We start from the raw sequence: 59804 nt of genomic DNA on the forward strand, positions 1-59804 counted from the left end.
TCGCAAGTTAAATTAGTGAACACTTTTTTTTCACCATCCGTATTATCAAGTCGCCTGCAGAAATAAACCAAGAGAACATTACATCGTCTTACAGGTAAAAAAGGCTAGGAAAAGAGGGGGAAGGTTTTTATTGTATCTTTTATGAGGGCGTCGGTTTTAGTGTCCCTTGTGTAATTTGTGTTTAAAATTGGTGATACGGGGACCGTAAATTGTTGGCAAGACACAGGGTTGATTTAATTGCAGTTGTTGGCAAGGAAGGGAATTGTGAACCGTTGTTTGTGGCAATTTTATGGTAACAGTTTACAAAGCACGATTAACGCTAATCTTAGATTAAAATGCTGTTCAAAGCTGATATTCGGCAAAAGTTTACATTGGAAGAAGTCAATCTTGAAGAACAAAAATAAGCAAAAGAAAGTTTAGGCTATCCTGGATTAAGTTAATCGGCTTTCGAACAGGGGCGGGTTCCTGAAAGGTGTAATAACTCTATTCCGGGGGGGAAAAATGTGCCAGAATAAGGCACATTTATCCCTGGAATAGATCTATTACATCTTTCAGGAACTGGCCCTGGCAGAACACCCCAGTTGACTGGGGACTGGAGTCAATTAAAGTAAATTAAACTTTTAAAAGTCTCATGTACAAGTGTAGGTTAGCTACGGTTTTAGACTTCAAAGAAAATGGTGACACATGGGAACTTTCACAGTGTATCGAGTTAACTCAGGTCATATTTGTAATACACATTTTAAGTTTTAAACTACTTCCTCTTTTTCTTCAGATTTTGAAAATGTCTTTGGCTAACACCTGACTCATGAAAGTCAGAAAGGCAAATGAAAGGTATAGACTACATATAGGAGAACGAACACATACCGTGCATTGTACCTTTCGACACACCCATCCGAAAAATTGTTTTTTTTGGCCCTGAGTGTGACTCGAACCCACGCCTCCCTGATTACTAGTCGGGCATGCTAAGCCACTACACCATCAAGGCTACCCCGCTGGCAACGCAGCAGATTAAAGAGGTGACTTAGCAGTGTGGGGATCCCTAGGGCCCAACTTTCCTTCACTTGAGTGTGTATCCTTGCCTCTATATAACCACAGACAGGGTTTAGAACACATGAAAGTCAGAAATGTCGAGGAAAATTAAAGGTATAGACTATATATAGGAGATAAGAAACACATACCGTGCATTTTACCCTTCACACTCAAGTGAAGGAAAGTTGGGCCCTAGGGATCCCCACGCTGCTAAGTCACCTCATTAATCTGCTGTGTTGCCAGCGTGGTAGCCTTGATGGTGTGGTGGCTTAGCATGCCCGACTAGTAATGAGGGAAGAGTGGGTTCGAGTCCCGCTCAAGGCAAAAAAGCAATTTTTCGGATGGGTGTTTCGAAAGGTAAAATGCACGGTATGTGTTCCTTTCTCCTATATATAACACCTGACGACTCATGTAAATTAAGGCACGGGCCCCAACCTGGGCCCAAATTATTGCAAAAAAAAAAATAAGAGGGTGGTCTAACTTCTGACGGTTTAGTAATAACAAGCTAAGACTTTCGCAGACTAATAATGTCACAAAAGTTTTTATATTAATGTGGATGATGTATGCAAATGAGGTCACGTGACTTTTTACGGCCACTATTAAATTAGTCGAAATGGTAAAAGAAAGCGACTGTGCTTGGCCTTTGTTATATATGTCTTTTGAATAATTTTCAGCGATTAATATAGAATTTAGTGTCATATTCACCGCGCTACCCGGTGAATATAACAATTTGGAGGCGCGACTGCTAAGCTAATCAAGCACTTTTCGTGCCTTTTTATCGTGTTTTAACACGTTGTTTTGCACTTTCTTGATATTCACCGCTGAAAATTATACTAAAACAATTATTCGCCTAAGGCTCAGGGAATATTGGGGAATATTTACCTCGACTATGTCTCGGTAGATATTCACCAATATTCACTTCGCCTTCGGCGAATAATTGTTAATTAGTTTTGGAAATATACGCATTTTGTACTAGTGTCCAGTCCCCTATGGAAAGTAATTTCTTTTTTCGGACATTTATTTAAAATTATCTTGAAATGTCCAAGCACAGAAATGATGTATCCAACAGTGTTAACATCATAAAGGTAAATCCAGCCACCAGAAAATGATAAAAAGTGTTGCCGTTTAGCTGAGATTTCTGTGCTAAAAAATAAATTTGGCATGTCACGTGATTATATATCATCCTATAGAACAGTTAAGGTTTCACATCTTATTGCGGCTAACGATCCCAAAGTTTTTTCGTGTTATATAAAATGGATCAATAGTTAGAACCCCCCTCACTTATTTTCATAAAATGGATCTGGGCCCAGGCCTTGATTCACCTGAGTGGCAAAATTTTGAGCTTTGTTATTTTAAGTGTCAGTTTTGGATTTCACGGTCCGTCATTACTCACGTTCAGAACTGATCGAGGGAAAAGTGACGTCATTCACTCAATAGCTTAAAATTTCCGCGTATAAACGCAGTTTATTATGTACGATGGCCCAAGGAGGGTCACAGTCCAGTTTTAATTTTATTTACAGTCCAGTTTTAATTTTGTGAGTCGTCGCCAGTTCTCTTACAGGTCACAGGTCATTGTTTTACCAATACAGAAAGGATCCTAAATATTCATAAAAGCTAGCCTTAGGCCTAAAAGCTTTTGTTTAGGCCTAAGGTTAGCTTTAATGAAGGTTTAGGAATCCGATACTCGCTGTATTGGTAACGCAATGACCTGGGCCCTGTGCGCGAGCTGCTGACGACTCACAAAATTAAAACTGGACCGTGAGAATTAAAACTGGACTGTGACCCTCCTGGGCCATCGAAATTATGTATGCAAAACACGAGTTAAAAAATCTGAAAGCCCGAAACTCCCATGCTGCATATTTTAATTCAGTCGCGTACAAACGCATCGCATTCTTAAAACTACAACTAGTCTTTACGGGTCAAATTCTCCTCGATCCAGCTCTCTCTCTTGTTTTTTTTTTATTATTTCAACAATAACTTTATTGCTGTCTTACATAATGTGTACATTTTTATCATCACATAACAGATACATGATATTAAATAATTATACTACTTACGTACATGCCTCCACACCACTACCGTTCCACCCACGTGGCACTTAATCCGCAAAAGGCAAGAGAAAACAAAACACGTACTTTTAAAGATTGTGATGTGAGAGGAAAAGGGGGAACGTGTCAATTGTAGGATGAGTCTTTTGTATCCTACAAGTCCAAATATAGAGTATTGCGACTAAGAATAAAAAGTAAAATTTTTTGCAAAATAGTGGGTGGGTCTTTAAGCGTATGACCAACGAAGGCGTTAGCTCAAGAGAACGCACAGAAGTTTTCGTTTTTGAGCAGCCATTGCCTAAAATTATGCCAGAAGCAGGACGTTACCGTACAGTTCCAGAAAAGACGGATGAGAGTTTCCTCTTCAATTTGGCAGAAATTGCAAAGATCGTCATCCCTTAGCTTATTTTTTTTAAGAAATCATTACGATTTTAATGTTAGTAATGGCGGACTATTAAGTAGGAAATTCTAGTTAAAATAAACAAGTACCTTTTTTAAAATTTTGGCCTAAAACTTAGGTAACTTAGTACAGTATTACTTTAACCGATTGACTCCCAGTAAGATCGCCTGGCGTTAAACAGAGTTAAATACTAAGTCTGGCAGGTTCAAGCCGGTTTAGGTGTCAAAGTTAAAAAACGTCTGAAGAATAATGTATATTTCAATATATATATATATAGCCATTTACCCCTCTAATTTTCTTTATCATCAAATGTAATGAGCTCCTTTCATAATATTGTTTTTGATGGTCAAGTTGACTCTATTTTTGGGATTGTTGTATTCAGAAAATTGGGAAAATAACGTGACATACAAAGCTAAGAATTGATTGACCTAACTGCAAGCAGTGACTCAACCTCGCTCCCAGGTCTCTCTTCTTTCCTTCCCCTGGAGAAGGACACGCGCTGGTTGAGGTGACCGGTTGGTGACCTTTGTATGATGGTAAGCGATTTTCCGTTTTCACTGAGCTAGTAGCTCGTGCCCAGGCGTTCCCTTCCAGCTGTCTCGAAATGGTGTTACATTTCAATTGGTGGAAACAGAAGAGCAGTACTGGAAATAACAACTTGGGTAAATGGTAAGGGAAATTTCGGTCCAACCGATCGGACCGGTGGGAAGACGATCGATGGTGAAAGATGTTAGGAATACGTGTCTGAGTTTGGACTTAGTCTCCGTCTCACTCACCCCCGGCCATTGATCATTTGTGTTAAAACCAACACGAAAGTACCACTGAAGAGGTTAGGGGTGTGGATGAAGGCTGCGGCGGAGGAGAAAGACTTGGAAGAGATGAATGGAGAGTGTTGGCATGGGCGTCTGATGACTGAGAGATGGGAAGACAAAAAGACTGGAGACGAGTGTATCTCTTGGATCAGTGAGTGGAAAACAGCACCCAAACACACCATCTCAGCCATTCAAGAGCTGTACCAACAGATGATGTCGACGAAAGTTTACCATCGAGAGAAGACCGGTCTGCAAACTGACTCGGATGTGATGTGTCGCCTATATATAGTAAGCAACCAGAGACACAGGCCCACATTCTCTCTGGATGTAGTGCTCTGGCACAAACGAAATACCTACCGCGTCACAACGCTGCCTTGAAGATAGTCTTCATCGAGCTGTTGAGGGAAGCTGAGCTTGTTGCCATGGTGCCACCATGGTATTCTCCTGGGGAAGCCAAGGCTCTTTATGAGAAAGCTAAGGCTTCCTGGAACGTCCCCCTGTATGCGAAGAGTACAGAGGTAGGATGTAACAGAATAGAATGATGTGAGGCTGGTATTCAAGGAGGAGAAGAGAACACACTATTCCATCACTTGTCTCTGTTTTACTTTACTACACTTGTTTCCACCGTAATGCTTGACAATAAAGCAGTGCCATCTAATATTTCTAATTTGCTCAGCCCAGCTCAAGATATTCATCAATATAACACTTGCTCTTCTCCGTTAGGTAACTTCTATATGATTCTTGATTGAACCTTCATAAGAGTTTCGTCTTTTTCTACTACAAATAAAATGCAAATTTTGCAAGACATATCAGAAAATCTGAAACCTGAAGTATACATAGATTCATGAGAATAGTCACTGATTGGGACCAGAATTTAATTCTATCTTCCAAACAGGGCAGTTGAAGTGATTTGTGCACTCGATATAGATGAGCTGATGCAGAGATTCCAACCCTCCCGTTTTGGCCCGAAACCCTCTCCTTTTTGGAGAATATTTCCTTCCTCCCGTTTTCGCTTTATATTCTCCCGGCTTTTGAAATTCTTCCTAGCCAAAGAAAAACAATGTTTTCTTTGTTTAACCAGTCTTTTAGCATGATTCTTTCCAGTTTTTCTTTATTAAAATTGAGATTGAAATTGTCAATAAATGAGCACAAAGACATTGCCGCGGACAGGAAAAGTGGATGACTCACAGAATTTCAGAGAGGAGGAGGGGGGGGTGGGGGGGGGGGACAAGATGCTGTTAACCAAAGAATTAGTAAATAGATAAAGAAAAATTCTTTAAACGTAGAATAAGAGCGTTTCATCTCATGCTACAACGTACGGTGTATGGCGTGCGCGACAACTGAAACTGGGCTTTAGTTTACTTTAACTCACCAAAGACCTTATTCATAAATGGTGTTCAATTTATCTTTCTTTTGTCCAAGTGCAAATTAGCCTACCAAGTCTCGATACCATACAGTGAATTGAAAAGAATTCTTGCTCTAAAATGAGGCTTGGTACGCTAATTTGCACTTGGATATCGACTGCCAGGCAGTGTGGCCCAGTGCGGGTTAGAGCGCTTGCCTTGAGCAACCTCGTTCCCAGGGTCTCTCACGAGAGACCCTGGGAACGAGGTTGTGCCTTGAGATCCGGAGTTTCCGGGTTGAAGACCAGCTCTGACCATTGGTTGAATTTAATCCTGGTGGTCCCTGGTTCAACGTCACAGCTGCACTCGTAAATAATCAACTGGTTTGCCTCCGGCCAGTTGGGATTCTTAACAGTTGTTGTTGTTCTGTTCCGTCGTTTCGTTGTGTTTCATTGGCCCTGAAAAGCCCCTATGGGGAGTGGTCAATTAAGTATGTATTGTATTGTATTTATGAATAACGCCTATACCGCTTGCATTATTAGGGAGTTTAAGAAACGACGACGGCTACGGCTACGACAACGCCACAAAACAATGATATCATTGGTTAAAAGAGGAAAAATAATCGTGCTACACGTGCAGCACGAATTAAATTGCATAACCCTGCATAACTACAACGTGAAATCACCAAATTGAGGTTTTAACGACAACATGAGCGTACAAATGCGAATCTTTCATGCCGTCACGAATGCCGTCATGAAATCACTCGTATAAATTACATTTTTGGATAATTCGCCAACATCGAACACAGTGAACTAAATGAAATAATCCCAAAAGACTTAGGATTGTGTAAAGTACACATTTTGAAGAGACGTCTTCGTCGCTATCGCCGTAGTAGATGTTAATTTACAAAGTACCGCACAAGCATCGAATTAAGTATCTCGCCTTGTTGCTTCCATTGCCATCTGTTTGGATATCAAAGAGGGTCCCCAAAAGAGTTTGCGGGATCCGGTATTTGGCCTTTTTGGAGCCCGGGATTCGGGATTCTATAGAAATGTGGAACGGGTTTCGGGATTGTATTTATGGACGGGACGCGAGATTTAGCGTTATTAACGAAGCGGGATCCGGGAAATCGTCACTTTGAAGCCACGAGATCCGACACTTGCAGACTGCTGACTAACCCTAAATCACAGTTATTGAAAGCTAACCGTTTTAAAATGGGTGCTTCACAGGTCTCTTTTTTACCAAAACAGAAACAAACCTGAACATAAATTAAAGCTGACCTTAGGCATAATTAGACCAAAACAAGAGTTTTTAGGCCCAAAGTTAGTTTCAATGAGTGTTCAGGTTTGTTTCTAGATTGGTAAAACAGAAACCCGTGAACGAGACCTGTGTTTTGTACCTGCCCCTTAAATTCACTACAGACGCATCACGAACGAATGACGCTGTCCTCGTACAATTGTAACTCTATTTCATGTAAAGAGATCGTCCGACTTCACATCTTTAGTTTCCTCACTTTGTAATTAGATTGTTATTGCTTTTTTTCTAATCCAGTACCTCACATTTGCATTCAAACCAGCATTTGCTCAGTTGCTATATGTCAGTAAATAACGTTACTTACTTACTTACTTACTTACTTACTTACTTACTTACTTACGCATCTCGACGCTTCATAGAAAAGTGCTTGAAATGACAAGGTATTCTGCTGTTTTTTCTGATCGCAAGTCATTTAATTTTACAGGATAATCTCCCGCGAGGATCTTCGAAATGTGTTTTTATTTCTCGCGCAAAATTGTTCTATTTTTTTCTGCTTAACGATATTTGCTCATATATGGAAGAAGACGCTCTTAATTCCCGGATAACAACAACCGCAAAGGTGGGTAATGTGAAGTGGGTGAGCGGGACACAGGGACCTGGTATCCTGTGTTTTTCTGGTATACGTAAAGCGACAGTTTCACGGTTTTGCTCATGTCCAAGCTTTAGCGCTAGCAGTTGTAAAGTTTACGGTTTCTTACTGAACCAGATAATGTTAATTAAACACAGAGAGTATTAAAGCAAATACAATGAATGACTAAGCCCAAATTTGGTGGAAGACACTGCGGGTTTACACAGAAAATATCGAATTTAGTTTTGATCTCGAATTTATTGTATGGATCGAAAGTTTATTCGACGCACGAGTTGTCATAACGCACGAGTAATCTATTCGCATGCAGTAGGTTCATAACACAAAGGAAATGATTACAAAGGTATTCCAATGAGTAATCCCCATTACTATGGGATTGTTTCCGTTTCCTGCATCAGTGCTTTCGATTGGTTGAATAACAATGGAATTAAATGGGCTGACGTGACAGTTTGCCCATGCGCAGAGACGTGAAACTCTCCCTTTAACTGTTTAGATTGAATCATGTGATCGTTAGCCCTACTAATGGAAATGGGCCCACACAAAGACAGAGAAAAACTCTGGCAAAGGTGGGAATTGAACTCACGACCTTCGGGTTAGATCACGGCTGCTCTACCGACTGAGCTACAAGGTCAGGCGGGAGCAGGCCGTGGGAACTAACGATGTAAAAGTTATCGTGAGTTCCCACGGCCTGCTGCACCTATAGTTGAACTTGAAAACCTAGGTGTTCTAGTAGCTCAAGGGGTAGAGCTTGCTGCCAAGGACTCTGATGTTTTAGTTGCCCTTTTCGTCCATCGCCAAGCAACTAATTCCCCAACTTAACTCGTTTCATTCACCACTGAGTCCTTTCACGGGAACACGTTCGCCTAACAAATCGACCTGCTCGCAACTCACCCCCGGAGTGACTTCATAGCTTAGCAGGGGCGGATCTAGGAGAGATGACCTGCGACTTTCTAATACAACTGGTATTCTGAAGAAAAAAACATCACCCGTGGGGGGAGGGGGGGGGGAGGGGTGAGGTGGGGCCAGTCAGCTATGCCATTCCTTAGTGGTGCATCCCATCCTAAAAAACATCCTAGATACGCCCCTGGATTGCATCGGTATCGCAGACGTCTTGGGTTCGAATCCCGTTGGAGCCACCTGAATTTTTCAGGTTTCTATAAGGAACAAAATTGCTTAAATTGTCCAGATAAGTGCGAAGATCACTTCTCTCCTTCGTTGAACTCGTTTCGGTAGGAAAAAGAGATCATCCAAACCAGCCTCTATCTCCACTAATTCCTTGAGTCAACCATTTGTTTTTGGGAAGAGGTCTTTCCCGCCAAAAGTTCCACTTTTCCCGTGACGCTGAGATGGCTCTGTTTCGATTGGCTTTTACAACAGTGGGCGTGCTGAATCTCTCAAGGGAGGCGTTCTATAAATAAATCTATTCGGAAAAGGCTTAAAACTCCTAGGCCACGTATGGAGGCTCCCCTTGACAAGCTCCTAAATAATGCATTTGTACACTGTATTTGATTACTGGGATTCTAAATTTGGGGTCAACCTTCAATATACCAGGCTAAAGAACAGCTGTGCTTCGGTGGAGTCCCTTAGGACCAGATCGCCCAAGGCAACAGCGAGCACAGGGAAACCAAGGGACCTAACCAAGGACCCCAACAATAGGACATGTGGAACAATGGCACAAAGAGGTACGAGAAATACATCCGCGTTCGCAAGCCCCTACAGATCTTAAAACCAACCATTACACACAAACTTGACACCTCGTAGATTTTATGACAGTACATCATCTTTTCAGTCCTTAAATACTACAGCAATCTTATGCGGAATATGGTTCGTTATTTACTAATCGATCTATTTACTTGACTGACATATGACGTCACAATACACAGAATTCGGTCCCAAACGCTACAAGATATTTATAGATGTTATTTACACATGACAATTGTACAATTATTGAGTTCATTTGTCTTGTTCGACACATATAAGAGCCCTTTCTGTACATATGTACACGATACAAGACTTTGCTGTGACTTACGCAAACGATTGCGTGACAACATAAATGATTACAAGTAAAGCTATGATCCTCGCAGTTATGGACGTAATTTTAGCAATTGCGTAGAGAAGCCAGACGAATTCAAGACTTCAACGGGGTTTGAACCCATGACCTCGCGATAACGGTGCGACGCGAGGTCACGGGTTCAAACCCCGTTGAACTCCTGAATTTTTCTGGCTTCTCCACGCAAATTGCTAAAATTACGTCCATAACTGCGAGGATCATAGCTTTACTTGATTTCACATCCGCAGTTCAGAATACGATTTATTTCATATATCATTTCGTTCATAAATGATAGCGTTACACCTAAATACTCTAAACAAACTGAATGTCTGATGTATCAGACGATAGTCCAGTCACTGGCAATCACTAAAGGCGTCACTCCTATACGATCCTGTACCCAGTCTTCCTTCTCCAAACGTTGAATCCTACAGCTAAGCCCGTTATCGGCTGGGAGGGTACACGAGGCAGTGGAAAGCGTTACAATTGAATGTGGAGCGACGTTCGAATCAGTTTACGAGCTGGCTCTGGGGGTGTTTACATGACACCAGGAAGAACTCATACAGGCATGAGTTGGTATCGGCCTCCGTAAATTTCTTCTTCTGCGTTTACAGGAGACCGGCCTGACAATGAACTCATACCGGTATGACTTCGTCTCGGTTGCTGGACCGAGACGAGAAACTCTCATACCGGTCTGAGTTCGTACCAGTCTCATGTAAATGACAACAAATCTCAGACCGGGTCGAGAAATTTCAAGCCTGTATGCTTTTGGGTCAGCGACACATTTATTACACAAAATATATCATTTCGTTTCGAAACCAGGCACCAAGCATTTCGTCCCGGTTTCATGTAAACGGCTGCAAAAAATTCATACCGGTACAAGTTTATACCGGTCTGAGTTCGTCCTGGTCTCATGTAAATACCCCCTAAGTCAAAGCGAATTTAATTGAGTACGTCTAATAACTGCGCCATGTTCAAACCCAGCCTTTAGAAATACTTTTGTGTTAGCCAATAAAGTACTGATTCGGTATTCACGTGAACCAAGCAACGAAAGTAGAATCAAAATTGCTTCCAAAGGTCTTACTTATCTTCAAATAACACTTGTTTCATAGAAAGGAGTGCGCTAAGGGATTGCCACTAACCAGTTTTTTGACACAGATATATATAAACGGCGAGATCCACCGTAGTTTTTCATTAAATTCACTTGAGTTGTAATTTCAAATATATATTTTCCATGGTTTGCGTTAACAATGCAGCATCTCATTAGTTAATTGATTATTATGTTCAAAAACTTAACTTTTTAAAGCTGTCCAAATACCGTCACTTTACTGTAGTTCTTTTAAAAAAACAAGTGTTTAAAGGAAACTTCACCCGAAAGTTGTCATGCGTATTTTCGCATATGCTTGGAAGTGAAAATATCGATGAGTTGAATTCTCGCTCTTGATCACTCTTGTCTATAGAATTACATAGGCGCTTGAAGTAATTAATTGGACTTTTTCGTGACAAAGGAACCACTCCACTTATTCGATACGACTGTACGTAAAATACTATTTTACAACTTACGAGAAAATAAATTATACCTTCTCACTAGGGACTATGGCAGAAAAGATAATTAATGTTTAATAGGAGGTTTTCACGTAAAGTCATCACGGCCATGCTAGTGGACGAAAACAGAAGATCTCTCATGATCTTCTTATGGTCGTCCACCAGAAGTCGTAAATTTCCCTATTGTTAATGGTGTCCCTAGAGGTTGGTTGAAAACATCCTATTGACATCATTTGTAACGAAGTATTCGTCCTCTCGCTAATGTCGTTTCTTGGCCACTCAAATTTTGTTGAAAGGAAGATTTTAAGTCTCTTAAAAATGAGACCTATGTTTTCTCGTTAGGCAGGTTATTAGCATAGTTAATTACATGCCTTTGAGCGGCATTTGGTATAAATAAGCACGAGTACACTTTTCCGACTCAAAATTGAACGAGCTTGCAGAGCGAGTGCAATTTGTAGTCTGAAAATTGTTAATTGCTTATTAATTTTATCGCAAATTACACGAGAAATCATGTAATTAATTATTTCATAATAGACATGAAAAATACTCTATTCTGATTGGCTAAGGGAAATGCAGTTTTCAGGTTAGCAGAAAGGAGGTAATTCACTGCAAAAAAAGAAGGAATAAACCAAGCATTCTGATTGGTCAATGAGCAAACACAGCCAGAGATAGCCAATCAAATGCGTGCCCTGGATGGTGCAACTTACCGCGCAATTTTTGCGTGAGATGGATGCCTTGTTTCTGCTTAACCAACCCGAATTTTTCATGTATATTATTAAGAAATGACACGATTTTTCTCGTGCAATTTGGAATAAATAAGCACTTGTAAATTTCTTCAAAGACTACAAAATTGCACTCGCCCGTGTTTGCCTTTGAAAACTTAGCTCGTGCTTATTAATTCCAAACTGCACTCGAAATCGTGAGATTACCTATACAAACAGGACTGCGTAATTTTTTCATGTATATTATTTGACAACAAACACAACGGTAAAGCCTGGTTTTCACTAGCGACGCAATGCACAAGTGCAAGCACAAGAGAGTTCGTGTCAAGTGAAAACGAACCACAATGCAAAGACGAGCGCGCGACGCAGAGACAAAGTTTCACTTGTTCCATGTTCTCTCTTACAACGCAACGCTGCGAGTGGAAACTGGAACGGAACTTTTTCATTGGACAAACATCACAGCTTGCGTTGTGCTTGCCTTACGTCCCGTTTCACACAACGCATTGCCTTACGTCCCGTTTCACACAACGAAAGCACAACGCACAAGGAAAAGGAAAAAAATGATCCTAGCGCTTGTGCTTGGGTCAGGCCCATTTTCACGGTGAAATAAGCTTGCGTCGCTCGTGAAAACCAGGCTTAAGTTTTTATGCGTAACTTCATACCGTGAAGGGGCTCAAAAAGAATTTTCATCCTGGAAAAAAAACCTGAATATTGTTGTTACAACATGTAAAAAAAAAAAACTCGCTTGCAAGTAATACTGGACTAACCTAATCGAAGAATACCATTTTCAGGAAAGTGTTTTTATTTTTTCGCCACTGATAAGTATAGGTAATCACATGAGGTCGAGTACTATTAAGGATTAGTTGCACGAGAGGTTTGGAAATTTTCCAAAATTGCCCGAGTCGCGAAGCGACGAGGGCAATTTGGAAATTTTTCAAAACACAAGTGCAATTAATCCTTAATAGTACTCGACCTCATGCGATTACTTGTTTATCAATAAAGGGCAACATTACTCTTGATTACCAAAAATGCCCTCGATTAAGAAAAAAATATCCTCTGTCTCAGCCAATCAGCGCTCAGTAATTTTGCCCTTTATTGATAAAAAAATTATCGACCTTTTTCCTCCCGGCTGAAAAACCTGAAAATACAAATTATAATTGTGGTGACAATACAGGGCTATCAATAATTACATACTAGAAAATTATAACCACAACGGTAACTCTCTATTTGCAAATACCATGATACAACCCATATTGCTAACAATAAGCGTTGCGTGACGGCCTATGTAACATGGAGGGCTAATCTCCAGTTGACTCGTTTGAACACTGAAAGTGTACAGAAAACAGTGCCGCAATATTTATTGACATTGCGCCATACCTGTCTCCCAAAGAGATGATTCAGTGATTATTTACAGTAATTTACACAAACTGGCACCAACCGAGGCAAACGTACACTTGACGTTCAAGACCTGATCACTTGTGTGGCAAAAATGATTGATCATTTTGCTTGCGTGACTCTGCTGCCGTGTTTCCTAACTCGGAACTGTTCTCCTCCTCAACAATGGTCTCATTTTTCAGCGACGTTTCTATCATGATCAATTCCTCGTCGGACCCCTCCAGGTCTTTGTCTACGCTTTCTTCGCATTCAACTTTCTGTGCTTTTCGCTTGTCTCTCTCTTCTAGTTTGATCACTTCCAGCCACATTTTATAATTGTTCTCAATGTTCGTTGTTAGATCGCTCGTGATCTTAGCTCGCTGTCGACGTCGAGCCTTTTTCGATTTTCTTCGTTCGCCTTCGGGTTTTCGCATCCCTTCTTCGGTAGAGTCTTCGTCGTCGCTTTCCAAGTCCGAACTACTTTCCTCCTCCTCGACCCAGTGTCCGGGAAGGAGTCCTGCGTTGGCGTAAGCGTTGTAGAGTGGAGCGACCAAATGATTGATAAAGGACTCCTGCAATTGCGCTACATGTGGCTGATCACGGTTCATATAAGGCGATATTGGCATACCGCGGGTTAATTCGTCATCTCCCTGCAAGCAAAGCAAAACAGTCAAGGGATATTGAAAACGCTGTGTAGATATTACGTGCTACAGGTCAGGATCCCGAAATTACTATATTATTGGGAGTTTAACTATTGAAGATATAAAAATACAAATATAATTAAACCCTACATGGTTTTTACCCCGATCGAGCACTAACTATGGTTGTTCCATTACCCATAAATATGGTACCAAAGGAAGCCAATGGCGCCCCATTTGTTACCTGCCACTCTGTCAGTGTTGCTTGTTCTCCGAAACTGGTACAAGGATCACATGGAAACCGCTTTACCAGCAATACACTTCGAATCACCTGAGGAGCCTCTTTAAAATGACGTTTTGCGCTTAAGTAATTATTTCGTGATTATTCCAATACGTGATTATTCCAATATGGGAGGCGCGGTGGCCTCATGGTCAGTGTGCTCGACTCCGGATCGAGTGATCCGGGTTCGGGTCCTGGCCGGGGACATTGTGTTGTGTTATTGGGCAAGACACTTTACTCTCACGGTGCCTCTCTCCACTCAGGTGTATAATTCATTTAAATGGGTACCGGCGAATCTAATGCTGGCGGAAACCCTGCGATGGACTAGTATCCCATTCAGGGGGGAGTAGAAATACTCCTAGTCGCTTCATGCTACAGAAACCGGAGATAAGCGCCGGCCTGATGGGCCTTCTAGGCTCGTAAGCAGACTTTACCTACCTACTATTCCAATATGTTCACATTAACGAAAACATAAAGACTGAAAGATTGCCTCTTGTGTGCTCAATTTGTCGTCAAAACCTTAAATTTGCTAACTTCACGTTGAAGTTTTGCCGAGGATGGACTAGGAGTGTATTTAAATGCATATCGTAAGAGCAATCAGTACAGTTTTTGCCTAATTCACCCTACTGCTCTTTGTGGCATTGCCAAAGCTTTCGGCCGTGTAATTTGACAAAGACCATCAGCAAATTATCGTCGGCCGGGTGTCATTTCAAAGGTACTAATTTCTGATCCACCCACGTGCACATCACCTGTTCATAGAATTCCTCAACAATTCTCTCTGTCCAGCGAGTATGCAGGTCCCTTCGTTTACTGGGCCCTGAAATGTCCGCCATCTTAATGCAGATTTGCAAGGTTAGGAGACGATCAGCCTCTTGTGTCCAGTCCACCCCGCCACCTTCATTTATCTGGAAATTAACCACGACTGGTCAGCTTTTTAATAACTTGACATGACGTTCGCGCGCTTTTTAAACAGCGAAAAAAAGGGGCTCAGTACGCAGCTATTACAGCGGCTCTCGGGATTGGCTTAGAAAACAATGCACCAAAACAAACTAACCCTAACCAATCAAAGATGAACCCTAACCCTGAAAAAACAATGGAGATGCGTCCTAAAGGGATCCAATGAAATTAGAGGTTGGAAAGAGCTGCGTCCTATTATCTCAAGAAAGGACGAGTCTCTTCGCGTTGCTTGTGCACATACTTGCAAACGAAAACTAGGCTTAACTTTCCAGAAATTGCCTATGTTTTAAAAATCATAAAACCGATCGATGTCTTTTCAGAAATTGCTGCTCGCGTGCGCGCTGTCAGTACATGCTTTTCGCTTTTTTCCACTGAATGAAATTAGTGAATTGCTTCACGTTGGTTTGGAACGGTCATTTTCACAACTAAAAAATGTGCTAGGAATCCGCGCTTCGCATAAAAATAACTTTTTAAGTTTCCTGGCAGCATTGTGAGTGCATTACGTTTCTAGTTAAAAAAAATTATCTTTAAGGAAATTCTTGGGTTGCACGTGACGTCACAAAAAAATAAAGTAAAAAACTAAAGAGCCTTTTGAGTTTTTATCTTGATCAGCTACAAGAGGTTTTAAAAATATATCTGTTTGCATGTTTTCAGCTCGGTACTGTGCTTCGTTTCGAAAATAGAGCAGTTTGAATTTCTGAGTTTTTCACAGTGCGTGACATGTTGACAGCTTTCGAGAAACATGCCAGTTGCATAAAAACATCGATCTCCCTCGTGTTTTTGTTCTAAACAGCCAAAATACTAGGAGACGTGTCTATACGCTCTGACGAAGAACGTCAGCTTTTAGAATCTCTGTACGGTGGCCAAATTACATTATCAACTCCGTTGATGAAACTAAATATTTGTATACTACTTCCCCACCGACGCAGCACCACAGTTTCTTTAGAAACTACCCCCTTCATTCTATACGAATGTTTGCTAGCCCATTATACGGCAAAGTGTTAAAGACAGCCAAACTAAATTCCAGATGTTTCTACAGGTTTCCAGCCGCCATGTTGGTATACCTCAGCAGGACACCAACAAGGCGCCTCCATACTTAACTCTACAAATTTGAGTAATAAATTTCGTCGAATAACTCAAGTACGGAATATCGGACAGCCCTGAGACTTGGACCCGTTGCTTATTTATTCCCCTTCTATAACATTTCCATTTCTTGACTCAATTTCTCAAATGGTAAGCGATTTATGTTTTCACTTGCGTGACGTGCAACACAAGAATAGATCATTTGAACTGAGGCCCCGTCCACACGAACGCAAAGTATCCGTTTTCGCAGCGTTTTCAACTGTCCACGCTACAACGCTCAAAAAGGGTGAATGACGTGCTGTGTCGTAGGTTGAACAATATGCGCATGCTCGACAGAGACACGACGGCGATATTTTGGACATGTTTCCTGTGTGGACAGGGCCTCAGGCCTTCTCCTTAACGCTCGAATGTGGAACATCAAGGCTTGCTAAATACCAACAGTGAGAATCATTAGTTTTTCGAACACCGGTCATCTGGTCTCTACCTTTGCGTTAAACTCGGACAGCAAATCAAAATGTCTCTTCAGGTCCGTGGCCAAGATCGCTTCAATAGCAAGAAACCGAAATCGCTTGAATTCCACCGGTTCCATCTCGCACAGGAAATTATACTTTGGATCTGACATGAGCAGAGTAAAGGCGGCAGCCGCATGGTGGTTTTCCAACACAGATCTGTCGTTGTAAAGTAAGGCCTAAAAAAAAAGGAAGGAAATATTGCATTATGGAAAAGCCAGAGGGCGGTTTGTTTGATTCGCGACTCTTGGGGATATACCAAACTTTAAGATCACGTTGTATAATTGGCCGAAAGCTACAGCTTTCAACCAAACAACCAAAATCGATTAATTTAATCGTGTCAGAACGCATTTTTAAGGACTTAAGTAATGGTCCGGCTAAGAAGCAGGCAGAAAAACAATAGCCCGCGGCAATAGCGTCGGTTAGTTAAAATGTGCCAACATTTTTAATCAAATTAAGTTCGGCTGTTCCCATTGGTGTAAGCAGCTAAAAGCGCGAAATTTGAATTTCAATGAAAAATATAATCGACTTGCCGTCTAAAAAATTAGATTCTGTTTCGTAGAACAAATCATTATGCCTTCAAAAACTATGTTTGTAAATATCGTCAAGATTCTATGCGCCATTTGCCGATTGGCGAATGGCGCATAGAACAATGCCCAAATTTGGCCGAGAGACAGAGATCAAGGGCATGGGGAAGAAGAAATCCAAAAAAGGCTCTTTTTTCATTTTTTTCTCATCTTTTTTCGACATTTTCCGATATTAGCCAATCAGATGCCTCGATTGGAGCAGCAGCTTCTAAGTACTTTTGCCGCTGGGCTGCCTGCTTCTTAGCCGGACCATTACTTAAAGATCCACGACGGCGACCTGGACGAAAACGTCACCTCAAAATACAACTTCGCACCATTAAAAGTCTTAAGGGATTATTCCATCTTGTTAACGTCGAGCACAGTGGGCGAAGTGTCCTAAAAATAAATTGGGTACGAACGATTTCAGGGTACAAAGTTAAAACAGGAAATAAAAGGTTCAAAAACTATATGCTCACGTTGTCGTCAAAACCTAAACTTTAGTGATTTCGGATCTTTAGGACGTTTAAGCAACCACGACGGCTACGGCGACGAAACGTCACTTCAAAATATGACTTTGAGCTATCTTAAGGGGGGTGGCTCTTAACTACCAAACCGTTGCTATGGACCCCTTCAAATAGTCATTTCTCGAATTCCTTTCACTCTACAGTTATCATTTTCTGTCAAGTGTGTTCTATTCAGCTATTATATACTTCGATTGACCAAAAAAATGACTTGGTCAGTGATTTTGTTCGAATAATCACCTTTATAGTAATATCAAGTGAAGCTATTTGATCCTCGCAGTTATGAACGCAATTTTTGCAATTGTGTAAAGAAGCCTGAAAAATTCAGGACTTCAACGGGGTTTGAACCCGTGACCTCGCGTGACCGTTGAAGTCCTGAATTTTTCAGGCTTCTTTACGCAATTGCAAAAATTGCGTTCACAACTGCGAGGATCAAAGTTTCACTTGATTTCATATCCGCAGTTCATATATAATCCATTTCATACATCATTTCATCGTTGGTTCATTCCTCACGGGAACATTAGAACCCACAAATGACCAGCTCCCAACGTCCGTGGCTTTATAGCTCAGTTGGTTAGAGCGTCGCACCGGTATTGCGAGGTCACGGGTTCAAACCCCGTTGAAGTCCTGAAATTTTCAGGCTTCTTTACGCAATTGCAAAAATTGCGTTCATAACTGCGAGGATCATAGCTTCACTTGATTTCATACCCGTAGTTCATATATGATCCATTTCATACATCATTTCATCGTTTATAGTAATAAAGGGCAAAAACATCACTGCGCTTCAGATTTGGCTACAAGTACAACTGCGGCGTGATTTAAACAACTACTTTTTCACAAAAAATAAAGCTCTTTTGTACTTTTGCAAGCAATAAATGAAATTGGACTTCATTGAATGTAAACAGTCTAAACTTGAAAGTGCACACCCGCAGTCAATCCTAAACTCCTTTTCGTGGTGAAATCTGAAGGTTGATAATCGCCCTGCGCAACAAGCAATTTAAATTTCGTACGTTTCTTTGCCGTTTTTTTTCACAACGACGACGTGAAATGACGAAATTTCAGGTTATGTAGAGGAGGAGTGCATCCGAAATTGGTATATTTTCTCGTAACTCCCACACCGTTCATGAAAGCTTATTTTTTTGATAATTTCTTCGCAATTTCAGTGCATTTTGGAATAACCACAAAAAGATTAGAATATGGCGAAGAACAACTTGGCATAATGACAACGAAAAAGTTAAGGTCACTTATATTTTCAGAACATGTTAAGAGTAGCCGTCGTTCTTGGTTGCGCGTCTTCTGGACGCTGCTTCCCGATTTTATGAATTGAGGCCAAGCCTTGAGTATGATGGGCGCTTGAACGCTCACAGACAACACAGGCATCATTTATATGTATTGAACCGACCTTTTCAAAAGTGCGGCTCGGCCTGTTCGTTATCTGTCGGTAGTCTGTCGGTCTTGTGTCGGCCACCTGTAGGTGGCGGGGAGCAGTTCTTCAAAATGACTCGAGCTTGTTATCGGAAGGTAATTGGTTCCATACGTGCAATAAACCTTTGGATTTCATGTTTTGCCAGCCTTCCCACATCATGAACAAAGAAATGCATCTCCTAAGTAAAAACTTACTTGTTGTGACAGAGTGGCCACAAGAAATGCGTTTGTCCTTCCTGGGTGGTCATAATCGTGCATGGTAGCTGCAGTGTAAAGAGCAAGCAATTCTAACTGTGGAATGGCGTTCATTAACACACCATAATCACCGTTATTTGTTTTCGGTCGACCTCCGCCATTAAGGCCACTGTCTGAATCAGAACCACTGTCATTTGTCAGTTTGGAGTTTAACGGACAGAAGCCAGGAATATTTGACGTAGTCATGAAGAAGACGCCGTGGAGAACATCTGATGCATGAATACTGTTGTGATCTAAAGAACGAAGGTAGGGATTAAATCACAAGGGAACCTCCTCTCCGAATAATGAATAATTTTAAAACGAACAAAATAATGTTTGCAATCAAATTTGTTCAACCATTTTCTCCAACACATGTGTGGATCGAAAAAAACGAACTTAAGAATAACTTATTTTCACTTTCAAATTTCCTGGGCGCCGCCAACTTGAATAATTATTACGTGTTACGGTTTCCCTTTCTCACCTTATTCCAAAATGGCCGCTGATTTATGCGGATACAAATTGGCCCTTGTTGCCTCGTTCAAGATGAAGAATTTTAAGCTTAAGAACGAGGCATCAAGGGCTAATTTGAATAAAAACAAAAGAATATTTAAATGGCGGCCATTTTGGAATAAGGTGTATTGTTTTCACATAGGGAGCTTTTGTTTTGAAACAACAGGGCAACCACGACACGTCACAATTATCAAGATAACAGCCCCCGGGAAATTTGAAAACCAAAACAAGGGTTTTTGAATTCGTTTCTTTTGGATACAAACGCTTTCACTGGAAAAATGTTCGAACAATTTTGAAAATAAACATTACGTTTTGTGGTTTAAAGTTACTTTCTTGTTTAACCCTTCAGGAGCTACAGGCGGCAACCAACACGACTTTGAACAAATGATTTCTAAAACACGACAAGCGACCAGAATGCCGCAAAACTTTGCCGCTAGAAACACCAAATGAAAAAAAAAGAGACAGTAAACGCAGATTCTGTGTACGCAAATCATAATACTGTTGGCTACGGCACGACTGTTACAAAGAAGAAGTACCAAAGGAAACACTGAAACAATGACTTAACTCAGAAATAACGAGATGGTAACAGAAAAGATTCTAAGCAACCAGCAGCTGTATCCTAGATTTGGAAGTATTTTAGCATTGCAAAGAAGTTTACCAATGCGAATTTTCACTGAGAAAACAAGGGCAAAATATTTTTGCAACAGGCTAAACGTTTTCTCAGTCTTGATAACAAAAAGAACTTGATATAAAATAATAATACTTACATGGAATATCATGGTAGCCTCTTTCAAGGGCAAAGAAAAAATTTAAGAATTTTGCCATGGGAATTTTAAATGCCTCAAAAAGGCCTGTTTTCATAAATACTCTGTAGGTTACCTATAAAAAGAATACACAGGTTCATCGTTTAGCGTTTTGTTGCACCACAAAATGATGAAAGCAGCATAACGAAAGATAACCTTATCCCTTGAAGAACACTTTAACCCACATGGAAAACCTTGATTAAGAACATAAATTGGAAAATAACAATTTAAATGATAACTTGGCGCTGGGTCGAGAACCAGCAGGAACCTGGCCAACTTACAACAACAACTAGGTTGGGAATCCTGTCAAATTCTGTCAAATTGGTGAGAGGCAAGTGGTCATCTTATAACCATGTCAAAACCTACAAACTCGCTCGAAGGGCTAACAACAAAAGGGCCAACGCTCAAAATGTCAGCTCAAAAACCTTTCTAATGGTACCCTGCGGGCAGTTGGTTTCTTCTACGCTTCCCGAGAGAGAAACCACTGCGAGCAACCGTTTGATTTTCCTATGGAGGTATATCTGTGATAAAATTCAATGATCAGTATTTGAAAGAAAATCCAAAGATGAATGGCAACAAGCGGATTAGCGGATTCTGCAAATGGCCATCACGGAATGAGGCATAACGCAAACAGCCATAACGCAAAAAGGCATAATGAAGAGGCATAACGCAAAGAAGCATGACGAAAAAAGGCATAACGCAGAAAAGCATAACGCAAAAGGTATAACGCAAAATAGCCATAACGAAGAGGCATACCGCAAAGTCCATTGGAAGAATGGAGACTAGCTGTGTACTCCGTAAATAACTTCAGCTCTAAAAAAAAGTAAGTCGATTGCTCAAGGGAAAGGACATATAATAGCTATCGCACTTTTTCTTCCTGTCTACGTTATGCCTCAGCGTTATGGCTCTGCGTTATGCTTTTTGCGCTTTGGCCATTTGCGTTATGCGTCTTTGCGTGATGCCTATTTGCGTTATGCCTATTCTCGTTATGGCTATTTGCGTGATGGCTGTTTGCGTTATGGCTATTTACGTTATGCCTTTTTGCGTTATGCCTCCTTATGTTATGGCTATTTGCGTTATGCCGCTTTGCGTTATGGCTTTTTGCGTTATGCCTTTTTGCGTTATGCCTCTTTCCATGATGGCCATTTGCAGAATCGGCTTGTTGCCATTCAGCTTTGGATCGATGCATTCATGATTTGGACGATTTTATTTCAATAATGATCATTAAATTTTGTCATAGATATACCTCCATATTTTCCATCGAGCATGTGCGAAGTACGTCACGCCCCACGTGATGCATTTACATCAGTTCGTATATGGATCAATACACAGCAGGCTCGCCCAAACGCAGTAGTCGCGTAGCTGAACGTATGGAGGTTATTTCCGAAAGTAAAACTAAAAGCATACATTCAAAGACTGCATGTGTCAACTGTTTTCACAAAGTCAGTGGTGTTGAAACAATCACAGAATAACAATTTCTAATATCACTTATCAGCACTATAAAATGGATTAGTAAACAATATTGCTTGCTTTCTGAGGGAAGGGCTGTGTGGTTTAGAAATATGTGCAAGATCTATTCAGTTTTCGTTTGTTTTTAGCTATTGCCGATTAAGTTAACTTTTCACAATCTTTTTTTAACTGAAATTCCATCAGTTATGGAAGTTGCACATAATGCATCTCCCATGTGCTTCCTATGTAAATAGAGGTTTTGCATGGCAGGAACAATCGATTCTTTTTCCTATGGGAACAAATGTTCTTTCTAATGCAAAACATTTTCATTGTTCCTGCCATGCAACATGGCTGCCGTGAAAAACCTCTATACGTCTTGGAATTTGTAGCATAGTTGTTGGTTCAATGACTGTCCACAAATTTTAACTTGTTTCTATAACGTAAGCAACCAGCAGCTGTATCCTAGATTTGGAAGTATTTTAGCATTGCAAAGAAGTTTACCAATGCGAATTTTCACTGAGAAAACAAGGGCAAAATATTTTTGCAACAGGCTAAACGTTTTCTCAGTCTTGATAACAAAAAGAACTTGATATAAAATAATAATACTTACATGGAATATCATGGTAGCCTCTTTCAAGGGAAAAGAAAAAATTTAAGAATTTTGCCATGGGAATTTTAAATGCCTCAAAAAGGCCTGTTTTCATAAATACTCTGTAGGTTACCTTTTCACAATCTTTTTTTAACTGAAATTCCATCAGTTATGGAAGTTGCACATAATGCATCTCCCATGTGCTTCCTATGTAAATAGAGGTTTTGCATGGCAGGAACAATCGATTCTTTTTCCTATGGGAACAAATGTTCTTTCTAATGCAAAACATTTTCATTGTTCCTGCCATGCAACATGGCTGCCGTGAAAAACCTCTATACGTCTTGGAATTTGTAGCATAGTTGTTGGTTCAATGACTGTCCACAAATTTTAACTTGTTTCTATAACGTAAGCAACCAGCAGCTGTATCCTAGATTTGGAAGTATTTTAGCATTGCAAAGAAGTTTACAAATTTTAACTTGTTTCTATAACGTAAATTTTAAAATTTATTCCGTCTGCCACAGCGGGTATCATTATGTGATCAGCCCATGTTCCTTGCATAGACAACACTGTTAAAATATTTTAGCCATGGCTATGACCCTCTTGGGAAGCTGTCTTGGAAGTAATGAACGCCTGCAGCTCTTATTTCTAAATGACGATCAGCATCAGTACTGTACAACTGATATGATACGGAATTAAAGAAGCAATTAATTACAACACTGGCCGCCACCAACAGCTTAAGGTCTCAAACAATGCAAGCACAGTCTAGAGTTCACTCAACAGGTTATCAGACCCACCACATATTAATTACTGCTCTAGGGCCTGAGTATAATTCAACATCTCCAGATAATAAAGTCAAAGTCATACAAATTCTGGGTAACACGAACGCACCGGTAGCTCAGTTGGTTGAGCACCGGGCTGTCACGCGAGAGGTTCGTGAGTTCAACTCCGGCCGGACCAACACTCAGGGTCTTTAAAGAACTGAGGAGAAAGCACTGCCTTTATAATTACATCTGGAAATGGTTACTCTCTCAAGTCCTCTCCGATAAGGACGATAAACCGTAGGCCCCGTCTCACAACCCTTCAATGTTCATAATCCTGTGGGACGTAAAAAGAATCCACACACTTATCGCTAAGAGTAGGGAATGTAGTTCTCGGTGTTGTGGTCTGTCTTCTGTTGAGTATCATGGTTGGGAGGGTAAAAAAGGGGCCACAGTAATTGGCGCAAGCTGTTGTGGCGCTCTACCAGCTTGACTGGCAAAGTTAATAAATTGATGATGATGCTGTTCAGGGTTTTGAATTAGTAATTACTCTTTATATTTTTCGTTCTCCTTTTTCTACGTTTTGTATAACGAATAACTTTTCTCGGGGTTTTCTTCGACACTTTTGCCGATTCAGTCTCTTACTCAGATTGCAAATGTGATAGAATACCAGGTCTACTACATCCTCCATTTTGCACACGTTGAGGAGTCAAATACTGATCAAGCAATTGCACATGACTCACAGATGCAGTGTACAGATTAACGCTGAGTAATCTCGGATTATTGAAGTGCTTTCCACAGTTTCTTTGGAAGCAACTAAAGAAGAAGAGTAGGGAAAGAAACAATCGAATACTAGTAAGCATGTACTTGTTGAGATGAGTAGTACATGTGACAGGACTGAAATACTTTGCCCTTTGCTGGACTCTGAATCATAACCGGGGAGAAAAATTTTAACGCCGTATCCCACAACCGCGCGCGGCCTTGGATGCTATTTCCAAATTCAACATGACAGAGGCGAGGTTATTTCTCGGCGGTTTCTACTTGAATGTTCATTCAGTAACAGGAAATGTGGGAGACACGGAATGATCTGTTGAGTTTTGGCAATGGAAATACTGCAGGAAATTTGGAAACCTAAGGCCGCGCGCGGTTGTGGGATACGGCGTTTAAATTTTCTTCCCAGTCCTCCAAATTACGTCACCAGATCACCTGGAAGTGAGGGCGATCTGTTTTTATTTAAGAAGGTAACTTGTGGTCAAAATAACGAAGAAGCATCGTTTCTCAGGAAACGATACAACGTAAATAGCCCCCCTAAAAGGGCATGAGGTTACTAGTAAAATAGTAAATTTCAGAAAGATTGAAGAAAATAAAAGGGAACCAAATAGCATCACATACTCATCACAATGAAAATTTTCCGAGTTCACTTCAACTTCTATTTCACAGCAAGTTGAAGCACGAATAGTTGGTTTTCAGAGTGACGTCATCTTTTGAATTTTTATTTAATGTCGTTAAAGATGACCTAGAAATCAATCGTTTGTCAGGTTTCAAGTTTCCAGTTCCGAGTTCATGACGTCTTTCGTTTCGAAAATACAGCATTTTGAATTTCCGAATCGTTACCTTGCCTGACACCATGATTACAAACCCATTTTGGTTACAACTATGAATGTCAGCAGGTTGAGCGTTTCAAGTAATTTAGGAGAGGAGAAGTGAACTCCAGATGTTTTCGTTGATAAGCGGTCCCTCTTTGATCGAGACTCCATACAAAACTCAATTAACAGGGGCACCCAACGAGAATATATTTCAAAACCACTCAAACATAGCCTTGTTTACCGTATTTTAGTATTTAAACTGTAGATATAGGCATATTTTTATCCCCTACAAATTTGCTTCTGTTTGGATTTCCTAGCTGAAAGTCTAGTGGTCAGAAAATTATAGGGATGAAAACTTACTTTTTCGAAAATTTTTGCCAGAACAAAGGCTCCCGAAAATTCTAGGTGACCTTTTTAAGGTAAAAATCCGTTAAAAATGGGCAATTATACCATTTTCTAGAAGTTCGAAAATCCTAGGACAGGCAGGCAAGCAATAAATTTTACAACAAATGTTCCGAAAATTCTAGATCTCAAGTCGTCTTCCGAACAGATATTGTCCGAAAATTGACGTTGGGTGCCCGTGAATTAAGTTGCGTGAAACGCTTGGACAAATAACTCAGAACCGATGTACCGCACAGACAGGTCTGAGACTCGAAGATGTGGTTTATGAAAAACATTCCAAGTTCTTGGCTTTTTTTCATCCAGCGGTTTCACATTTATTTTTTTGGTTGCGTGACAGTAAAAACGATCTATTGCTGTGGTTATTAGTTCTACTTTTCATGTAAATAATTAAGCAATAGACCCCACGAGTTTCTTTTGTTTATAGACTGATAAACCACGCGGGATGTTGGAAGAGCACAAGAAGAATTGTAAATCACGAGCCGCAGGCGACTGTTCTTCCAACATCCCAAGTGGTTTATCATGCCTCCAAAGCACAGAAACTTGTGGTCTGTTGCTTTTATATAATATAATCCGGAGGACGTGCGAAATTTCTATGAGTTTACTGGCGCAATAAGCCATGATGGCTCATTGACCAATCATCGCACTGATTTGGTTATTATATAAAGTGCAATAATATACATGTATATCAGAGAGACTTGCGAATCAAGAAATTCAGCTTGACAATTAACGTAAAACATACTTTACGATGAAACACTGAAATTGATTGAACGCAGCTGGTACCACACGGTATACGTTCATTGCAGCTCTTGAAACTGTAGAAATGGACGTTTTGCTATATTATCTCTCTCACAGAAATATCTGAAAATGGCTTCTGACAATACTTTGTAATGAAATGCTTGAAACAGGAGTGAGAGCTGTGCCCAAATCTAAGTTCAGCTGTGTAAAGAAGTATTGAAAACATACGAGGGACTCACTTTCAGAGTGCGTGAGAAATGTCCACGGAAAGCACATGGTTTGAGCTTAAGCAATTATTCCACCCAATGATTGCTCAAAAATGTCCCAATCTTAACTTACTTCTTACTTTCTTACTTAACAGAGGCGACAACATTGTGTCATTGTTGCTATAGCAACAGTTGACAAAACATCCTGGAACATTATTTTGTGTTTGGGTTTGAATTCACGTAATTAACAGTTTCTTTCAGCGATGGTAATGAACTAGTAACTGGCTCTTTCGGATATCCATGGAGGAAAGGAGAGAAAAATAATACCACAATGGATAAGTAAATGCTTTCCAGTCCTCAGCACAATCCATCACACTACAGCATTACTGGTACTTTTAAATTTACAACACATATCAATTTTGACACACTTTGAGAAGCTAGTTATGCAGTTCCAAAAATCAGCGACTTGCCACAAATCTTATGGAAAAGGCATTGTTGTAACAAAAGCAATTAAAACCAGCAAAAGTGTTATCCTACCTGAGTCAAGATATTTCCATGGTCACTTGCATCAAATATTGGGAAATTCCAATCTGAAATTTGATCTAAAAGCTTATCAAGTTCTTTCGACTTGGAAAGCACTTTTGCATCTTCAGGTAAATTGCATTCCTTTTCCAAATCCTTTGTAGTTTGGTTCATGTTATTTTCCTCTCTGGTTGATGAAGAATTATGATGACACTCACAACTACAAGGCACAGATTCGTCCTTTTTGTCACTATTTTTGTCCTCTGGCTCATGCTCAGCTTGTTCCAGAGCATCTTTAACAAGCTGAGTTTCCTCCCTGCTAAGTCTTCTAAATACATTTGAAGTTGCAAACATTCTGTCTGGTGATTTTCTCATCATATTTGGAGGGGGTACAGGAGATGAACTCCCCCTGTCTGGAGACCGTCGTGGACTGAGCGGTGAGCCAGATGGTGCCATTTCTGGCGATAATTTTTGTATCATATTTTGAGAACTTTGAGCAGGAATACTGCCGCTGAAGCACGTAGGTCTGTGTTTGGCAATAGTCTCTTGAGGGCCATTTTTTGTACTTGTAATAGCACCCTCGGCCAAGGGTGATTTCTGAGGACTTTTATTAGCAGTAATAGTATTTGAATTATTGTGCTCAGTGAAAGTCACAACTGGAGTATTTCGCCCAACTGTAACGTCAGGATCAAGAGTTGGCATGCCAGTTGCCGAGGTTGTTGTTGTCCATGTGCTTGACATGCGCCTTCCTGTTGTATTCAGAGAACGCCGGATTCTCTGAAGTTGCAGAAGAGCAAACAAAGGAAAAAGTCAGAATAATAGGCTTGCTGTTTGTACTACCTACTTTGAACCCCTTCTACACACGAAGAATATTATTGATCATAATTAATAACACTTCAACCATCAAACCAAGGATGTGCTCAAATCCAGAGGGCTTGTAATACTCCTGTCAGGGTTTGTTAAAAATATTTTAGGATTTACAATTTACGATTTACGAGAGGCTCCAACACTTGGCTAAGTAGCCTGACTTCTGGCTGTTATACACAATTGTGGTCTCATTCACACAGAAGCCCTTCAAGCTAAACCTGCCAAGCCGACCACAAGCTGGAAAGGTCAGACCACAACACTGGGAACTCCGTTCCCTACTCTTTTCAAATAGTGTGTGGGATCTTTAACGTCCCACAGAGTTAATGAACAAGGGCTGTGAGACGGGACCTCCGGCTTACCGTCCTTATACAAGAAGACTTGAAAGTCTAACCATTTGCAGATGTAGTTACAAAGGCAGAACTTTCTCCTCAGTGATTTAAAGACCCTGAGTGTGGGTCCAGCTGGAGTTGAACTCACGACCTCCTGCATGACAGCCCGGTGCTCAACCAACTGAGCCACCGGTGCACCACCAGGAAAACACAGGATTTCAGGGGATCTCTGTCAAAGCTAGTATGACATAAGAATGATGGGTTTAGCTACCTCTGCCAAAGAAGCCTGTTTTTCAAGGTCTGCTGTGGCCATTATTAGCTTAGATGACCAAAATCAAACATGATCCTTTGACAGTTGTTCAACCACCAAAACCACGTAGATCAGGAGAACAAAATTTATTTAAGGTGTCAAGTAATGTAACTAAGAAGTCTGCCATCACAAGATAACATTATTATTGTTAGTTCAGGGTCAGCTCACCCACTGCTCTCTTAAAAAAGCAATTAAAAGTTATAATTTACCCCAACCATTGGCAATGGCAAATCGTCTTTCAAATCTGGCTGATCTTTCACTTTGTCCTCCTGATGCTCATCACGAAACTTCTCTATGAGAGGAGTCATTGGAGACACAAAAGGACGTTGTCCCACATGAAATGCAGTGGGAGGTGCTATCATGGTGCTTATTATCTTGAGAGTGCTTGCTACATTTGGGGGCAAATTGGAATCGGCCAGCAAGTCTGATATCATCCCATGAGCCTCCCCTAAAGTTGTGCAGTCCACAGTGCCCTGCAATGAATAAAGAAACGATCAAAATGGCAATGCGGTCCCACAAATGATTGCTCAATCTCCTCGTAACTCTGCAATACTCCAATACACTTGAAAACAAAATATTCCAATTTTCAACAGCAAAATACATAAAATATCTATAACCACAAATACTTGATAAGCCTTTGAAATAAAATGGTGTAGGTATTAGAATATTTGTCTTGTATTAAGGTGTGATGTAGTAGTTGTAATGTCTGTATTTATTAAAATAAGCTTTAAAAAAATAACTCCCCTTCACTTTACCGAAATTTGGCAGCAGTTGTCGTCGACCAGGCTCACACAGTGGAGAGGTCAGAGAAAAGGCATTTCCCTATTACGATTCCCATCATTTCAAGTTTGTGTGCTAAATTTTTCCTCGACGAACGAAAAACATTTTCTGTGGAAAGGGACTTCAACGAATTACCATACAGAATATTCAGCTATGTCAGTTACAGCATCTGCAGTAGTTGTTAGCATTCTCTGGGGAAGGCTTCATTCCTTTACAGTTTTTGGGACTTTCTGCTTCGAGCAATATGAAATAAACAACGCGTGGCTTCCTGATTGGCTAATTTTCGACAGCTCTCTTAGCGTGAGATCAGGAGGCGGCATTCAAAATTCAGAGGGATGCATGCAGGCTCTCCTTCTCTCCCACTGCAGAGAGAGAGGCCTCCCCCTAGGCTAGGATAAGGAAACAATACAGTACAATAACTTAAATCAAAAGCACTATGGTGTTCAGGACCATTACAAACTATAAAATCTATTACAAAACAGCATGGAATGTTAATTAAACCTCTAGTAATATATTAATTTGAAGTATTTCTGAAACCAATTTTAAGAACATTTTAAGAACACTTTCAAGATGATTCGTCGCTAAGTATCCCTCAAATAAGAACAAGATCAGCCTTAAACCTGAAAAAAGTGTTCTTATATGGAGGTTATTACTGTATGCAGCTCTAACAGTACACAATATTGTTTTGGTACCATATATCATTATAGTGCCATGGTAGATGTCTTAGGTAACTAGCCACCTGAGAAAACATGTGGCTACTAACAAAATACTAAACCCAGAAAGATTGAAGAAAATAAAAGAGAATTGAGAAAAATTGGCTTCACGGCTGACATGTTGATCATTTTCAAGTTCCCTTACAACTTCTTTTTCACCACAATTTTAAGCATGCACTCCGAGTGTCTGACAGCTTTCTAATACAAAAGTTCACTGAAGTTAACTCCTCGCCGGCAGGGTTAGTATCTGGATGGGAGACCTTAGAAGTATACCACTTTGTGCCAGAAACACAGGACCAAAAAAATTCAATTTAAAGCTCAAATTGTGAACTAAGCAAGGAACAGATTTAGTTCGCCTGCTTTCTGCAAAACAAATATTGATGCAAAAGTAAATAAATATTGATACACAGCGTTTAGGAAGTGCAGAAGGAAGTTTTCAGGACGGCCGATTGAGAATAACACATTTTGCCATCAGCAACAAAATTTGCGACATGAAAACAACTGTACAGCAGTTACCATCAGAGAAAAACATTTTGGGAGATTTTTGCTACGTTCAATTTTTCTATTGTACTTTTGGCTGCACAAGTAAATCACAAAATTGAAAGTAACATCGAATTCAGCAGGGGCCGTGGTCAAGTTACTGTTACCTTGCGTGTTTACTCGCAAAACAAGGGTACACCTGTGTAAAAATGATGGCAAGACACCAGGTTTTTGTTTTTGTTAGTTTCGTTTTTTTGTTTAAATGTTGTAAAGCTTGACAAGAAATGTGCGAATTATACACAAAGATCACAATCGCCCAACTCTTGATCGAGGTTTACCATTGTTTCTGCAAAGTCAAATATTTAATCTCCTAGACGAGGTTATTTATCACCAAGGTAATTCCATCATTTTGGAAATAGCAGCTGCTTTATTATTCATCAGCGTCACAAATTCTTGCCGATTTTGGGGCTCATTTTGTTGAAACTCAAGCATGCTTCCAACAGACCTGTTTATTTTTGTGATTTATGCACACCCACTACCACAAAAAGAAATATAGATAATCCCTGTGTTCTTATTTTATCACTTAATTGTGCATGTATTCTCATTTTATATCTTATGTTTATTGCTTAACTCAAAATGGGGCTGCATTTCAGGGATGAAATAAATTATTTACATTTGGCTTTTGCCCTATGAAACCAAATATTTTTAAATTTAACTACCTAACCAGCTAGTAACACCAAAAAATGCAGAACTTGTAGAAGGAAAATAAAGACTTCAAAAGTCACTGAATATTCAGTGATGTAACAGTGATTAAAGCAGGTATAAAAATCACTTGAATGTGACTGCAAATCATGTGGTTCTTAATCAATGCCCAAAGAAATTCTAAGCCTACTAAGTAAAAAACATGGTTTTGTGTTACATTACAAAAGCGACAGTCTATTGGGGTTCAATGCTGCAAATATCTGGAGACATTATTGAAAGGAAAAAATAATAAAAAACAACAGCCACAAGCAAACCGTACTTAACACAGTTATTTCATGTCAGTGAAAATCAAGGAATTATTGGATTTCAAATCATTTTGGAGTAGCAAACACAAAACATGTTTTCTAAAAAACGTAAAAGTAACTTGGTGGAGACAGGAATTACATTAAGTGTATTACACTGATCAGGACAATAATATTAACAGTGACAAGATTCCTTTATCTCTCTCAGCATGAACACAAAGTGTTAACAATCTGAATCAAAACCAGAGAAAGCCAGGATGAAAGAAAGTTTGATTTCATTTTTGATATGGATTTAGTACTTCCCCATTTCAATTTGATGGCACGATGTGTTGGTGTGATACATCTGCTGGATGCCAGCTGCTTTTCATTTACAGCTAAAAGCACTGAAGGCTGCAGTACCTACAATGCTGTGCATGTCAGTAATTTTCAAGAAATTATTAGAAAATGCCCCCAGGGTTGAAGGCAATGTGATCTGATTTATATACAAAAAAAATATTTTAAACTGCCTGATAAACAATGCATTCCAAAAGCTCTTGTCCCCCATTCCCTCAATCCTTTAAGGCAACAAGTAATGACTTTCAGATCAATATATTTATGTAGAGATTAATTTACATAAGCAAGTTCTGAAAGTAAACAATGAGAAGGTTTGGATTATAAATTGAACTTGACTGTGGCACAAATGGTGATAAATCCCTCCTCTCTTCATGACACACAAAACTATGACCACTTGAACATGAGATAACCCACAAGATTTGGCTTACTTAATAACATTGCACAGATGTTATTACTACTCACAAACTGGGATATTTTAGATTCACATATTTATTTGTTTACTTCTTTGTTCATTTAGTAATTTATGTATTTATTTAGTTATTTGCTAATAGTCAATGTGATTATTACACAAGAGTTTTGAAATATTTACTTGGTTTAGACGTAAATTGAAAAATTAACCTCAACACAATCACTTAGCTCCTTAAAATGAAATACCAGAAATCTCAGTTGTTATCCTTTACACAAGAACTGTGCGCAATAAGAAAACGTTTCTCACTGCAAAGTAATCACAAGGAAGGTTAACTGGCAACAACGCGTCCAATTCGTAATTAAGTTCTCAAAAAGTGCCATTGAAGACACAAAATCAATAATTACTGTTGAGGCTTTCAATAAGGATTTTTTTATCACAACCGCGTAAAACCTCAGCCGTGCTGAACTTCCACTTCCATCTTTTCAATGTTTTATCAAAATTAGCTGGGTGAAATATTAGCTTTGATCTGACAAAGTAAATCTAGCCTCTGACTTACAAGAAATGGACAGTTGTTGTTTACCGTCTATTACTTCACCAGCCGTACAACGAGATTTAACGAACATGTAGAGAGCTTAAAAGATAATACCCTGCCGTCTACAATAAACCACAGAAGATCGCCCCTTTGAAAAGAAATCAACTTTACATTGCTGAAGAATAATTTAGTCCCAGTTTCAATAATAAAAAAAAACAGATGCGAAGGCCACAGCACTACGACTTTCACATTTCGGCTTGAGCATAGAGAGAGATTGGGAATAATTTCCATAACAAATGTCGACGAACCAACAATGCAATAATATATTGCACAACAAGAAATTGGTCAATATTGCAGGTGATTCCAAATAGCCTGCCTGGCTGCGTTACTAAGATTAGGGAAGGAAGAGAAATTCTGTCCTTTTATTCATATACATGTGAAATTTTGTCCGCAACCACCACGAAACATATCGAATTTCCCGGCAGATTGTACATTAAACATATTCAAGTTCAGAAAGACGATGACCCGATATTCTGAATGATTTCCATAATAGCGCTTATGAAAGTTTAATGCCTGTTCGAATGTACAACGCTTACATTGGGTTTCCTCCCAGCCGCTTGTTCGAACACTTCATCGCATTGAAAAGAACAACATTGAAATGAATCAGAGGGCGCAGGTCGCCTTTGATCAAATCTTTAAAACACGAACACCAGTTCGTTCGTAAAAATACAAACAGAAGGTACATTGTAAACAGCATTACAATAAATGTAGGGAAAAAAGGTAAATGGACGTCTTGTGTCTCAGTGATCATCTATTGTGAAATTGCACAAAATCTCGACGCCAAATCCGTTCTCGACCAAAACCTCAATTTGACAGGTCAAAGACCCTGGCTAGTTAAAAAATGCTCTTGGAAGCCCATTAATATAGAGATCGTAATCTATAGCTAAGGAAATAAACGTCGCATCGCTATAGGTCCCTCACCTTTGGTTGAGTTCCAAGCGCTGGAAGTGAGGGTCTTCTTCGACTATTTAAGCTGCTAGTGGAAGAAACACTTGACGTTCTTCTCCTTATTAAAGGCGCTTTGCTCTGAATGGATTCAACTGAAGTTGCCGTAAAACATGCTTGAATGTTTCTCGATAATATCAGCCCACTGAACGCTGAAAAATACGCCAGAAATGGCCGCAAAAAAGACGGAATATCGCGAAGGGTTATCCAGCATGACATTCGGGCAGTTGTCAAAAGTAACAACGCTATACTTGTGGGAAGAACTTTGAGTTTTGAAAATACAACTGTTACTAGACCAGCCATAACTAAAGTAAAGAGGAAGGTAGTTCTTAAGAAATCCGATCCACCGAGGATAACTTGTGTACAAAGCTCTCCCAGCAGACAAACAGGGAACACAGCATAGGAGAGCTGGCTCTTGCAGTATTTATGAATTAGAAGTTCGGCCCAATAAAAGACACAAACCAAGCAAACAAGCGGTAAAAAAACTGTAAAAATCCGCTGAACCACAGAGCAAATTCCGTGAAGTCTCCCCTCTGGCACTGAAGCGAAGACGAGCCAAAGCAGACACAGTAAGATAAACCCATTGCCAGATTCCACCGGCCCAATCCTCACCTTGCCATTCAAAAATGTCCAAGAAGTAAACTGTGGTTTGTCAACCGAAGCGACCGATGTCGTTATATATCCATTGTAGTTTTCCTTCTCTTTGTCTTTATGCTGAGGTTCTCTGAGAAGATTAAGCTCACCTGGAGGAGCCATATCAATTTATCCCATTCATGGAATTTACCAGTTACACAAAAGCCAAATTTCAAAGCATCCTATATAAGTCCACTGTACGTGCCATGGTTCGTTCGTTCGCTTCTTTTGCGAGCAAAAACGTCTCTTTCAGTTCAGGCTAGGAGCGCGTTGCATCCTGGGAATTTCCTTGACCAATCACAGCGTAGTATTTTATCAATTATTGTTGATCATTTGAGAAATTGACGTCATGCCTGTCACGCGAAGGCCGTCTATCCATCGAAAAATATGTCAAATTTTCTAAAGAAAATAAAAAGACCGTTTCCTACGCAAGTGATCTTCCTTTTTAGCTAAATTAAGCCCAGTGTTACGCAAAGCGTTCGTCGAAATGGGGGAGTTATTAATGCAGTTGGAGAGAATAGATTAGGAATTAACATGATAAATTCTCATGCATGCAAAACAGGTCACTGCAAACTGATCACAATGCAATTTGTGTTTTTCAGTACGGCGACAATCGGTCTCCAAGGTGCGAAGCAGCCGCAAAAGGGACAATTCTTTATTGTACAAAGTCTCCCGGCCGATGTACAATTAAAAAAATTCAATCTTCTTTGACAAAAATTAGGGCAACCTAAAAAAATAGATTCTGGTACGTACCCTACAGGAGAAAATTGGCAAATTCAACTTCAGACAGGGGAATTGAGCAATTTGAAGTTGGTTATCAATTTATAAAACTGCTGAAACTGTAGAAATATCTGAGTAATTTTGACGATATTCGCTTTGAAAAACGGACAATTTGACAACGTTTACCGCCAGAGCATCGAAGAGCTTTTTCTTTAATTCTTTGGTTGTGACCTCAAAATATTGTGGGCCTTTTTAAAATCATTGCAATTCACCTTTTTTATATTTCCGGAAACAAACGAAATAATGCGACGTTAAAATAAAGGTTAGAAGAGATTCAAATAAGATCCTCGTTTTTATACATTTAATTATGAAAAAATAATAATTCAAAACTGAGAATTTTGCCGCAAAAACGTGTTTAAAATTGAAGCAATCCTAGCTACTGTGCGCAGCAAATACACAAAGAACTGGCCTCGACTTTCGAAGGCAGCCTTGGAAAATTTTAGGCAGCCAAAACTCTCGTTAATCTTTGTGTCAGTCAAATTTTAGAGCTTCACTGGCCCTGCGCGCCGACCGCAGATATACGTCGGTTTCTACTCGGTGGCCTCGTTCTGTCAGTTTCCAAACCGTGACCGAGTTTGTGCTTACTTAATTAAGCAAAACTGATCATAAATACTGAGACTGAGAGCTATACTTCGCGTAAATGAGTGAAATATGCTGGCAGATCTTGATCCCATTGAGGGAAAAACATACACTGGTCGCTGAAAAATCTATCATCAGTACTCAAGCAAGGGCGAGGTCACTGCTAAGTGAAATTATATTGACCTGCTCTGATTGTGGAGGGTACTTAACAAGCTTGGGCGACAAAGTCAAGCATGAATGTATTTTATCTGAATCAGTAGCAGGCCCTCATTGACGAGAAAAACCGTCTGTCATCAGGCAGAGGAAGAGAAAGGGTTAAGGAGTAGTTACAGGACAAGTAATTAAACGTTTCCAATAATTCATTGGAGCATCCGAAATAAATGACAGATGACACTGAGATGAAGTATTGAGATTTTTTGTGTTTGCGCCTTTCGGGCCCGTGGGTGCAGACGGGTTCAAACGGAAGCATATGTGTGTGTCCAAACGGAGTGGATTTATGCCATTAGTCGTCGTAAATGTGCAACTTGGTTTGTTTTGATATCCGAAAATGAACGCAAAGAAGGAATTTGTAGATATTTCATGGCTCCGTCCACGTAGCCTGAGTATCAGGCTTTTCTTAAATCGGAGAGGAAACGGAGAGGGAGAGGGAACGAAAACCTCCATCCCTGACCACCTACCCCTCAGGAGCGTACGTACAGTTTTTCGATCTATCGGCATCGAATTGCATTCGAAAGGAATCACACTAAAGATTAAATTTCCACAATCATCAGTCACAGGAGCCCATAATGTAATGGTAATGGTTCCTAGCAGTCATGAACGGTTAAAACAACTTTTTAACTTTAACTTTTATTCATTTATATTGCGCAAGTATCATCATCATCATCATCCGAAATGGCGACGCGCCATCAACCCGTCAAGCCTCGTCAAGGTTGCTTTACCTGTACATGTGTTAAAAATGGGGAATTTCTGGAGAAGGGTGTTCTCAATCTTCCCCCCCTCCCCCCCCCCCCCCCCATTTTTTGTGTAAATGACTTCTTCACAATCTTCTTCCGAATTACGAGACCGGCACTAAATTTCACGATGCCCGTAAGGCGGGCAAGAAAACGAAAAGGAACTTTATTTAAGATCGATGAAAATGATCCGATCATTTAATTAATGATCTTCTCTCGGATTAACTGAGCGAAAAAGGAAAGCAAATGAGAAACCCTACGATTTTATCGTGAACGGTGGGAGACTCCAGCTTAAAACGTCTGTGTCAGTGCGTTGAAGCGATTTGTCTTTGATAATCACATTTTGCTTCTCGGTAAGCTCAGCATTCAGTATATGCCATCAACTTTAGGTATTTATCTCTAGGTTTAACTCTATAGTGACGACGGCGGCTACATACCACAAAATAATACTGTCCAATCAGTGAGCAAAAACAAAGCTCTCTATGTACGTCCTACACGAGCTTCCAACGAGCGTTTTTCATTTGATGTGTACATTTCTATGCCGTCCTCCGACGTACATTGACCAAATTTGAGTTTATGTGGACGACGTGACCATCTGACTATAAATTTTCAATGATACACAGCTCTCACAATTTTATTTCAGGAATTTCCATGCCGGGCGACTTGGAGTAATAGCAAAATTATTCACGTCGTGACAATAATGGGAATGCATGATAATATTTTTAGACAATGTTCAGTAGCAGATCGATGTCTTCGTCGTCATTGGCCGTTTTTATACTAGAGACGCATAATCCGTCCAGACGAATCATGCGTCTCTTATGTTATCCGTCTGGTGTAAAGACGGGACGAACTATATGAGACGCATAATTCGTCTTGGACGAACTTGGGCAAACATTTTTTCTGCGTCTGTTAAATTCGTCTAGTATAAAGACGGGCAATAGACGGATAATGCGTCTGGACGAACTTTCCAGTTTAGTCCGTCTTCGAAGACGAACTAAAATAGATTCTTCGTCCAGACGCATAATGCGTCTTGTGGCCGTCTTTATACTATACGAATTTCACAGACGCAGAAAAAATGTTTGCCCAAGTTCGTCCAAGACGAATTATGCGTCTCTAGTATAAAAACGGCCATTGCTAATGGTCCGTAATGCCAGGAAGAAGTGTAAATTAAGCGGCATTATAAGTGGGTACAGTTGGTCATTGTCTGTTCTAAGCGATCTTGTATTTTTCAGAGCATGTTAATTTTTAATCTCTTGCAATATGATGTTAGGTTGATGACAGTGCAGGAATCGCTTATCCGTGTATTTCAGTTTTAGTTATTATTTAGTTGTTAAGTTTTATTAGGTGTGAGTGTTCGTGTACGTATTAAATAGATTGTGCTTTTTACGACGTTATTTCTTTGTTTTCTTCTTTTTGCTTTATATGGGCTACAACTTTCAAAAATGTTCTGTACTGATTCAGTCTAGACTACTCTTTACTGTAGCCTTTTGAGACCTTTGTTAGAATATGCTTTTGAAACCTGGAATCCTTTTACTAAACGCAATATTGATAAATGATTAGAGCCATCTCAGAGAAGGGCAACTAGATGGTTTTCTAAGTCTGATGATTATGACACTAGATTATCTAAGTTAAATATATAGACATTATCTATTAGGAGATCCAAAGTTGTATTTTTATTCAACTTAATAAATTTACATCATGATGAAGATGTATCAGATAAGCTTTTATTTTGTAAAGCCGGCAAAAAATATAAGATATAATTTAAGGAAAAATGACTCACAATGCCTTGTACCTAATCTCAGTAGAACTAATGCACTTAACGAATGGAATAGGTACCAAATCATATTAGGGAATCCAAAAGTATTTCAAATTTTAAAAGTGATGTTTTAAGTTTTATTAGAGATAATTAATTAGTAAATTGTTTATTAGGGATAACTAATTAGTAATTAATGTGGGGCATCTTAAGTATGGTGCAAAAGCGCTTTTGGATGTTTTTTTCTTTGTTGAGCAGTTCTGAATATTATCTTTTAGTGGAGTAAATGTAGTAAATAAATATATTTATTATATGGAGGAGATTGTTTTACTGGAAACTAAACCACTCGTAGATTCCATACGCCACTTCATCCGGGACCCGAGTGGCGTATTTTCCATATGTCACCTTTGTGAGTGTCGTATCGTTCAATGACGTCACGATTCCCGCCTTTTTTTCCCGCATTTTTTTATAAAGCCCAGCCGTATTTGTAAAACTTGACTACTTTGAAACACAATAAAATCGGAAATATTCAATATTTAGTCTCCATGTAATAAAAAGAACATTACACGTTGGCTCGAAGATATGAATTTTATGTTCTCGTGGCAACGAGTCGTTTATGTTCTTGCTACTCGAACATAAAATTCATATCTTCTCGCCACCGTGTAATATCCTCTCTATATATAAATTTTACAAGCGACGCAAGCAAAAGCGAATTAAAGGTTAAGTAGTCCATGCTGAGTGAAAACAAACGTCGACATAAGCATCAAAATCAACCATGGCCTCCGAAATTACTTTTCTTTCAAATGCTCAGACACGGGGAATCTGGAACGAGTGCTTTAAGTTGGCCAGACGTAGAAAATTTCCTGTTTCTTTTCCGACAAAGCAAGCGAACACAAGCATAAGCACAAGGAACTTGAAAGGAAAATATTCGACCCTTGCGCCACAGGGAGCAGTGCAGTCCTATTTGACCGTTTTCAAGTTAAATTCCCCCTTACAATTGCAGAGCGAATCGATCTTGTTGACTCTGAATCACCGTACGTGATCAAACTACACACAAACGATCGTGTCATGGTTGAAATCCAATCCACGTCAATGTTCGGCGCCCTTAGGTCGAAGAACTCCGGAAAGCGCCTTTCCGTACGAGGCATGAAGTGCCGAGAGTACAAAAAGAGACAAGGGATGAAACTGACCACCAACGTGACTGGTCCAATGTGGACCGGAGGATACAGGTGACGGAAATGTGTCATCAGTTCTGAGAAGATGCATAGAAAGTGAAATCGACCGTTATTAATTCAGCTAGCTGGGACTGGGCTGGAAATAATGCATTTTCATCCAAATTTCAGGGATTTATGGACGATTTAAAATTTGACCGAAATCGCTTCATGATCCCAAATTTGCAAAATCCTTTGACGCTCGCTTACAACAAATTTTGACGCGGCTGGTCAACCGTTCACTTGAGCCTCGATACGGTGAGAGCAAATAAGTGAACGGCTGGCCAGCCGTGTCAAAATTTGTTGTAAGCGAGCCTCGAAGGATTTTGAATTTTGAATATTTTTCGCTGTTTCTAAGCAATGGATGCTCGCTGAGATCGATTCGCGCTGCAATTGCGCGGTTAATCAGGGGCACCCAACCAGAATATATGTTCAAAACCACTTAAACCTAGCATTGTTAAACGTATTTTAGTATTTAAACGGTAGATATCGGCATATTGTTATCCCCTAAAAATTTTTCATCTGTTCGCATTTCCTAGCTGAAAGTCTAGCGATCCGAAAATTATAGGGATCAAAACTTACCTTTTCGAAAATTTCAGCCAGAAAAAAGGCTCCCGAAATTTCTAGGAAACCTTTTTAGGGTAAAAATCCGTTAAAAATGGGCAATTATACTATTTTTCAGATATGCGAAAATCCTAGGAGAGGCAGGCAAGCAAGAAATTTTACAACAAACAGTCCGAAATTATAGATCTCAAATCGTCTTCTTAACAGATATTTTCCCAAAATCGACGTAGGGTGCCCCTGGTTAATGGGCCATTTCCGAGTTCATGTCTGCCTCCTCTTCAAAGCGAGTCTAAGCGCGAAGTTTTTGTAATGGTAATTAGTTCTACTTTACATATGAATGAAAACTAATTTCAAAACAAAAACTTCGCACTTAGACTCGCCTTGAAGAGGAGGCAGACATGAACTCGGAAATGGTCCATTAATATGCTCCCTGTGCTTGCGCTTTGTGTGGCATCCGGGAGCTTGAAATGTGTCCCATCTTCACTTGCGGCCTTGTGTGAAAAGGAGGTCTTCTTCCACGCGGTCGAGGCAGTCATTTCGTTGTAAAGCGAGGCTCTCCTCAAAAGTTTGGCGCTTTTATTTATAGCATCTTTCCTGTCTCGCTTTCAAGCGTAAACACTATTCTCTACTTTCATTAACCACAACTCATAATTTTAAATTGCGAAGCGTCGGGCGAGTTTTGGGAGTTTTGTCGCAATGGCCACGGAATCCGCCGAAACTTTGTCGAGCGAGTCTCTTCAGCAACAAATCATAGAATCTGAGCAAGTTTCAGCGGCACAAGTTCTCCAAAACGCCATTTCAGGGAATATTCCGTCAACTATTCAAAGTATTTCGCCGCAAAATGGGGGAATCACCTCAGTGTCTGCTTCATCCTTGCCCGAGACTATGACTACTTCTGAAGCGATAATGGCGACTGAAAGCATTTCAGTTACAACGCAAGGCACCTCCTCGACTCTGGGAACGCAAGAAATCATAGAGGCCAAGTATATTCCACATGTGCAAGTTCAGCATCAAGAGCCTGTCGCCGGAAGTCAGGAAAGTTTAGTTATATCCGCTGAAAACGTTGCAGTTGCCACGAGCTCCTCGCTTGAAGTTTCTCCGCAGATAGCGAATTTGTCTGCAGTCGCAACGAATTATCCCTGGGCAGCGAGACTTCATGACTGCGAGTTGATAGGGGATTCCTATCGGGGATATGTTACGGATGAAGTGGAACTCGACCTGATTTTGACTTTGCACAAACAACACACCAATAGTTGCTGGGGAACGAGACAGTCTCCATCATCGGCCAAACCTTCCATTCGCTTGATGTGGAAATCGCAGTATGTACCATATGATGGGATTCCCTTCTTAAATACAGGTACGGTAATCCGCAGTCTTTCCACTGACTGCATCCAAAACAACCCCAAAAGTAGAAAATATGACAAACCAGCTTTTTTTAGCTTTTATAAAATATTTTACCTGGGGTCAATCAATGTGATCATAAATGAATGAAGGGGTAGTTTCCAAAGAAACTGTGGTGCTGCGTCGGTGGGGAAGTAGTATACAAAAATTTGGTTTTATCAACGGAGTTGATAATGTAAATTGGCCACCGTACAGAGATTCTAAAGAATCTACCTGCCGAGACTGGAATATTTGGCGACCTTCTTTCCCGCAATGTGATCATAGTTCATGCAGTCGTTAAGCCGTTTCTCTTTCTTTGTGTGACTTGAACAAAAACCTTTAATAGGTCGAAGAGCAACAGTCATGGAATGTCAATATGGACCGCGAAGAAAAGGGGCTGTGAACAAGAAGCAGCTGGATTACGATGAGCACGGTAACCCATTGAAAAGGCATCGGCCTACTTGCCCGGCCAGGATTTATGTCAAGAAAGTACGCAAATTTCCTGAGTTCAGGATAGATCCAAACCTGGAAGGAAAGAACGTCCGCCAAGCTCAGGAGAGAGCACTGACGGCATTAAGGCTGGCAGGAGTGAACGTTGGAGGAGAAGAGAGGTGATAAGATTGATTTGAATTACTTTCTTCTTATTGTTGTTGTACTTACTTGTTAACTGGCGGAGGGGTTGGCGCAGTGGTAAGATCTCTCACCCTTCCAACCCTAAGGTCCCGGGTTCCATTCCCGGTTCTGCCGAGACTGGAATATTTGGCGACCATTTTTTCCCGCTAAAGTTCACTCAGCTTTCCATCCTTCCGAGGTCGGTGGAATGAGTACCAGCATGCATGGACTGCTTAGAAGCAGCTGCAATTTGCACCTGTATATGCTTCCAGTCCGCTGGGGGTAAATTGATGATTGTAAAGCGCCCTTGAGACGTTAGTGATAAGGGCACTATATAAATGCACCACTTTACTTTTTTTTTTTTCACTTTTTTTCTGTGTTTATTTTCTTCTTATCTCTTGATACGACACCATCAGGGGTTTTATTAGAAGCGGGGACCCGGGTACTAGCACATAGTACCCACCTTTGCTCAACGGAGGACCCAAGAACAAAAAGCCAGACTATATAATTAATATAGGGGTGCCCGCTTACTCTTTCACAAGGTCCCTTCTACTTTTTTTCTGGCAATTTTCACTTTTTCTTCTCCGGGGTGTGGCAGCTTGGAGGGTCACCTTGCAGATGTTGCATTTTCAGAAATTCTTTTGGGTTCACCCATTGACTCCTCAACTGCCATCATTAGCTACACTAGCCACATTCAACAATGATACAGCTGGTTTCCAAGTGGGGAGCAGGTAAAGACTTTCTATACATTAACAAGTCACAAGAATAGAGCGAGTTTCAATTGAGTGTCGTAAAACCAAAACCAAAGTAATTACTTTGGCCAATCAAAAAGGACTGAGACAATCTGGCAAACCAATCAAAACTCGAAGTAATTACACGTAGCCGACACAAAGCGCGGGAAAATGTGCACGCGTGAGCCACGATTGGTTTTGGTTTCACTTCTGATTGGATGAAAAAATGGCGCGAGAATTTTGAACCAATCACTGAGTGAAGTAATCATAAACCAAAGTAATTATCTAATTACTTTCGACACTCAATTGAAAACCGCTCTAAAGAAATAGGGAAAGTGATAATAACACAGGGAGTCAGCGTCATCCAGCAAAAGGCAAAGAAGCAAGGTTTAAATTTTAAAGGTGATTGTGCAGCTTTTTCCTCATGGGGAAGATTACTCCAGAGCATTGCACCGGTATACTTAAGCTGTGTTTTAAGAAATTTGTCTTTGGCCTTGGAAGTGCTAGATCAGTCTCAAGATTCCTGAGATTATAATTAATGTTAATTTCATTGAGATTTATAAAGGAGTCTTTCAGGTTGGGAGCAGATTGATCTTTCAGGATTTTGTTCCTACTTTTATAAGTGAATCCTTCGTGTGGAAGCGTCTAGTTTCAAGGGTTTTCCATTTCAAATTATTCAACAACATTATTCATATGATATGTTGACCTAATATCATATGAAGAACCCGCAATAACCCTTCCTGCTCGGTTTTGAACATTTTTTAGTTTAACTTTCAATTGTTTACCGCAAGTATCCCACAAAGGCAAATAGTAATCAAAGTAAGGTTGTATAAGTGATTTATATAAATTTACAAGGGTTACCTGAGCAGGACGAAAGATTGAAACAGAATTCTTCTCAAAGCTCCTACACCAGCGCATGCCTTTTTTCAAACGAGTGTCAAAAGTCAGCCTTTCATCTAAAAGGACTCCCATACATTTTTATTAGAGGGAACGTATGAAACCAGATTATTGTCAATGTAGATAAGATTAGATAAATCCCCTGACTTATAATTCAAATTATTTATTGAGCCAATAAGCATTAGCTTAGTTTTATTTGGATGGAATTAAAGCCCATTAACAGTGAGCCAGTTACTAAGAGTTTCTAAATCAGAATTTAAATTATTGGCAAGTACCTCTGCATCAAAACCAGTGGCAAAGATTTGAGTATCGCCAGCATATAAACAGGATGTAGTAAATTCCAAGCAGTTTGGTTTAAATCATTAATATAGATAAGGAATAGCAAAGGGCCAAGGACAGAGCCTTGGGGAACTCCACAGAGTATGTTTCTTGGAGTAGATAAGCATCCATTTACGAGACAATGTTGTTTTCGTTCAGATAAGATAAGACTTAAACCACATTGATCAATTCTCTCTCACAGACTCCATAAAACTGGACTTTCTTCAGTAAAATGGAATGACCAACTGAGTTGAAGGCTTTTTGAATGTCAAGAAAAACTACTCCTGTTAATTTTCCCTTATCCATATTCTCAAAGTAAAATCTATAAGTCTCACACTTAGGAGTCAGTGGGTTAAATTGTGCAACAGCCCACCTGGTAATCATGACTGCCAATGATATTACATGTGGAACATTTCGTTTTGCCAGACCTTAACCTTCAGTGTTCCAGCTTGCCTTGCAGCTAGCACCAAGACGCCCCCATTTGAAGAGTAAAAATAATTATCTGGCATTGGAGTAAAATCTGTTCAGTCTCCCTCCTAGGAGGAGTCATTGGTTTAAATAATTTGAAAACTATTAATTTTTCTCTTCAAAGAGAAATCTTGTCAGGAGCGTCAGAATTCTGAAGCAAATTTGCAATAGTTATGCCTAGCATTGCTAATAAATCTAAGCACCAGCTACACAGCTACACACAACAATAGAGTTAGCATCAGGGTTCATTTCACTTGTATTTAGGGTTTTTAAATTGGTTATGTTTACTTGAAGAGCTTAGTTTGGGGGCACTGTGATGTTTATTGCCTGTATTTCTACAAGAAGGCACAAATTATGCTAAATGCAAGGAGAAGGGAAAGAGGGTTAACTACATGATACTTGTCGCCTGCATAGGAGGTAGTTTGGGGTGTTTTTCAAAAGGCTTGCCATCAGTTCCATCAGTTTTTGTGAAACTCCCCATTCCAGTCATGTGTGACACACAGCTGTTCAGTGTCAAGTGCAAGTGTCAAAGTGAAAGAAAGCCAAAGACCATTCTTATCCAGACTGTTATACTGATAGATGCACACCTTCATTATGCAGGTCAAGCCTTGATGCTGAGAGATCTCTTCAAGAGATCATTGACAACAGGGGGATTTCTTGACTGAATCCACTCATAGTTTGATTGACATGATTTTGACATCAGCCAATCAGGAAACCATTTGCTCAGTCCACTGGCGAAAAGAGTTTTAGAAGTCTGATTCAAAGATTGATTGCAGGCTTTTTTTTTCTCATGGAAATTGAGAGGGTGCTTGGTAATACTGAGTTCTGTTTGGTTCTCGGATTCATCACTCAATGGCAATCTGCTTTTCTTGAATTTAGTGCAGTGCAAGAAAATTAATAATTATTGTAACTTCTTGGTGAAATTAATGTGTGCACCAGGAGAATCATAATTGCTTATAGTCTCAACTAGCAATTTGATCAATATCAATAGTTTTTCACATTCCCCCAGGTACTATGTTCAACTCCCATTGCCGATAGCACATGAATATCATGATATGGATGACATTCCTTTGGATCCTGATGAAACTGAAGCTCAAGGACAACGCCTCAATCCTGATGTCATGCATAAGATCCGTGAACTTGTTGCAAGGGGAGTTAGTGGTATTTATGTTGTCAAGCACTGCTTGAAGGAGTACGTGGAGAAGGAACTGTTTGGAAATATGGAACCACCTCCCCGGCATAACAAGTCATATTTCCCTACCATTATTGATATCCAGAATCATATTCACCAGGCACAGATGGCGCTAGCTACTGGAAATCTCTTACCTCTTCCACCAGTGAGTGTTGAGGTTGTTTAAAGGTCTTGTAAGGTTTATACAGATCACAATGTACTTCTATATTCTGTATAGTAAACAATATAAATTATTGTTAATTTCGTTTCTTTAAGCTGGCAGAGCTCCCACATACTTCACCCCACTTAAAGGAAAAGACACGTAAACGGAAGCACACACCAGAAAAACTCTCTCAGTCATCTCAAACAACAGCGGATGCCGCAATTGCAAGCATTCAACAGCAATACCAGTCAGCAGGATTAACTGCTCAGGATCAAGAGCACATAATTCAGCAGGTAAAGTGTACTTTTAGGGGCAGATTTATTGGAGAAGAAGTCTTGATCAAGCTGGGTAGCTAAAAGTAAAATGAATGATACTGTAAAAATAATTTTAATAATAATAATAATAATAATAATAATAATAATAATAATAATAATAATAATAATAATAATAATAATAATATTTATTTATTATCTTGTGTTCAGATAATCGATTCTGCAAAGCAGAAATTTCATATTGTGGGACCACATCTTAAATTTTTTACCCCTTAACTGTGAATTTGATTCCAATATCAATCCTGTTAATATTAATTTTTGTTCATTTGGTTGAAAATTATTTTCTTATCTTGTCAGCTCACTCCAGGTTGAAACACCCTACCTGGTCAGCAAAAACATTCTAAAAAACTAAAACTTCTTTACAAAAGAATTTGTCCGTTAGGCATTCTGAAAAACATTCTGAAAAACTTTCTAATTTAATCTATTCACCGCAATTCATGGAGTGGCAGGGAAGAGGAACAGAAAGTTCTTTCGTTCCAATTGACACCTAACCCCTATATCCATAGATCAGACCACAACACTGGCAACTCCATGCCCTACTCTTCTCGAATAGTGTGTGGGTTCTTTAACGTCCCACAGCATTTATACCCAAGGGTTATGAGACGGGACCTCCGGCTTATAGTCCTTATCCGAAAAGACTAGAAAGTCTAGCCATTCGCAGATGTCATTACAAAGGCAGTACTTTCTCCTCAGTTATTTAAGGACCCTGAGTGTTGGTCCGGCCGGAGTTGAACTCACAACCTCCCACGTGACAGCCCGGTGCTCAACCAACTGAGCCACCGGTGCACACTGAAAAACTAAAACTTCTTTGCAAACGAATTTGTCCCTTAGGCTACGATAAAGTTTCCTGTCTTTTCTAAACATCTTTGGTGCCAAATAATGGGCCTTTCTAAAGCCTTGAAAACCATACTGCATCTTTCAGCCAAAGCTTTTGATTTCATTTAACAGCTTTGTTTTGCTAGCTGGCTTCAAGATGTAGTATTCTGCCATTTTTATGGGCTGACATTGCAAATTACTAAAACCTGTAATGATAAATATTATATTTATAATTAACAAAAACTTACAAGTCTTAATTACATGTAACTAATATGACTAAAAGGGAAATGTTCAGATGACATGGTGACAATAAACTATTTACTCGGTACCTGGTGCTGGTAAATTAGCAACTAGTAGTCTAGACAAAACCTCTGGTGGAATAGGCTATTTTACAGTTGTTTGCACAGCGACCAGGCCTATGAATGGCTGCAAGGCTGCCGGTGACCTTGCATTGATACAGCCCCCACTGCTTTTATCATGTAAATTAGGTTGTTGTAATGCTAATTAGTCCATATTAACATTACAAAAGCATGAAGGTTTTTTATCAAATCATGGTCACCGGCAGCCTCGCTTCCATTCTTAGGCCAGGTAACTTAGCTACAACTGTAAAATGGTCTATTATATCAACCTTAAAATCTTGGTGGAACTGCTTAAGTACTAGGAAAAAAGAAATACAAATAAATTAAGCCGCCACCAACACAACAGTAGTCTCTATAACACATTTAAGTATGTGAAGTTATGCTGTTTACAGAGTACTCATGTGGGGAAATTTATACATGTGACTGTACATTGATATACATGTACCTGTATTCAAGAAGGGAATCCCATCATATGGTACATACTGCAATTTCCACATCAAGCAAATCAAAATTTTGAGTGATGATGAGGAGTGTCTTAGGGCCGATTTACACGGTACGACTTTGTCGCATGCGACAACGGCTTACGACAGGCCCACGACATGATTTGCGATTGTTGGGTACGTCAGAAAAAATGTCGTAGCATTTTAAAACATGTTTTAAAACGCTGCGACAATCGTAAAGTCATGTCGTAGGCCTGACGTGAGCTTGTCGCATGCGACAAAATCGCATCGTGTAAATCGGCCCTTATAATTCCCCACCAACTATTCTTTCAGATGAATTAACTCCTAAGAGTAACCTACGTACATACATGTAACTTAATGATAAAAGAATTGTGGCTGGGTAAACAGTAGATATTGTCATCAATGCAATGGTCTCTTGATAAAAGAAATGTTATATTGTCAACAGGCCAACAGAGAGAACTATCAAGAAAGTGAAACTCAGCTGGAGATCATTCAAGGCTCTGATGGACAAACTGCAGAGGTAGATATCTCCAGCCAACCACAGATTCTCATCACACAGGGCTCTGGTCCAGGGCGAGATGAAGGTAATTGTAACAAGAGGCTATTAAATATTATTCTACCTGTAGCTTCATTTTGTTTCAGCCTTGGTCAACTTGTTTCAACCAAGGTCAATTTGGGGCCGGTACAAAAAAAAAGAAAACTCTAGCTGATAAGCCACTGATCTGAAATTTGTGCATGATGCAAAGTTAGAAAGCAAGACACTACAAAATTGTTGTGATGACTTTTTGTGCACATTGGAATATTTTGTTTTAAAGGTAATTGACTTTCAAGTGTGTTTTCTACCATCAACAAAATACAGTGTAGATTGCTTAATGCTGCTGAGTGTATGAATGTAGCTGAAGGGTAGTAATGGAATTTCATAGTGCTCACATTCTCTACAAATCCTTAATAAAAGTAATTTCATGTCATTGTTTGGTAGAAGGTACATGTAGATGACTGGCAACCCTTTATGGGATTATTATTAACTTGAAAGTTAATTTTTGTGTTTTTACTTAGGTCAAGTTGTCATTGTGGTAAATGCCAGCAGTTTCTTCTCTGGTCAGTCCGATTCAGAGACACCAACAACACTCTCTCTGACCATACCGGCTTCACAAGTAGCCAGCCTCAGCCATGCCTCTTTACAGGCTGGTACTGGTGCACAGACAGTGACCTTCATACCACAGCAAACAAATACATCGCCCCAGACAACAGCAACAACTCCACAAACTGTTGCATTCATCCCTCAGTCATTAGACAACAGTCGTAGCGCTGTGGCCTTTTTGGCCTCACAGCAAACAGAAAACCCAAGTCAAGTGCCAGTGTCAGCAGCATATGTGACGCCACATGGACAGTCAAGTAACATCTTGAGCATGTTGGATACTGCACTGCAAGCTTCTTCAGCAACTTCAACACCCATGGTGCGAGTTGGAACAAATCTTGAAACTGTTCAGATTGCTGGTGGTGGACAGCTGTCTGACACTGGTAAGAAATAAATATTTATTGAATCTGTGAATTAAATTTGGCTAGTTCATGAGGTCTGCTTGCAGCAGCAAGTGAAAAAGCAACCAACTCAAGGAGCATGTAACAAATTACAAACTTTAAAGTGCTTCTATGATGAAAGCTCAAATTTTGGAAAAAAAATAAAGACAGCAAACTTTGAAGTTCAAATTATAAGTTTTATTATTACATGGAAGCAACAATGACAAATAAGTATGGTTTCAAAACACTAGCGCAATGGTTGTTACAATTAGACTGGCACAAGACTCTATCGACTTAAGTCGAGGGGGAAAAAGTGCGAGTCTGCTAATTATGGGATTAATTAGCAACTACCAGAATTGTTCCACACAAAAACGTGCACACCAAGCTTTACAAAATCATTAAGTTTGGTGTTAATAGACCCAATATTAAGCGAGATACAGCCATTAAAAAACGTCAAAATTATTTACAAAGAAATGTATGGCCATGTGAACACGGCGTCCAAATGATCAACATTTCTTTGTAAGTTTTGACGTATTTAAATGGCTGTATCTCAGTCAAAATTAGCCCGATTAACACCAAGCGTGAGGATTTTGTAAATCTCAGTGTGCTCTTTCTGACTATATGGATCAATAATTGCTGATCCTATGACTTACCTAGTCCCTTTTGGCTTGAAATCAGGCTAAAGCAAACAGCTTTGTGGAGGAATGGAGGTTCCCTGTAGTTTAGTGTTCAGTTGTTCGAGTAAAGTGAAATTAATTGCTTGAAAGAACTCTCAGAGAACAAGAATCGCAAATGAACACTTAAGATACAAAATGGCTCCTTTAGCCACCACCCATGAAAAAGCGAAAAAGACAATGATCAATAACAACACGCTTTCAGTTTGTTATATGTTTATATTCAGTCACATCTTGAGAAGTTATTTTAGAAAACTCCAACCTCAGATGTTTCCGTAGATAAGCCACACCCCCGATTTTTGATTTGAAATTTGAGAAAAAAGGTCCATCTTATTCATGGACTTTGTCTTAGCAAGGCTAGAAAGGCTTATTAGCATTAAAACAAAAGAATATTTCCTTTGGCTGCCATTATGAAAGAGGTCTGTGGTCTGACCTTTTACAGTGTATTTGATTTGGTTGCTTCTTAGGGGTTCAGGTGACAGGGTAATGATTGGAGGAACAGCAGTTTAAAGCCCAATGCTTTTTTGTCTCAGCCAGAATTTTTGGCTCAACCTCTTAACACTGTGTACTGTATGAACTAGTGGGGAATTTAAGAAACGACGACGGCTACGACTACGACAACGTAACAAAACAATAATATCATTGGTTAAAAGAGCATAAATAATCGTGCTGCATGTGCAGCACAGATTTTAGCAAGTATAATTGGTGTCCTCTGCATAACGACGATGTGAAATCACCAAATTTGAATTTTTGACGACAACGTAAGCATGCAACAGAGAATCCTTCATTCTCTATTTTAAATTTGAAACCACTCGTACCGATTTATTTTTAGGATACTTTGCCAACATTGTACGACGCGAACTAGACAGAATAATGGCGAAAGACTTACGATAGAGCCAAGTTATATTTTGAGGTGACGTTTTCGTACCGTCGCAGTCGTAGATCTTAAATTCCCTAGCCATACTCTAGTTATCATCAGCACATGGTAAAGGCTTCTTTCTTTTTACACTGAGAGACTTTGATGTTTGACGTCATCGTTGTTGGTCAAATTACATGGATGACTAATAAAGGTGTTACCTACTGTCCATGTGTAACATGATAATCATAAACGAATGAAAAACAATATTATGCTTGGCAAACTAAAAACAGAATTGATTCAAAGAGCTCATTTCAGTTATTAAAATGCCCCTAAGACCAAAATATCAGTTCCTATTTTTCTTTGGACTTCAAAACTATCAAAGTTTTAAGCCTTGATTTCAGAAAGACACCTGTTTATTTTTACTGGAATTTTCCTATTTTATGATCCGCCTTTAGTAACTTTAAGATCTTGAGAGAGCTGGATTGCGGAGAAAAATAATGATGTCAAAGGCTCACCAGTTTAAGAATGCAATGCGTGTGTACGCCGCATAATTAATATGCAGCATGGGAGTTTTGGGCCTTCAGACTTTTAAACTCACTTTTTTGCATATATAATAAGCTGCATTCACACGCTGAAATTTTAAGCTAGTGAGCCTTTGATGTCACTTTTCCCTGGACCCAACCCTCTGAGGTCCAATCGGTCAGTTTTGAATGCGAGTAATAGCCAACCATGAAATCCAAAACGTACACTCAAAGTAAACGGCCTTTGGAGGCGAATAAAAGCTCAAAATTTTGCCAGTTAGGTGTTAAGCAAACATACTTTTCAAAATCTGGAGAAAAAAGGCGGTACCGGTAATTTATTTTTTTATTACAGGGGCACTTTAAATATTAGGGCTACATGTATTTCATGTCAAAAGGGGTCAATAGATAATGCTTGTAGTAACTTCTGCACCATATATTCCTAAACAAGAACATCCTTTCAAAAATAATGATAATTATTTATTATTACTATTTTTGAAATGATATTCTTGTTTTATGGCAACTTTTCAAATGGTAAAGTCAAACTTCACATATCACCTATAATTCAACATTTTCATATAACTCGGCTATCAATGAGTAAATGTTGTCAATCACTACACTCTTGTGCAGTTCCAGAACAAGTCATATCAACACCTGCTGATGGTGAAGCTGTGATTGATGCTGCCTCCTCAGGTCACAACACAATTAAGCAAGTAAAAACAAAAGAGGAGAGGGCAGATGATGAACCTCCACAGAAGCGTCAGGCACTTGGTGTGGATTTCACCTCCCTTATCAAGGAAGAAGTGTTTAACAGCCAACAGGTACCGCAAACATAATACTAATATTGATAAACTTGTCAAGCTTTCCTATCTTATCATATTGTGGTGTTGACATGGCCTCTCCTATAAGCCTGGTGGTTTCTTGAGGTCTCCTTGCCTAACCGCATGCTGTACTTTGTAAAAATTAATTCATTTTAATATCAAGGCAAATAAATGATGATGATGATTATCATTGAACGCCACATTAGTTAGGCTTTAACTTGGTACATGTACCCTAGTTATTCACTCTGTCTTTCAGTGTCTTTGTGACTGCATACTACAGAATACAGCTACAGTGTACATGGACGTATCTACGATCTTGTTGTATGCGAAAACGAAAGGCTAACGTGAGAAATAAAAAAATAAAAAAGTAAATATTATTAAAGAAAGACACAAGGAAGATATAATGATGGTTCAACAAACTGAAATATTGATAACCAAGAATCATAATTTATTATACACTGTATGCTCAACAAAATGTCGCCTTTCTGATTGGTCAAACGACTAATGCATAAATAGGTTAGAATGCAATACGGAAGTTGCTATGGGAACAAAGCGATGGGGTAATTTGTTGAGTGTTTTATAAATAAAAAAATCATGTGAACTTGCTCATGCATTTCATAATTTATAGTCGCTCGTGGTGTTTTGAAAGTTCTTAAATTGTATTTTTGAGATCTTTCAAAACATTAGTTGTGCCCATAAATCGTGAACGAAATGCACTCGCATTCATATCATTTCCTAGACATGTTTGCTCCCAGTTAAATAGTAAATAATATTGTTGTGATTCACCATTTTCCTGCCTTCTACAAATTTACGCCTGGCAATTGTGGGTGTGAAACTTGGTTACAAGGAACGGAACAATATACATGAGATGAATCATATGCTGAATTGCGGATATGAAATCAAATAAAGCTATGATCCTCGCAGTTATGGACGAAATTTTAGCAATTGCGTAGGGAAGCCTGAAAAGTTCAGGCTCCCAACGGGGTTTGGACCCTTGACCTCGCGATACCGGCGCGACGCTCTAACCAACTGAGCTATGAAGCCACTGACGTTCGGAGCCTGAATTTTTCAGGCTTCTCTACGCAATTGCTAAAATTGCGTCCATAACTGCGAGGATCATAGCTTTATTTGACGTCGTTACTTTGATTGGTAATCTTGGTTTTTTAAGGTTATAAATAAGTTTGAAATTAAAAAACTCAATAATAATTGACCTATTAAATGGTTGATAATACATCGCGTGCAGTGACTTTATATCGATAAACCTCCTTATTAGTATGCGAAGTTTTATCAGCTGATAAAACACTCCTCAGGCATAGCTTTTTTTTTCGTGTATCCTAATATTCTCCTCTTTCAATTGTAACCATTGTTCTGAGTCCAGAGGGACACGCTTTTTGTGGAATCTTTTTGAAGCCGTTCAAAAGACTCACAGCACGTGTTTTATCGGGTCTAAAAACACCCGGCTACGCCTCGTGGATTTAAACCTCAATGCTGCTGTTTTCTAATGAAATGTAGGTTAAAGAAAGCATCACAGACCAGGAAAGCAGAATAGCAACTAGCGGTCCTTCCCAGATGAACATTCCCAAATCCACACCTGAACAGAACTTGGCCAGTACCCAACTTACAAACCTGTCACAAACAAACGAAGACAGACATTTTGTCTCGGTGGATCCAGCACGACCAGTAATCATGGTAACTGATTCCACTTTCCCATCAATACAAGACAGTACCCATGGCATCACAGCGCAATACCAGAATAATCTGTTAACTACGCAGGATTATTCAAGCCGTCAGCAAGTGGCGGTTGATTGTCATAATACTGAGAAGTACTCAAGTAGTTATCCTTCGCCCCAGATCAGCATCTCTGAAGAGGAAACACCTCAAGGTATGACTGAAACATCAGAAGGAGTCACAGTTTCCACAGAAACAGGTTCAGGGGATATAAAGGAGCAAAGAGCTGTGGAAGAGAACTATCTTAAAGGGTTGGAAAGGGAACAGGATATACAGGATATACAGGATCAAAATGGACAGGCTCAGAGCTGCAAATCCCATGAAACGTTACCTCTGGCCCTTCTCTTTGAAAACGGCCAGCAAGTTACGGAAGTTGAATCACCGATTGTATCTCAAAACAATGTTGTTACGAATGTCATGAGTGAAACACCTGCAGTTCTCACGCAATAAGCCTTCTACACTGAATGCATGCTTGTGTTAGGTTGTGCTCTTTTACAGTTCCAAATCCAGGTGTTTTAGTTGGACTGCCTTGAACAGTAAGCAGTCGTTATTAACTGATAGATCTAACTTTCTTGGATCGAGCATGCAAGGCCATTAACCTCACGGTTGCGTTAAGTGACGGTATTTTGGTATTGCCATTCTCCAGTCGCTGTTTAGTAGCCGCAACTTCGCCCAAAAAGGGAGAGAAAAGTTTACACCAAGTAGATCGGTAATTTTGCTACAAAAAGCAAGTGGACAATAAAGTGGAAACTAAATACTTCAAAGCTCTCAGTATAAACTATTTTTATTTATCTCCTTACACAAAAAATGTTCATTTTAAATCTTGGATTAAAAGCCCTGCTAAAACTCAAAGCAGGTGGCATTGAACTCTTGCGTAATATCTAAAAAATTGTGTTCCTACTATCCAATATAAGTGTAGAAGCTTATCTTAATTTTGGTTGGGTTGTCATGTTAAACAGTCTTAAGGGTTAAACTTTTAAAACTACGTATTGTAAATGTGCCATTTTGAGAGGCACCCAACTAAAGATTTTGTTGAAAGATCTGTTTGGATGCATGGAACGTTGCCCACAGATCTTGAAAATTTTCCTGGTAATTCTCTAGCCTTTCTTGGGTTTTGAAATAAATCACGTTACCCAAAACATCATAACAAAATTTCATTGAAGAATGAGAGAAGTAACCCTCGCACTTATCTGGAAATATGGATATTTATTATCCAACTGTATTAGTTATTGTACAAAAAACGCACGAAACGAGTACAAATATTCCACGATATTGTACAGTTTTAGTTATTTGTACTTAACAATTATTCCATGAGCCCGCGTTGGATACGAGATGGGAAATAGCCAACGAGGCGCGTAGCGCCGAGTTGACTATTACCTATCTTGTATCCAACAAAGGCGAATGGAATAATTCTTTTATTAAATTCTCAACCGTCGGTTTTGCTAAATTTTATTTAAGTTTAAGAAACGACCGGAAAGGGATGTGATTTCCGGGTACCAAAAGTTTTCTGCCGAGCGACATTTGCCGCATTCATTTCCATATAAGGTCAAGCGCAGGTATAATGGCTGATAACCGAGGTCCTGTGAACCAATGAAAAAGCTAGAATTGCATTATTCGAGGTTGAGAATTTAATAAAATTTGTCAGAGGACAGACGCATAGCTGACGTCATCACATAAAAACGTTTAATTCTTTAAATATTATATAAAACAAACAGATTCCATATTGCCGTGCGTCTGCTTAGTAATAGATCAAAGAAGACATCAAAATGTGTTAAGAGCATCAGTGACACACAAGGCGATCACTTGTTTTGCTCTTACCACATTTTGACGTCATCTCTCAGGATCTATCACAACCAGTTTGCGGGGAAGTTTTTGGGACGTAACTTCGATTGACAATTCTTAAAAGGAAGATTTTGTTCCCGAAAGTCTGGTCTTCACTAGCGGTGCTATCATAAGCAATATATTATGCTGATGCATTAACTTGAAACTTGTGTTTTTGTCCAAACAATACATACTATGGACCAACACTCCACTGACTTTGGTGAATGTTGGTTATGCTTTCATAGCTAGTGAGGACCAGGTTTAATGTTCCATTCTATTTATCAGCAGCTCCAGTGTCATGAAGTTATCTTTTACCATAGGCCCTTTAAAAAACTTAATTCCGTTATAAGAACTTAAAAATATCCTTATGCGGTTAGCTGCTGATGACTGAAAATGGCAGCAAAAACTAACAACTGGGAACATTGTAGACAAGATTTAGATTCTAGAACAATTAAAAAATCGTTACTATTATTATTATTATTATTATTATATTATTATTATTATTATTATTATTATTATCATTATTATTAACATTTGATAGTAAACTATATATAATGTAGAGATTACAGACTATCTATAATTTAAAAATATCAAGATTCGAAGACCAAATAGTCAAGATAGGGAAACAGGAAATGAACTGTACCAGAAGCTCACATTGCAAAAAAGACAATCAAAAAAGTTACGATTTTCATGACGCGATCTTTTTAGCACGCCTAAAATCACTAATTAGACAGTCATATACTAAAAGCAGTCCGGCAAACATTAACGTTTTGAAACTGAAATCAAACTGCAACCCGAGCTCGAGTGACCTTACTTTCGCTTTGTAGAATCGCTCTTCATCACCAATTCCTCCCTCAAGGAGTTTACTTCAAAAGCTGGATTCAAGATTCCTCCGTCCTTGCCCCATCGCTATTCAATTCCAAATTTACAAGCAAGTAAATTTGCCACTCTCAACTCCTTCAGGGAATTTTTGATAACTTATTCCATCCTTGCTTTTCTTTTCTAACTTTTGGCCCAAGACAAATGTCTTTATTCCAAGCATCTCTAGTAATGCAGTGCACTCATCACACGGCGTCATTGTCACGAACAAGGTTCCACCTTCAATGTTCTTAGTGTTCCGCGTAAGTAGCGCGTTCTGTTCTGCGTGAATGACGTAAGGATATTTCTTGTCTGGTACGTCATCACTGCGAGAAGCTCTTGGGAATTCACCATACAGCGCTTTTGATGGAAATCCATTCCAGCCAAGCCCAACAATGTCTTTCTTTTTGTTTATGATTACTGCTCCTACCCCGGTTTTTGGATCGTCAGTACGTTCGGCTAGGAACTTTGCCAAACTCATTAAGCAGGATCTTTCATCCCTTTTCAATTTCGTGTTACCTGAAATCGGTTCATGCTCACTTTCAGATGATTCAAGTTCATTATTGTATCCTTTCTCCGATACGACCAAAATCGATGCCATCCACGTCACCATTTGTATAAAATCGCTTTCAACCTGACGTCTCATTTCTTCATCGAAAGCGCGCCATGGAAGTTTATTCTTGGCCTCTGTCATCCAAGCGTCGTTCCAATACATTTCTTTAAGTTTTTGTGCCCTTTCATTTCTTGTTCGCTCTGGTGTTCGGTGCCTGTGTTGAACGTCCTTGATAACATCCTCTCCCACTTCTGGAACAAACACACTTTGGCTGATTGAGCTTACTTTAAATAGGTTATCAACCCGTAATGTTTCTTCTTCAAAGTCGTCCAATAGGCGGTACTCTGGCTCAACTGGCAAATAGAAGACTCTCTGACTTTAGACTGGACCAGAAGCTTTGTGCAAAAAGAGCATGGTTTCCTTGATACAAATACTTTGCAGTCTTCGAGGACGTTGTGATGCATCATCAACAAGCGAGCAACTGCATGGACGCCATTGCGGGAACAGTCGACGGCGTAAATTTTTTCGCTTGGCAAAACTAGTACAGCTCCTACTTTTCTGTAAGAATCGTCTTGTTGTCCTCTGGGAAATCTTCTTTGTCCTCTGGGAAATCTTCCATCCAAAGTGCAACAATCATGTACAAATTGTCTTTAGTAACTCTGGAATATCTGGAGGCGTAAGAAGTCGAAGCTTTTCCCTTTTGATCGGACTCTGTACTTTGCGTATCTTTTTTGTTTTGGTCGGACATCATTAAGAGTTCGTTGAGAGCACGTGCATTTGCAGTTTATTCGTGCTTGGTTAGGGCTGATCTCCTCTTTGAAATTGGTTGCTCGTACTCTGCGACTAAAGCATGCGTTTCCTTGATCGGCGAAAGGAGGAAAGGCAAAGCAAAAGTTTTCGCGCCTGTTTCATTCTGTAAATAGCCAATCAGATTAATAGAAAGGAACAACCTGTCAAAGCAAACATTTTTAGCATATTCAAATTTTGCTTTTCCGTTTAGAATAATTATTAGTTTTCGCTTCTTTGTGTAACACAAGGCAGGGTGAGCGATGGCCAGAAGGTTACCTGAACAACAAATTGAATGATTGAAAAAGTCTTGACCGAAAAGGAGCTAAAAATGCCTGTAAGATGGCTAGAAATAATAAGCTAAATTCGAAAAGGAAATATCCTTTACAAATTTCATTTTAAAATTTGTGTCATACTGACTCGTTTTGATGTAATTTTTAACATAATAATCTTATTAAGGTCTCGGTGAAGGTAAATTTGGGCATCTCGCTCAAATTTCTTTAAGAAATGGCGTGTTTTTATATTGAACGGGAACTACATTCCGCGCATGTAAATGACGGATGTTACAGTGTCTGGAACAGGATCTTTGAAACTAAAAAATTCTTGATTCTGTGGGAAGTAAAACAATTACTCTCTGGCACCGTTTGTTAAGCGGGCAGGGTTGCAAAGCCGATTCCAAAGGTCGAGGTGTTCAACATGGCTCGTCCTACCATCTTTCGAAAGGTTCTTTTCTTTCGATCAAGTGAACAAACTACCGCCCGAGCTCGCACACAGGGCTGCTATTGCTATTGCGTTGTTGGTGAATAAAATGAAAGTTCAATCTTTGTAAATTGACTTTGATGTGCAATTGTAACCGTGGGAACATTTTATTATTTTATTTGGTGGGTTCCCCAGAATGGAGTGTGAAGCCTTTGGATTTTATAACGCTGTTGGCAACCGAGGATTTGAAAAATGCCTCAAATCGCGTTGAATGTGGAAAAAAACACGCAGGAAGGAAGATACCCACGATGGCAAAAGGTAAGGCTTTTTAATTGAGAATTTTCTCGTACAATTATCTTCTTAAGTCTTTTATCGGGATTGTCATACAGGTCTTTATATTTTTGTGGCCATGTTCGCTTTCTCTTACACTGATCGAGCTTGGGATGCCTGTGTAGTAACACACAAACACTTACAATTTTCACGCACAAACAGTAGTCACCCCCATGTCTCGTAAAACGTGACCACTGCGAAAATACATTATTCTTTGTGCAATATCACAGCTTTTGTCGAAGACAACTTTCTATCGTTACAATCTTGCCCTCTGGGCCCAGTTCCTCAAAAGCCGATTAATGCTAATCTAAGATTAAAATTAACCAAGCAGTTATTTCTCTACTCCCAAATGCTGTTCAACGCAGATTTTCGGCAGAACTTTACATGAGAAGACGTCAATCTTGAAAAACAAAAATAAGCAAAAGAAAATTTCACCAAATTGAAAACGTGAAACAAAAGTTTACGCTAATCCTGGATTAAGTTAATCGGCTTTCGAGGAACCGGCCCTGGCGATTCCAGAATCCTATGCGCATAACGTGGGTCTCTAATTACTGGCAAAATCATTCATCCAATATAACTTAAATCTGTTTGGGTTGTCTTCTTGAACAGGAGCGAACCACTCCCATACTAAGCATTTTTTCAGACCGATCTATTATTAGACTACCTTTTCCGCACAAAGAAAAGGCAGTTCCGGTTCGTTGGCGCT

At 39.6% G+C, this 59804-nt stretch overlaps 2 protein-coding genes, 1 non-coding gene and 1 pseudogene across 3 annotated transcripts; 2 read left to right on the plus strand and 2 right to left on the minus strand.

Annotated features, from left to right (window-relative positions):
* Positions 1–9285: 9285 nt before the first annotated feature.
* Positions 9286–34643, minus strand: LOC138008067 (cGMP-inhibited 3',5'-cyclic phosphodiesterase 3A-like). Its single transcript, XM_068855256.1, has 8 exons — positions 33732–34643; positions 28709–28972; positions 27009–27770; positions 20711–20822; positions 19395–19687; positions 16663–16866; positions 14888–15043; positions 9286–13870 (listed from the first exon to the last, which is right to left on the minus strand). The coding sequence occupies exons 1-8, from the start codon at positions 34509–34511 to the stop codon at positions 13319–13321; spliced, it is 3123 nt and encodes a 1040-aa protein (XP_068711357.1). The 5' UTR covers positions 34512–34643; the 3' UTR covers positions 9286–13318.
* On the plus strand, positions 18330–18402 carry Trnat-ggu (transfer RNA threonine (anticodon GGU)). The gene has a single exon. It is a non-coding gene; the product is annotated as a tRNA-Thr (tRNA).
* A 6078-nt stretch (positions 34644–40721) lies between the features above and the next one.
* On the plus strand, positions 40722–55722 carry LOC138008068 (calcium-responsive transcription factor-like). The gene is made up of 8 exons (XM_068855257.1): positions 40722–41582; positions 41952–42216; positions 45641–45968; positions 46079–46258; positions 48379–48517; positions 48990–49454; positions 52133–52323; positions 53836–55722. The coding sequence occupies exons 1-8, from the start codon at positions 40922–40924 to the stop codon at positions 54499–54501; spliced, it is 2895 nt and encodes a 964-aa protein (XP_068711358.1). The 5' UTR covers positions 40722–40921; the 3' UTR covers positions 54502–55722.
* A 926-nt stretch (positions 55723–56648) lies between these two features.
* Positions 56649–58144, minus strand: LOC138008069 (cytidine and dCMP deaminase domain-containing protein 1-like; annotated as a pseudogene).
* Between the last annotated feature and the right edge of the window lie 1660 nt (positions 58145–59804).

This window comes from Montipora foliosa, chromosome 6 (assembly GCF_036669935.1).
Source record: "Montipora foliosa isolate CH-2021 chromosome 6, ASM3666993v2, whole genome shotgun sequence".
Lineage (NCBI taxonomy): Eukaryota > Metazoa > Cnidaria > Anthozoa > Scleractinia > Acroporidae > Montipora > Montipora foliosa.

Excerpts from the sequence above, each read along its gene's own strand:
- LOC138008067 (XM_068855256.1), bottom strand. The coding sequence starts at position 34,511 with ATGGCTCCTCCAGGTGAGCTTAATCTTCTCAGAGAACCTCAGCATAAA. Across the intron at positions 27,771-28,708 it reads TGCCATTGCCAATGGTTGGG|AGAATCCGGCGTTCTCTGAA; the intron begins GTAAATTATAAC and ends CTGCAACTTCAG. Across the intron at positions 20,823-27,008 it reads ATGGAAATATCTTGACTCAG|GTAACCTACAGAGTATTTAT; the intron begins GTAGGATAACAC and ends TTCTTTTTATAG.
- LOC138008068 (XM_068855257.1), top strand. The coding sequence starts at position 40,922 with ATGGCCACGGAATCCGCCGAAACTTTGTCGAGCGAGTCTCTTCAGCAA. Across the intron at positions 41,583-41,951 it reads GATTCCCTTCTTAAATACAG|GTCGAAGAGCAACAGTCATG; the intron begins GTACGGTAATCC and ends AACCTTTAATAG. Across the intron at positions 52,324-53,835 it reads AAGTGTTTAACAGCCAACAG|GTTAAAGAAAGCATCACAGA; the intron begins GTACCGCAAACA and ends AATGAAATGTAG.